The 72,089-nt window shown below is 46.6% G+C and overlaps 1 pseudogene; it reads right to left on the bottom strand.

The window, feature by feature from the left end:
* Positions 1-15,421: 15,421 nt before the first annotated feature.
* LOC144129576 (uncharacterized) lies at positions 15,422-47,088 on the bottom strand (annotated as a pseudogene).
* Between the last annotated feature and the right edge of the window lie 25,001 nt (positions 47,089-72,089).

The following is a 72,089-nucleotide window of genomic DNA, read 5'->3' as shown; positions in this document are numbered from 1 at the left end:
TTATTGTAACAAAGCCTGTTCTGTATCTCCTCATACCGTCGCATTTGTGGTCGGTCATTGCACTCTCTTGAACAGCGGCAAAATATATATTGCAACGCGTAAAACGAATGCGTGTACAGCCTCCTGTACGTGGAAGCTGCAGTACTGTCAAACGAAATTTTTGCCATAGAAATTATTGAGCTGTAGGATGAAGCACTGTCTTGGTGACAGATGACTTCTCTGGTGAGAATAATAATAATAATAATAATTGGTTTTGGGGGGAAAGGAAAATGGCGCAGTATCTGTCTCATATATCGTTGGACACCTGAACCGCGCCGTAAGGGAAGGATAAAGGAGGGAGTGAAAGAAGAAAGGAAGAAAGAGGTGCCGTAGTGGAGGACTCCGGAATAATTTCGACCACCTGGGGATCTTTAACGTGCACTGACATCGCACAGCACACGGGCGCCTTAGCGTTTTTCCTCCATAAAAACGCAGCCGCCGCGGTCGGGTTCGAACCCGGGAACTCCGGATCAGTAGTCGAGCGCCCTAACCACTGAGCCACCGCGGCGGGGCCTGGTGAGAATCCCAGGTATCGTTTCTAGGATTTTTCTAGGAGAGGGTCGTGACATCATCAGTACCGCTAACGAGGCAACCCTTTGGGGGCTGCCCTTAGAGGGCAAAGGACAGCCTTTGAAGGGCTGTCCGCTTTAGGGCGTTGGTAATTATCCGGCGCTGGTCAGCAGCAGCGGAGCTGGCCAGGAGAATCTCCCAGTATGATTCTGCCGTGATTGGCGATGTGGGAACGAAGGACATGTGAGAAGGGCGTAAAGAAAGTTTCCCGGTTTCCCTCAGAGCTTACAGGAAGAGTGAAATTGAAAGGTGCCCGAGTGCTGTGCGATGTCAGTGCACGTTAAAGATCCCTAGGTGGCCGAAAATATTGCGGACCCCTCCACTCTGGCACCTCTTTCTTCCTTTCTTCTTTCACTCCCACCTCTTTACCTTTCCTTACGACGTGGTTCGGATGTCCACCGAGATACGTGAGACAGCTACTGCGCCAATTATTTCCTCAAAAACTAATTTTTTTTCTGGCAGAGCACCCGCCGTGGTGGCTCAGTGGTTAGGGCGCTCGGCTACTGATCCGGAGTTCCCAGGTTAGAACCCGACCGCGGTGGTGGTGGTAGTGGTTTTATTAAAAATAATAGTAAAAAGGAAGGAAAAGATTTTTGCTAGCCCCGGCATCTGCCATCGATACTGAAGCACCTGAGCTGGGGCGGCGGAAATAAAGGATAGCAGGCAGAATGGAGAAATGAAATGAAAGAGGTGAGGGGACGGGAAGAGAGGATAGGGGGAGAAGTAATATGTACAAACTATTTACACAATAAGAAATGTGTCCAGGTTGTGCGCGTGATTAGTTCATTTTAGAGGAATTAAATCACACACGCGCCCAGCACTCTGTTGGTTACAACTGGAGTGCGGCGTCCAGTTATTAATCATTCAAGGTAGAACTCGCGGAGCGTTCGGTCACTGCGTGTAACTACCTGACGGAGAACAGACGGGATGTCAAGCCCGTGTGTTCGAGGAATGCACAGAGGCTCACCAATGTTTGCTCACGAGTGCGCGCACTGCCTTGCGGCCACAACAGCGTCTTGATGGAGTCTGGTAGTAATTTTCGGTTATCGAGCACGACGTTGTATGTACGCCTAAAAAAAGTGTCAAGAAAATGATAATCTATCACAGTGCCGCACACACTCGCGTGCCTGCTGCCTTGCCTTTGCATTGGGAAGAAACATAGTCGGTAGAGTCCTTGGTCTACGCATGGCCTTCCTACTCAGTCCAAACTGCCGCATCAACGCTGGGTCATAAAAATAAGCGTCAGGCGCGAAGTGTCGACCACAAACATAGAGATTTCGGCGGGTGTCCGTAGGTGGCAGTCCAGCGCGTTCCATCCAGGCAGCTCGCACACGCACGTCCTTCGGAATACTGTGCCTGTGTTCTTGCCAGTCACTGGCTTCGCAGCCGACGACACAGCACGGTCGAGGATCCATGCATCTAGGGCTACGCGGACATTCGAAAGCGACGGCGCCAAACGACGACACTCGACGAAAACCGGCCTGAGGAAACGTCACGTTCCAAATGTATAGTTCTCAATCCACTCGCCAAATGGCGTCACCCGCGTGCGGCCGCACATAAGAGTGAAAGCAGTGAAACGGCAAAATTATCGAGGGGTATTTTTTTAAAATAACCAAAGCGAGGCCATCTGCACATGTGAGCATTCGGCGCTCTAGCTAGCTCTTTTTTATTTTTCAGTTCACGCAAACTCTGTGTGTCTGCGTGTTTTTGCGTCGCTGCTCTTCGATCGATGGCACTCCTGCGCGGCTTCTGACATGGGCAAGTTGAGAAATTATATTTGTGCTTGTCAAAGTAGGCTGCATTTCAAGCAATTTAGGCTGCGTTCCAATACTCTAGACGTCTAACAAGACGTCTAGTGTGACCTCTGGGAAGCCGTCTACATGTCCATGTATTGGAACTTTTCTACTGCTCACGCCGCCTCGCGGCATAATAAGTGGGTGCAGTCAGGCTGATGATGATGAAGCTTACCGCCCGTTTATGACAAGGTGCTTACTAAGGTAATTGTAATAGTAATTGATTGGTTATTGTAACAAAGCCTGTTCTGTATCTCCTCATACCGTCGCATTTGTGGTCGGTCATTGCACTCTCTTGAACAGCGGCAAAATATATATTGCAACGCGTAAAACGAATGCGTGTACAGCCTCCTGTACGTGGAAGCTGCAGTACTGTCAAACGAAATTTTTGCCATAGAAATTATTGAGCTGTAGGATGAAGCACTGTCTTGGTGACAGATGACTTCTCTGGTGAGAATAATAATAATAATAATAATTGGTTTTGGGGGGAAAGGAAAATGGCGCAGTATCTGTCTCATATATCGTTGGACACCTGAACCGCGCCGTAAGGGAAGGATAAAGGAGGGAGTGAAAGAAGAAAGGAAGAAAGAGGTGCCGTAGTGGAGGACTCCGGAATAATTTCGACCACCTGGGGATCTTTAACGTGCACTGGCATCGCACAGCACACGGGCGCCTTAGCGTTTTTCCTCCATAAAAACGCAGCCGCCGCGGTCGGGTTCGAACCCGGGAACTCCGGATCAGTAGTCGAGCGCCCTAACCACTGAGCCACCGCGGCGGGGCCTGGTGAGAATCCCAGGTATCGTTTCTAGGATTTTTCTAGGAGAGGGTCGTCACATCATCAGTACCGCTAACGAGGCAACCCTTTGGGGGCTGCCCTTAGGGGGCAAAGGACAGCCTTTGAAGGGCTATCCGCTTTAGGGCGTTGGTAATTATCCGGCGCTGGTCAGCAGCAGCGGAGCTGGCCAGGAGAATCTCCCAGTATGATTCTGCCGTGATTGGCGATGTGGGAACGAAGGACATGTGAGAAGGGCGTAAAGAAAGTTTCCCGGTTTCCCTCAGAGCTTACAGGAAGAGTGAAATTGAAAGGTGCCCGAGTGCTGTGCGATGTCAGTGCACGTTAAAGATCCCTAGGTGGCCGAAAATATTGCGGAGCCCTCCACTCTGGCACCTCTTTCTTCCTTTCTTCTTTCACTCCCACCTCTTTACCTTTCCTTACGACGTGGTTCGGATGTCCACCGAGATACGTGAGACAGCTACTGCGCCAATTATTTCCTCAAAAACTAATTTTTTTTCTGGCAGAGCACCCGCCGCGGTGGCTCAGTGGTTAGGGCGCTCGGCTACTGATCCGGAGTTCCCAGGTTAGAACCCGACCGCGGTGGTGGTGGTAGTGGTTTTATTAAAAATAATAGTAAAAAGGAAGGAAAAGATTTTTGCTAGCCCCGGCATCTGCCATCGATACTGAAGCACCTGAGCTGGGGCGGCGGAAATAAAGGATAGCAGGCAGAATGGAGAAATGAAATGAAAGAGGTGAGGGGACAGGAAGAGAGGATAGGGGGAGAAGTAATATGTACAAACTATTTACACAATAAGAAATGTGTCCAGGTTGTGCGCGTGATTAGTTCATTTTAGAGGAATTAAATCACACACGCGCACAGCACTCTGTTGGTTACAACTGGAGTGCGGCGTCCAGTTATTAATCATTCAAGGTAGAACTCGCGGAGCGTTCGGTCACTGCGTGTAACTACCTGACGGAGAACAGACGGGATGTCAAGCCCGTGTGTTCGAGGAATGCACAGAGGCTCACCAATGTTTGCTCACGAGTGCGCGCACTGCCTTGCGGCCACAACAGCGTCTTGATGGAGTCTGGTAGTAATTTTCGGTTATCGAGCACGACGTTGTATGTACGCCTAAAAAAAGTGTCAAGAAAATGATAATCTATCACAGTGCCGCACGCACTCGCGTGCCTGCTGCCTTGCCTTTGCATTGGGAAGAAACATAGTCGGTAGAGTCCTTGGTCTACGCATGGCCTTCCTACTCAGTCCAAACTGCCGCATCAACGCTGGGTCATAAAAATAAGCGTCAGGCGCGAAGTGTCGACCACAAACATAGAGATTTCGGCGGGTGTCCGTAGGTGGCAGTCCAGCGCGTTCCATCCAGGCAGCTCGCACACGCACGTCCTTCGGAATACTGTGCCTGTTTTCTTGCCAGTCACTGGCTTCGCAGCCGACGACACAGCACGGTCGAGGATCCATGCATCTAAGGCTACGCGGACATTCGAAAGCGACGGCGCCAAACGACGACACTCGACGAAAACCGGCCTGAGGAAACGTCACGTTCCAAATGTATAGTTCTCAATCCACTCGCCAAATGGCGCCACCCGCGTGCGGCCGCACATAAGAGTGAAAGCAGTGAAACGGCAAAATTATCGAGGGGTATTTTTTAAAATAACCAAAGCGAGGCCATCTGCACATGTGAGCATTCGGCGCTCTAGCTAGCTCTTTTTTATTTTTCAGTTCACGCAAACTCTGTGTGTCTGCGTGTTTTTGCGTCGCTGCTCTTCGATCGACGGCACTCCTGCGCGGCTTCTGACATGGGCAAGTTGAGAAATTATATTTGTGCTTGTCAAAGTAGGCTGCATTTCAAGCAATTTAGGCTGCGTTCCAATACTCTAGACGTCTAACAAGACGTCTAGTGTGACGTCTGGGAAGCCGTCTACATGTCCATGTATTGGAACTTTTCTACTGCTCACGCCGCCTCGCGGCATAATAAGTGGGTGCAGTCAGGCTGATGATGATGAAGCTTACCGCCCGTTTATGACAAGGTGTTTACTAAGGTAATTGTAATAGTAATTGATTGGTTATTGTAACAAAGCCTGTTCTGTATCTCCTCATACCGTCGCATTTGTGGTCGGTCATTGCACTCTCTTGAACAGCGGCAAAATATATATTGCAACGCGTAAAACGAATGCGTGTACAGCCTCCTGTACGTGGAAGCTGCAGTACTGTCAAACGAAATTTTTGCCATAGAAATTATTGAGCTGTAGGATGAAGCACTGTCTTGGTGACAGATGACTTCTCTGGTGAGAATAATAATAATAATAATAATTGGTTTTGGGGGGAAAGGAAAATGGCGCAGTATCTGTCTCATATATCGTTGGACACCTGAACCGCGCCGTAAGGGAAGGATAAAGGAGGGAGTGAAAGAAGAAAGGAAGAAAGAGGTGCCGTAGTGGAGGACTCCGGAATAATTTCGACCACCTGGGGATCTTTAACGTGCACTGGCATCGCACAGCACACGGGCGCCTTAGCGTTTTTCCTCCATAAAAACGCAGCCGCCGCGGTCGGGTTCGAACCCGGGAACTCCGGATCAGTGGTCGAGCGCCCTAACCACTGAGCCACCGCGGCGGGGCCTGGTGAGAATCCCAGGTATCGTTTCTAGGATTTTTCTAGGAGAGGGTCGTGACATCATCAGTACCGCTAACGAGGCAACCCTTTGGGGGCTGCCCTTAGAGGGCAAAGGACAGCCTTTGAAGGGCTGTCCGCTTTAGGGCGTTGGTAATTATCCGGCGCTGGTCAGCAGCAGCGGAGCTGGCCAGGAGAATCTCCCAGTATGATTCTGCCGTGATTGGCGATGTGGGAACGAAGGACATGTGAGAAGGGCGTAAAGAAAGTTTCCCGGTTTCCCTCAGAGCTTACAGGAAGAGTGAAATTGAAAGGTGCCCGAGTGCTGTGCGATGTCAGTGCACGTTAAAGATCCCTAGGTGGCCGAAAATATTGCGGACCCCTCCACTCTGGCACCTCTTTCTTCCTTTCTTCTTTCACTCCCACCTCTTTACCTTTCCTTACGACGTGGTTCGGATGTCCACCGAGATACGTGAGACAGCTACTGCGCCAATTATTTCCTCAAAAACTAATTTTTTTTCTGGCAGAGCACCCGCCGTGGTGGCTCAGTGGTTAGGGCGCTCGGCTACTGATCCGGAGTTCCCAGGTTAGAACCCGACCGCGGTGGTGGTGGTAGTGGTTTTATTAAAAATAATAGTAAAAAGGAAGGAAAAGATTTTTGCTAGCCCCGGCATCTGCCATCGATACTGAAGCACCTGAGCTGGGGCGGCGGAAATAAAGGATAGCAGGCAGAATGGAGAAATGAAATGAAAGAGGTGAGGGGACGGGAAGAGAGGATAGGGGGAGAAGTAATATGTACAAACTATTTACACAATAAGAAATGTGTCCAGGTTGTGCGCGTGATTAGTTCATTTTAGAGGAATTAAATCACACACGCGCCCAGCACTCTGTTGGTTACAACTGGAGTGCGGCGTCCAGTTATTAATCATTCAAGGTAGAACTCGCGGAGCGTTCGGTCACTGCGTGTAACTACCTGACGGAGAACAGACGGGATGTCAAGCCCGTGTGTTCGAGGAATGCACAGAGGCTCACCAATGTTTGCTCACGAGTGCGCGCACTGCCTTGCGGCCACAACAGCGTCTTGATGGAGTCTGGTAGTAATTTTCGGTTATCGAGCACGACGTTGTATGTACGCCTAAAAAAAGTGTCAAGAAAATGATAATCTATCACAGTGCCGCACACACTCGCGTGCCTGCTGCCTTGCCTTTGCATTGGGAAGAAACATAGTCGGTAGAGTCCTTGGTCTACGCATGGCCTTCCTACTCAGTCCAAACTGCCGCATCAACGCTGGGTCATAAAAATAAGCGTCAGGCGCGAAGTGTCGACCACAAACATAGAGATTTCGGCGGGTGTCCGTAGGTGGCAGTCCAGCGCGTTCCATCCAGGCAGCTCGCACACGCACGTCCTTCGGAATACTGTGCCTGTGTTCTTGCCAGTCACTGGCTTCGCAGCCGACGACACAGCACGGTCGAGGATCCATGCATCTAGGGCTACGCGGACATTCGAAAGCGACGGCGCCAAACGACGACACTCGACGAAAACCGGCCTGAGGAAACGTCACGTTCCAAATGTATAGTTCTCAATCCACTCGCCAAATGGCGTCACCCGCGTGCGGCCGCACATAAGAGTGAAAGCAGTGAAACGGCAAAATTATCGAGGGGTATTTTTTTAAAATAACCAAAGCGAGGCCATCTGCACATGTGAGCATTCGGCGCTCTAGCTAGCTCTTTTTTATTTTTCAGTTCACGCAAACTCTGTGTGTCTGCGTGTTTTTGCGTCGCTGCTCTTCGATCGATGGCACTCCTGCGCGGCTTCTGACATGGGCAAGTTGAGAAATTATATTTGTGCTTGTCAAAGTAGGCTGCATTTCAAGCAATTTAGGCTGCGTTCCAATACTCTAGACGTCTAACAAGACGTCTAGTGTGACCTCTGGGAAGCCGTCTACATGTCCATGTATTGGAACTTTTCTACTGCTCACGCCGCCTCGCGGCATAATAAGTGGGTGCAGTCAGGCTGATGATGATGAAGCTTACCGCCCGTTTATGACAAGGTGTTTACTAAGGTAATTGTAATAGTAATTGATTGGTTATTGTAACAAAGCCTGTTCTGTATCTCCTCATACCGTCGCATTTGTGGTCGGTCATTGCACTCTCTTGAACAGCGGCAAAATATATATTGCAACGCGTAAAACGAATGCGTGTACAGCCTCCTGTACGTGGAAGCTGCAGTACTGTCAAACGAAATTTTTGCCATAGAAATTATTGAGCTGTAGGATGAAGCACTGTCTTGGTGACAGATGACTTCTCTGGTGAGAATAATAATAATAATAATAATTGGTTTTGGGGGGAAAGGAAAATGGCGCAGTATCTGTCTCATATATCGTTGGACACCTGAACCGCGCCGTAAGGGAAGGATAAAGGAGGGAGTGAAAGAAGAAAGGAAGAAAGAGGTGCCGTAGTGGAGGACTCCGGAATAATTTCGACCACCTGGGGATCTTTAACGTGCACTGGCATCGCACAGCACACGGGCGCCTTAGCGTTTTTCCTCCATAAAAACGCAGCCGCCGCGGTCGGGTTCGAACCCGGGAACTCCGGATCAGTAGTCGAGCGCCCTAACCACTGAGCCACCGCGGCGGGGCCTGGTGAGAATCCCAGGTATCGTTTCTAGGATTTTTCTAGGAGAGGGTCGTCACATCATCAGTACCGCTAACGAGGCAACCCTTTGGGGGCTGCCCTTAGGGGGCAAAGGACAGCCTTTGAAGGGCTATCCGCTTTAGGGCGTTGGTAATTATCCGGCGCTGGTCAGCAGCAGCGGAGCTGGCCAGGAGAATCTCCCAGTATGATTCTGCCGTGATTGGCGATGTGGGAACGAAGGACATGTGAGAAGGGCGTAAAGAAAGTTTCCCGGTTTCCCTCAGAGCTTACAGGAAGAGTGAAATTGAAAGGTGCCCGAGTGCTGTGCGATGTCAGTGCACGTTAAAGATCCCTAGGTGGCCGAAAATATTGCGGAGCCCTCCACTCTGGCACCTCTTTCTTCCTTTCTTCTTTCACTCCCACCTCTTTACCTTTCCTTACGACGTGGTTCGGATGTCCACCGAGATACGTGAGACAGCTACTGCGCCAATTATTTCCTCAAAAACTAATTTTTTTTCTGGCAGAGCACCCGCCGCGGTGGCTCAGTGGTTAGGGCGCTCGGCTACTGATCCGGAGTTCCCAGGTTAGAACCCGACCGCGGTGGTGGTGGTAGTGGTTTTATTAAAAATAATAGTAAAAAGGAAGGAAAAGATTTTTGCTAGCCCCGGCATCTGCCATCGATACTGAAGCACCTGAGCTGGGGCGGCGGAAATAAAGGATAGCAGGCAGAATGGAGAAATGAAATGAAAGAGGTGAGGGGACAGGAAGAGAGGATAGGGGAGAAGTAATATGTACAAACTATTTACACAATAAGAAATGTGTCCAGGTTGTGCGCGTGATTAGTTCATTTTAGAGGAATTAAATCACACACGCGCACAGCACTCTGTTGGTTACAACTGGAGTGCGGCGTCCAGTTATTAATCATTCAAGGTAGAACTCGCGGAGCGTTCGGTCACTGCGTGTAACTACCTGACGGAGAACAGACGGGATGTCAAGCCCGTGTGTTCGAGGAATGCACAGAGGCTCACCAATGTTTGCTCACGAGTGCGCGCACTGCCTTGCGGCCACAACAGCGTCTTGATGGAGTCTGGTAGTATGCCCTGCGCCCTATAGGCCGCGAGCATATCGCGACGAGCATCGGCGAACGCGGCACAGCGAAGAAGCAGGTGTTATAGTGTTTCCACTGCACCGCATCCGTCACACACATCACTCGTCGCGATTCCCTGACCCTCCCGTCGTTCCCCGGGCCACACGCCAATGCGCGCCGGCTTCCCGCGCCGGCACAGCGTCAACGTCGACGCTGCCTCGCAGCTCCTCGGAATGACGCTCACACTACGCGCGTTTTCTCGCTGCGGTTGTCATGGAATGTGGAGAGAGGAGGCGCTGAGGGAGGACCCGAACGAGCAGAAAGAATAGGGGACAGTCACGTGACACTAGAGAAGACTGGAAAGCGCACCCTGCTAGCTCCCCTCCCGTCGCCCTGGCAAAGCAGCCGCCGAGTGCCCGGCCGGCCGGGGCCGGCCGGCCGGACGCGCGCAGCTTCCGCCGACGGGGTCACTGAACTGGGACCGACGTCACGGTTCACGGACGGCGCCCATTGGCTGTTCTGTCACCGGCACGGGAAAAATAGGTACCGAACCCATCGCTCCGCGGGACGGCAGAGCAGGCTGTCCGCGGGAGAAAAACCGGCTTGGGCGGGAAGCGGCACGCGGGAAACGCCCGGCGTTGCGCGTTTTCCCGCTAATGTGAGCGCCCCTTAAGCGCGCCAGCCGGTGACACTGTCGATGCGCTCACCTCCCGCGATGCGTGGGTCGGGGTGCTGCTTTCGGAGATGGTCGTGGATGGCCGCACGCACGTCCTCCAGCGCAAGGGGCAGATCGCTGGCAGGTAGTTGGTGTGCAGCGGTCGCGAGGCCGCGGCGGCTGCGTTTTTATGGAGGCAAAACGCTAAGGCGCCCGTGTGCGGTGCGATGTCAGTACACGTTAAAGATCCCCATGTGGTCGAAATTATTCCGGAGCCCTCCACTATGACACCTCTGTCTTCCTCTCTTCTTTCACTCCCTCCTTTATCCCTTCTCCTACGGCTCAGTTCAGGTGTCCAACGATATATGAGACAGATACTGCGCCATTTCCTTTCACCAATAACCAATTATTATCATTTCGGACAGAGCAACCTGGGTCTCACAAGCCACACCAATGGCTGGGGTTATTTCGACCACCTGGGGATCTTTAACGTGCACTGGCATCGCATAGCACACGGACGCCTTAGCGTTTTACCTCCATAAAAACGCAGCCGCCGCGGTTGGGTTCGAACCTGGGAACTCCGGTTCAGTAGTCGAGTGCCCTAACCACTGAGCCACAGTGGCGGGTACATTATATTTAAGAGTGCGTAATATTTAATATAATGATAACCCACCTGGCGATTTATGCCACACTAACGAGCAGTACTGTTTGCGCTCAGCCATGTAAACAACCTCAGCGCGGGGCTACAGTTGTCATAATCTTCGCTCTCCTGGGGCACAATGCGCACACACAGCAAAATGCTGTACTATTATTTTGAAGCACTCATTTAGACGGCGGCGACTATTCATCGGTGTGGACAGTGAAAGCATTCGAGTCACGTAGGGTTTTGCAAGCGGCTTGGTTTCTGCAAAAAAGTTGTATGAGTCGAAGGAAACGTATGTTCGACTTACAAACGCGTTCATGCAGTGCGGAAGTAGTTGCACTCGGCACTTTTCTACTTTCGTGCCTCAAGGTTACTGTAGTGCACCTTTAGATAATTTGAGTTTAATTATTTAGCGATGAATAGCAGACAAGAACTACAAAACGCCGCGGCTTTCACGGCGCACATCGGCGAAGGCATGCACGGCACGGGCCGCGTCTCACATACGGGAGCACTTGACTGCTCAAAAGAGACCACACTCATAACATATGAACAGCATGCTTCTAAGCATAAATAATAAAGCAGGGGTCCATTGATTTCTGTTTCCTCAACAATTGGAAAGTGGGCGCCACGAGCAAGTCCGCTTTACCAAGGATCACTCAGCTCGCGTACTAAGTTTAAGGCTTCCGAAAAGAGAACACGGAAAATGCATTTTATTTCGCTAGGCTAAAAGAACAAACTTTTCGAGCGACTGCTGTCTACGGTGTGCATGCAAGCACCTCAACAGCTCGCAGCAGACGACGCGTGGCGTGTATGCGCTCGTGACGTCAGCGCTCAGAGGATGCGAGACCAGCAAGCAGTGTGCAACAACAAAAACGAAAAAAATTCATTTTAAACATTTACCGCAGAGAATCAACTGAAAATTGGGGGATTTGTAATTTAACCTGTTGGGAATTAAAGGCGATAAGCAGGGTATACGTGAAAATAGGCTGTCATGACCTCTTTAATATTTCCTCTTTTACAAGCCATGATTATAGTGCCAAATGTTACCAACCTCACTGACACATCAAGAGGTGAGAATGACCTCAATTTTTCTGCAAGTCTATAGGCTATAGGAGCAAAACAAAGATCACTTAAGCATAAATACCAACAGTACACTTTTCATTACACCTGGAAAATTTCTGAATGAATAGCCTCAACAGCCAAAAGAGCAAGGACTTCAGCTACGCCCAAGCTGGTGTTTGTACATCAAATCCAGGTCTAATTCGTACTTGTAATACATGGAACATGAAGAAAGAAAAACAACACAAAATGGAGAGGATGGAGTGCACAGGAAGATTACACTCCATCATATGCATATTTTGTTCATGCCATTTATGCTTAATGTCTTGAAAACATGAATTTGGATTGGATATGAAGGCCTCTGCTGCACAAATGCATCCCTGCCAGTCTTGATATTTTCAGACAACTTAAAGTGCAGCTTTGCCCCATAATGACAAAACTGTTCACAGGAAGCAAAACATTTTGAGGAAATATAGGCTTGAACACTCTAGGCTCCTAGAATCTAAGAAACAATAACCACCATGCAGCAGCAGCGGTGACAACGAAATAAGCAATGCTACCATACCGCCTTTTTCTAACACAGAACAACTGACAAGTGGAATGCGCGTTCTGTTGAGTAAGCTAAGCTTCAGTACGCCAAGTTTACTTTTGATTGCGTGTTAAAGCAGATGGGTTAAAGGCCTGCATACATTATTAAAATGCAGTCGTCTTACTGAGTAATGCTTCATTTCCCAGCGAATCTTGCAGCAAATCGGCAGGTACCTCTTCTGCGGCAGGTGCCACTTCTGATAACAGAACAGAATGGTTGCAGGGTTACCACCACATATAATGAAGCAGCAAAAGGTGTAAATTAAGTTGCTTAGGCCATTGATGAAGTGGTTCAAGTTTTTGTTCTTACTGCCACATCATTTGGGGGTATCTGCTACATGCAGATGTTGGCGAGTTGCGACACCACGGGTTCCTGAGCATCTGCAAGGACATCCCCACAGGGGGATGAAGGTAAGCAGTGCGTCACCACGGACCCAAGCACTGGTACTTAGCCATGCGTGGCTCTGCCATGTCTGGGTAAAAGGGGGTCGTGGTGGTTGAACCGATGCCAACCGTTGGGACCTTTAAGCTAGGCCCCTCAGCGCAGGCCACACACCACTTTGGCCCCAGCTTCCTGTAGACGACACCTCTACCCTGACCCGACCGGGGGAAATCAGCAGTCGCATTTTCATGTCCTCCCCTTCATCTTTCGCTTTCCCATCCTCATTTTCACAACTCCTGTCTCCCCCTCTCTCCTTGATTTCTTCGTTTTGTCTGGCAGCTAGGGTTAACCTTGTGTGGAGTGGATACCCTGAGTTGCCCCATATTTGTTTATAGTAGTGGTGTACAGCTGGTGTGGGCAGGACTTGCAAGTTGCTGTTCCGTCCCCTCATTGGGTACCATAGTGGATGGCTGGCACTAGAGTCACTAAATAAAGACTTAGAGTACCGTCACTGCAGCACGGCGGTAAGCAGGGGCGGCCATTTTGTTGTTTATCATTGTTGCCAGATTGCCGCTTCGGCGACCTCGCCGCTAACTTTGGCCCGGCCATTTTGTAAACAACGCTGTTAGCCACCCTGCGCTGCGGCGGGGATCGTAGCCGTACTGCATGGAGCCGCTCAGATGCAAACGGTACAGCTGTTGCCTTCAGTTCATGCTTTCGTCGTGCGGAGACACCCCTTGTATTATGAACTTAAATATTTCAGGTTATTGTTGATTATTCTGGGCAATTTTTTCTTGACTCTGCGCAATCAGCGTTGTGCTGTTCGTGTGTTTTATTATATATTGCGATAGGCGATCGCCTCCTCAGTAGGTGCTGTTGCTATAACACTTCAGGTGTTGTCTTTTAAACTTGCTTTTATTTTGTAGGAGCTAATGTGCCAACACCGCGGGAGTATTGCTAATGGCTCATAGTAGGCAGTGGTCGAATACAATGCTACTACGGGTATCGTCGCGGTTACTCCACACTTTTACTGCGGAAATATACGAGCGCTCCGGCTGAGCAATTCATGGTGATTAAGGCAAGGGTAACCCCGCTGGAGGTAAAATAACGCTCGGCGCACTAGCGACTGCTTCAAACAGCGGCTTAATCTGGAAGCGAGCAGCAGCGAGCCGTTTGCACGCGTATTCGCAACTTACCTGATGCAACTCGATCGTCAGCACGCTTCCGGAGTACAGTAATCACTATAATTCCGTGATACTTTGGGGACTGGTTACAGGGAATGGCATAATCTTGCGATACACTAACACAGACATTCGATATGCAGCGTCAGTTTTCGTGCGCGCAGCTGCTCGCCGGCTGATTTTTCGGGAAACATACATTTAGCCGCTTCAGCAAGCAATAACAAAAAAAACCTTGCCACCCAGATGCAAATGCTTTCTAATTTATGGAAAATTGCTTATTTGCTTATTGAAAACACAGAAAGGAGCACAGCTCAGCACGCGCCGGAGCAGCCACATGCTTTGGATTTTATTTTTCGGGAGGGACAGAGTGAATTGTAACGTTCATTATTCGCTGGCAGTGGTTCTTGGCAGTATCCATACATGTAATTCATTCCACACTGATTAAAATAACCGCAGAGAAATTATGGGAAACCCTAACATCTGGTGGCTGGAGTACCTCTATTTTGCTGAGGAGTACTGGAAATAAATTGTGGTATACTATTTCACAATAACAATGTAAGCTATGATGTACATTTAGTTAAACTCAAGACACTGTTCTCTGCAGTTTCATTAAGCAGTTTCCATTTACTGAGACTCTAATATAAAAAATTACCACTATCAGGAGCCAAAAGCACTTAACGCGTGAAACCAGTGCTACCCAGTCAACATCCCAACAAAATAATTTTATTCACGAGATAGCACCTTATATGAAATACAAATTTAATCAGTGTTAAAAACAATGTGGACAAATGACATGAACAAAGTGCAAGCCTTTTGAGAACACTGCAGCTGCTGCACAACAAATGCTTCATATGCCTCGAGAGAAAACAGGAACTAAAAGGGCAGCACATGAAACCAAACTTCTGCATGGAAAGTAAAAGAAAATTTTAAACTTTTGCATGACAAAAAAAAAAATGATTGCCATATGAACAGGCAACTGCTGCTTTTTTATTCCACTGCTGAACTGCACCTGAGAATATGCCTTATCTTGTCGGTTTCAGATATCTGTGCATTCACCCTCTTGTACAGACCAACGACATCCTCAATGTAACTCGTGAAGTTCTTCTCTACCTGCTGCGACCACGCATGCAAGTGCTGTACGGCCGAATACCTCTGAGAAGTTTGTTTTGAAAACGGACCATGATGTAATGTCTGCCTCGTGGTTCTGATACCACAGATTCCCCACGCCCGTCAGGTAGAAAATCACATTGGTGAGTTTGGTTTCTGCGTGCCACTTGTATGCGCTCATACGGTGTGAGCCAATCCTCAACATCATGGTTTTCCGTGCCGCTGAAAATAGCAGTGTCTCGCTGGCGCCAAGAACCAGTAGAGACGATGGCGGCCGGGCTCACTTGTACTGCTTGGTGGTTAGGCATCGCGGTAGGGGGCAGCGTTTGGTTGCAGAGTTCCAGGGCGAGAGGATATTACCCGGAACCTGCGCCAAATGTAAGGTGGGGTTTATTCGGAGAAGCTTCTTAACGGGAGCAGGGTCAACAGCAGTCTGAGGTCAGCTAGTCAAGCCAGGAGCGTGCACCAGGCAATGACCATGCGGCTAGCGCGTATGCTCGTCTTCCTTACATCAACTAACATTTTAACGAATTTGAGACAAAGCCGCCCTCATCCCGACACTTTTGGATCCACATTTCGCCTTTGCAGTTTTTGCCGTGCTGCTGAGCTTTCGTAGTGCAATTCGTAGCCGCAGCATGAGGAAAGCTTGGGTTAGGCGCCTTTTGCAGATCATGGCAATGTGGAAAGCTGTATGCGAGTTTGCACGTGTCCAAGGTAGCATTCGTAAGCGAAGAGAGGGAAACAGTTAAGGCCTCATGCTCGTGGTCACGGAAGACCTTATCGGCATGCTGCAGCAGGCTCACAACGTGACGTGAAGGACGAGTGAGGGGGCTTGGTTGCGACTGCGACCGATACGACTTCAGCTTTAATAGCTGGTCTTTTTGTTCTACAGGCTCTGCTTCAAGACTCTCCTTGCATGTGCTGCACAACTTGTACTTCTTGGTCACGCTATGGGTGATGTACCCAGACACATAGACCAGCGACTCCATTTGCACCTCATCAAGGGGGGGAGCAACATCGTCAAGAAGGCTGTCGTTCAAGAGCTCATCTCCTGCTGCCTTCACACCGTTCTTCAAAGCTGCTTTTTTAATTTCAACGAACTCAATGAGGTCTACTGTGTCATCGATGCCATAGTTCCCCTTGGTGCTTGGTTTAAAGAACTGGCTCAACATTATGAGCCTGAGCATCAGTTTAAACTCTAGTGGCCTCGGCACTGGGTGTCTTGAGCGAATGCAGAAGAGGTTCTCCAGGGCATCCTGTGACAGTCTGCACAACAACACAAACTTGAACTTGTGCACACTTAGAAGCTGGTGTTGAATGTGGAGTGCACTAGACATTGTGATGAGCACACCAGCTTGGACAGGCTTGAACATTTCCTTCGCGTTGCCGGATTTTATGGAAACATGTGCGAAAATCTCCATGAATTCCTTGAGAAAAGCCACTGCCTCATCATGCGCATCCTGCTTGAAAAGGGACATTGCAGTGCCGATATACCGTGATGTCATCACTGTAAACCACCGGAACATGCGTTCTACAAACCATGCTGTGGTTAGAGCCTCAGATTCCAGGAGCCGAAGACTCACTAGGGTGCGCATAGCAGCACCAACACTGTGGTTCAGAACTGCAACCGCAGATGCCACATTCATTTTGGCAAAATGATCAGGGTCCAGGTGTGCAGGCTTCAGGTGAGGGGCCAACTTAAGGTCCCGTTCTGCGTCAATGACAGCAAGCTCCCTGATGTGCTTCACAGACACCTGTGAGAAGCACAAAACAGACTTGAAAATGGTTTAAATCTTACCATATTTTAGAAGACCTCAGCTCAAGCAATGTCACAATATTCCTGTTACACTGCACAGTTAAATGTGATTTTGAACAAAACTTAAGTTTGTAGTAAAATGCAAGTTAATGTGGCGTTCAATCATACCCACTAAGTCCATCATTACAGAATTAGGTTCCTCAATACAGAATGCTTGCCTGATTACCCCGACAGCCTGGGCATAGAATGTATGGAATCTGTGCTTGCACCCACCTCGTCAGTTGGAAGCTCGTACTTGGTCACGATGGCAGCGGGCAGAAAGAATGACTGGCCCCTCACTAGGTGACCTCATGTTTTTTAAAACGTGTGGAGCATCAGCCAAGAAGTAGAGCTGTCTGTCAGTGTTGGCCGCACACGGATGCCTCCACGACACCACGGGCTTGACTGAGCGAGTTGCAGCGATCCCACATCTCTTCCACAGTGCCTTGTTGCTGGGCCCCATGTCAGAAATCCCAGCGTCCACGTGACATGCAGCCGCTTCACACTTTTCAATCACAGAAAACAGGAAGTCTCTCAAAAAACTTCCATCGATGGAGTCCCCTGCAAAAGAATGAAAACAAAAAATGTCAAATGGGTTGATGTTGATTTACTAAAGAAAAAATGTACCAAGATGAGGTGTATGCTGGTTTAGATTGTGAACAAGGCTATAGTCACGTTTTCAGTCGGTAATGGAAAGAGCAGTGGGCAGAGAAACTGATGACTGAGAGGTAATACAGAAAAGTTAAAAACAAAGCAGCATTAAAAAAGAACAGCAGCACTGCAGCTACAAATATCTGGCAAGGCACAGTTCTCCACAGAAGCAACCACGGGCCCTCACATGCTGTTTCTCCAGAGCATAAGGATATTGAGTGGTGAAAGTCATCCTGGAATGCTCCGGCAGCTAATATGGGACACAAGTCCTAGTTTAATAATAAGAGAAATTTTTTTATGCATGGTGAGGAGTGCGAAAATTTCTTTACTTTTCGAAAAAGCATCCCTCACAGCCTGAGTAGATTTGGGACATTAAACCCCATAAATCAACCAATTGTACTTCTCAGGCAGTTTCAGGGTTTCCCTTTCAGTAAACCTCTTAGTTCAAAAAAGCCCAATGGCATCACAACAGACAAATGCCAACATCACGCTGCAATACTTTGGCTTCCACTGCCCACATGCAGGAATATTAAAAGGCTGGTTGACAATTACACCTTTTGTAGTGAAAATTTCAAACCCAGCTGTTGAAATATTCTTCTTTGCTGTTATATCATCTCTTACTGCGACAATTATGCCTTGAAATCAACCTGATGGCAAAACGAACGAAACCCCAATGCAAATTCTAACAGGCTGTCGAGTAACGTGTTCTGAAATGCCCTACGAAGGGATAAATTCCTGCACCTCGACACCTTCCCTTGAGGGTGACTGAATCTAGGGCGCTCACCTCTAAGCATACCACTGACGATTCCTTTCTGGTGTGCTGAGCTGCTTTCACATTCTGCGTTATCATACCAGCAAACCCCTCCCAGCCTCCCACTGCAGTGCGCACTCTCCTCGTTACAGCCTTCTTTAAGCCACCAGCTCTGACATAGGATGAGCTGGAAGGAGGGTATGAGCGACCTCTCTTAGCCACTCCCGACAGACCATCCCTCATGCAGCGTTGTTTCCTCGTTCGGTACCCTCATCCTCCGCTGCTCTACGCGTTCGCTCGCTTTAATCTTCCCATGTAACAGCAGATTGCTTGCTCCGTTGCAGCGAGACCAAATGCATGAATGCCTAGGCTTAAAAGGGCCGAAAGTATGATTGGACGTACCTGTCAGGTGGTAGGCAACAACTTGCTTCCAGCGAGACGACAGTCCAGTAAGCATGAGGACTAGACCATGTGTCGCATAGGTCAGCTCGCCCTCAGGCACTGGATTGGACAGTGGCGCCGTTGCAAGGCCAATTGGGTTCTTGACAGTTGGGTCAAAGTCGAGCCCCGCAGTGAGCTTGCGCAATGGTTCTCTTCTGGCCTCACTGTGTCGAGCTTGGCCTTGAGTGGAGGCAGCAGTTCCTCAAGAATTCCTTAAAAATAAAAAAAAACATGTAGTGCTTACACTGCTGCCTAATAAGTCTGTAGTTGCCAGTGGCAACATGAGCCAGTGAAGTTTGCATACACACCTGGTCCAAACTTGACTTCCTCGATACGCCTCTGCAGGGTGCGTTCTGACGGCAGAGGAGTAACGTCCTCCTTCAGGAGGCTGTAACCTCTGTTGCCACATGCCAAGCGGATTTGCAGGGCTTTCTGGACAGTTTTGTTAGTCCACCTGTTGCCACGTGGATCACAATTAGCAACATTGTGGACTTGGTCTGGGGCAAGGTGCGCAAGCTTGTTGCCTGAAAAACAAAAAGAAGTGAAAAAATTCACACCATGCACTTAGTTTTATTCTTATCACTGAGAATTAACTGGTGAACTTTATATGTGCGTTAGTGATGCAAGACCATCTTAAGCTAAGGAGGACCAAGGCATGTAGTGAAGTACTCAAAAATGTGAGTAGAGCATTATTTTTAATTCTCCCTGATAATGATTATCAAACATCTTAAACTGCATGTCAGTGAGTCAGTTCTGCCTAAATTGACAAAGAATTAGTACAAGAAATGAAACCTGAATGAGAAAAATATACACATAAAACCTGTACACAAACACTGATATATTGGCTTCATGCCATAAGTACGTAAGTACAGAGATGGAATTTTGCTTCTAGCATACCATTTTTCCTCTTGTTTAGACCATAGTAAGCTTTAATGCCTTCATGCTCATACCCTCAGTGATGTGATCGCTATGCCAATCGCACCAAAAGGCAAATCCTGCTACATCCAGCTATTTTAAATAATCTGTGCCGAACTAGGCATGTAACTTTGCTTTTACGGTTTATAGAAGCAAAGCTAACCGGCCAAGCTCTGAATGATTTAGTGTTGCCCTTGCATCATATGCATGCATTCATTAAAAGAAAACATGTCTGAAAAGCTTACGCAAGAAACAGAACAGAAAAATTAAAATATTAAGAACAGACTAGAGTCACAAAATACAAATAAAATCTTTATTTATTGACTCTAGGACAGATTACACGAGCACACCTGCCGTCTCCCCACTCGGTTGTCTCGGAAAAATGCAGCCAAGCATCGCGTGTTATGAAGATAGTCCTCCTAAAGCGGAGGCACTAGCTCTGAGAGCTTGTTCCCGCACGCCAATTATATGACCTCCTTTGATGTGGTTGTGCTCGAACTTTGTACATTGAAAAGGAGCGCTAACAAATTGTTATTTAAGCATAACATGCACTCTTTTGTCAATGGATTTTCCTCTGCTTCAGTAATCGCGTTTTGAATTCACATCGGTTATGCTAGTCACTAAATAAAGACATTTTATTTCGTGACTCTATATTATGCTGCTTCGCTGACGGCCAGTTTACCCCTTCAAAGCATGTGTCCCGACGGTGCAAATGCCTGTTTTTCTGCTCCAAATTACACTTTCTGGCTGCTACGAAATCTCATTTTCTTGCTGCAAAAGGACTTGAGGAAATCGCATCACTGTGCACTGTATTTACAGCTCTGCTAGCTGCTCTACAAGCCCACTAATACAGTCAGTGCCTCATGCGAACCAAGATCCAAATGAAATTTAAAATGAGATGCTCACCAACAACACCATCCAGCTGTGTTTCCAGTTTCCTGATATGCTTCTGTAGCAAATCCACTTTGCGCTTCAAGTCTTCAACCATCTCCTCATGGATGCACTGATGAAGACTGCACGCTGCTTCCTGGAATTTGAGCAGGGTTTCAAGGCACATTAATGGACGCAGACGTCAAATACTGCATAGCTTTTTTTACATATCTAGGATGTCAATAACTATGCACATAGCTTGGAACGAGTCAGCAAGCATATATATATATCTTTTATAGCCCAGTTTAACCAGTGGGTTACAAATCTTCGTTACAATACCGAACTTTATAATGCATCATCACAAGGGAATGGCACTGTGCACCCACTGGATTCATGGCACAATGCCAAAGGAAAAAGCAACATGCTGCAACTATTGAACCAACAGTTAAAATGAGTTTAATGCTTATCTTAGTGACTGCAGGGTGCACTTTACGATACACATATTCTCTAGGTATTGACAGCACATGCTCTGAAACTGTCTTATAAAGTCTGCTGTTTTCAGGAACCGCAAATCATAGGTCAGCCGCTGATATATTTTCCAAGCTTTTCTACTATCTTTTTGATTGCTAATATTGGCAGCGCTAAATTTTAGTTGAAAAAGTTTAGTTAAATCTGTGGCACTGGCACGCAAGAACCAACTGTGTGCATCATGAAGAGGCTCACTCAACAGCAGCCGAGATAAGGAACCAAAAAATTGGCAGACACACTTAAACACTTAACGCTGCTTACGTGTATGAATGCGAAAGCATGAGCATACAGTCATGGCACTGTGGCGTATATGTAGACACCGGGTACGGAGTGCCGCTAAACTAAATTGCTAGCCCAGTGGTTAAGTGATCCACCACTGCCTTGGCAGGCGGCTTTTTCCGAGGGACTGTTAGAGCCCAGGTTGTTTGCAACTAGCTTTTGTACCATTTTTAAGTATACACACACAGACACATGCACATAGAGACACACACACACATTATTTCACTTAATGGGGCTAGTAATGCGTTCGCATTAATAAGAAGTTCACAGTTGCCGGGGCAACCAAAGAACAAACACATTATTCTGTTATAAACTCTATGTTTCCAAACACGCTTGTTTTTATTACCATTTGGGTGCCTTGGTGCATCTTCAAGTCTGCCTGCTGCTTCTTAGTTGTGGCACAGCTGCACTACCCTCCGCTCGCTGAAAGTATACAGTGCATGTACAATAGCTCCGGGCAGGATACAGAGGCAATGGCACCAAATTTCAGGCCTTCAACATTTAGAGGAATTCAGGATATCGCTGCAGAACAGATATTCAGCTTTGACTGAGGAAGATGATCTTCATGCTGATACAATGAACGATAATCTGACAGCTATCATTGCGGAGTGCGCAATAGAAGTAGGCAGCAGAATGGTTCGACAGGATACCGGCAAGCTATCATAGAAGACGAAAGATCTGATTAAAAAACATCTAAGCATGAGGGCATCTAACCCTGCAGACAGAATAGCTGGCAAAGGATAGGGTTAATTGGAGAGACATGAGAGAGGCCTTTGCCGTGCAGTGGGTGTAGTCAGGCTGACCATGATGATGAAACATTTATTGCCACATTTCGCACACCACTACTCTGGTATTACGGCTACTGGTTTTTCATACTATGGTAGGTACTTTACCTGGCTCATCAGGCATGGTCCAAGCATCCGTGTGTTGTTTTTCCGGGACCAGTGCACCTGCCAAAATCGTGGTGTTAGAGTTCCTATTTCTAAGATGTAGAAAATCAGTAAACTCTATAGCGTAATACTTACTTGTTTCGACCTCTACTTCCATTGCCAGTGCAGATGACAGCCTTGGGTAACCAACCACTTCAATGGTGCATGGCAGTGCTAAAAAGCAGAAATACATGTTTACCGCAACTTTTTACATCAGTATCACTCAGCAAAGCAGCTTTGGTCCGATTGATTCGATTAACATTATTTGACAGTTGCACCTAAACACACTGTAGCAGAGCTGAGTCACTCTGACGTCCCGCTGACGGCGACCTAGTACGTCACCCTCCTGTCTCTTCATAAACCCGTTTCCTGTCGGCAATAAACGCTGTTCTTCACTGACTGCCAGCCTGCTCACATGGTGGCAGCGGTCCCTAGTCGGCATGTCGACGCCAGCGTCTCTTCTTCCGCCACCGAAGCCCTTGGACACATCAGGCAACGCTTGGCTAGGATGGCAAACGTGGAAGAGTGAGTTCACGTTGTTTTCTACAGCTACCCAGCTGATCAAGCAGAGCAAAGAGGTGCAGGCAGCCACACTGCTAATGACGGTTGGTGAAGAAGCTAGAAATGCATACAGCACGTTCAAGTTTGAAGCAAAAGAAGACAAAAAAGACGTTGGCGTCCTGCTAAAAAAGTTTTAGGATTTCTATGAGTTTGAGCCACGCAATGCGAAGATGCCACTTTTGAGCCATGAAGTACCTAGCTTACCATGGGAAGCATATCTGGAAAGCTCGAACGCTTTCAAATTTTCAATATTAACTATCTTTAACACAACTCCCGGCCAAATTCTGTCGACAACTATTTACTTCACGTTCACTACACAAAAAAAATGGATTAGAGTAAAGTGCACGGCACAATGCGTCACGTACCCTATTCTGTTACTCCTTGTCTTTTTTCTTTCATGCCATGAGCTTTAACTATAGATTACCAACTCACCTACACACACCTATGTCTCATTGAACTAAATCCACTTTCACACACAGATATGCTTACCTGTCTCATTAGGCTGAGCTTCGATCTCTGGTGCAGGAAGCCGCACTTCACAACCATGCACATTGCTGGGAAATGTGGTAGAGGCAGCAAGCTCCTCGGTGGTAGCCAATGTGCCTGAAATGCCAAGAAAGTCAGATACACATCTTCGAAGTCATGCATGATACGATATATAGCAGTGTATCAGCTAAATGCCATACCATGTGCTTGATCACTGCCTGGCCTCCTAGAAACCTTTCGCTTCGCATGTTTTTGCCGGTTGTCACATGCAGCGATTGTTGGAACAGCATTCCACTTGAGGAGCTTTCGGCCGTCAGACCTGCCAGTTTCAAACTGGCTTTCTTCAAAGTGGGCCTAACAAACAATAGTAAACAATCAGCAAACAAGGAAAATTTTAGTGAATGCAAAACATTGTTTGAATGCTTTAAATTTGCTTCAACGTCTCCCTCTCAAGTTTCCTACAAGATTATTGGAATTTGTACAGAGGTACAGCTAGCAGCTGTATTCAGCAGCATCACATTAGAACTTCTGAGTTTATCCCGCAGGGAAAGAAATCGCAAATGGGATAATCTAAGTTCGTGATAATTAGGGTACATGAGCTATCGCAGTGCATTGTTTTCGAACTATTCGGTAAGGCAGTCACATCGTATAGGCTGTGAAAATGCTTTGAAACTCTTTTAGTGGATTCGTTACTCAGTGTGCAAAGAATGCATTCAGTTTACTTCCTAATGGTGTCAAGTTTCACGTCATATTCAAGGATGCAAAACCTTGTAACAACATGGAATCGCCAAACGGAACGCGGAAATTTACGTAACGTGAACAGGCCAATCACTGTAACCGAACAGGCACCAAAAGAACAGGAGGAAGGAGTTTGTGACCGGTCAAAAGCACGCACTTGGACAAAGAGGTGCACGCCGAAAATAATAAAAAAAAAACCTAAGAAGTGGCGACAATTCTTTGGCACAACGGCGAACGCTAAATTTCCGTCATTAAATCCGTCAAGCAATTTCAAATTCCCATAAACAAGGGGGCAGAGGTCCACACTGAATGCACCAACGTTAATCAGAGTACCTTGCGAGTTTAGACGTCCACACAACGCCATGCAAACGCGAAGACAAACTTAAACAGCGTGCAGTAATTAAATTTTAAACAAAGCGATTATTTATATCACAAATGCACTACAAAGAGCCTCACCTCACAAATCCTGGAGTGCGGAGTTGGCTCGAAATCATCACGGCTCACGAGTTGCAGCCATGCGCGGAGTCGAGCACCGTCATTTTTCCCCAACGGAAAGCGCATGAAGCGTTTTCCATCATTCTGCGAGTTGAAACAGCCAACAACGCAGAAAAACGGCATCTTCGTATGCTCTTGTGCAGCTGAAATGCTGCGAGGCGCGGAATCCCTGGTCACTGAGTCGGTCACCGGCAGCGTCGCAGCACTAGGACTACCACAGTTGCCCGACTGAAAACGCATAAGCCACAAAATAGCAGCCCCCATGAACCGTCGCAGTGTAAACAAATATCACGTGATGCAAACTGACCAATGATCGTGGCGGCGGCACAGAACAATAGGAGAAAACAGTGCCGGTACTCTGTCTTTATTTAGTGATTCTAGCTGGCACCACTCTCAAACAATACATTTTTTTATGGCTACCCCTTTCCCACCAAACGATCACCCTCACAAAAGAGGGCGGACCAATGTACTGCATGAGAAAAACGTTCCCCAAATACAGTGTGATCAACGGTGAAATAACCGAGCGCCCAGCGAGGAAAATATCCCCGTTCATAGTTGCTAAGAGCCTGACAAGATGCCTTGGGCACCAGCTACAGGATAACAAAACTAGCAAGTGGCGATTTACCGCTCAAAATCAAAGATAGCACGCTACATGTAAAACTCCCAAACATGGTGTCTCTCGGAGAGATTGTAGTCTTTATCACCGTGCATCGATTTTAAATACAGTCAGACAAAATGATTTTATCCTGCTCAGCGAAAAAGAGATGTTGGAAGGAATGACTAACTAGAATGTAAACGTCCACCGAATAATAAAAATCAGAAAAGGTGTCAAAGATAGCAACCAAACACTTAGTTTAAAAAGGTGATGGTTCAGGCTAGTAGGTATGCGTTATGTTCCATAGCGCGGCAAGAACTCAAAGAGGACAAACACAAGCATTAGCGCTTGTGTTTGTCATCACATGAAGAAGGTAGCAATGTCAGTCACTTTCCTGTCAGGAAAGATTCTAGAGTACGCTGAGTTCTTTTCCCTAGGCTCTTGAGTCGCTTTTCTGCCTGGGAGCGGTTGTCACAAAGATGTCCACTGCTTTCTTTCCAAGGAAGACTGATTTCTCAGCGGCCGTTCATCATTCTAAAGTTTCTTTTAAACTGACCAACAATCGCTTCCTCTTCCTCATTCCGGCGTGATCTATAACGCCAATGGTTTCCATGTCCCAGAAAAACTGTGCTTACCCTCAGGAGACAGAAGTTGGCTGAATTATCTACTGAGGGATGCATTGATATCGAACCCTGAAACATCCAACCGAAGACCGACCCCAGGGCAACCAAGTCAGCGTTTTGCTAGGAGCGTTGCATTTCGCCCGTCATGAATTTCCACAGGTGTTCAGCGCCAATATGAACACCAATGCCGGGTACCGCTGTCATTCCCGGCAACAGACGCGTGTCCTCTATGGGCCGGCCTGTCTCTGCTATTGATCTGACAAAGTCTTTTTCGACAGGCACCTGGACTATGTCGTCACAGATGAAAGGAACCTCTATGGCCTTTATAATATATTTACTGTCACCATACTGGCTGCGAACACTCTACAAGACGACGTTTTTCTGTTGCTGATGTGGCTGTCCCGAATGTACTCAGTTCGAGAGAGGTCTCTCCACTTAAATCGAGGCCTAGAAATTGAGAGATGTCCTTACGGATAAAAGTGCAGTTACTGCCCCCATGCACAGTGCCTCGAATGTAACCACGCCTACCTTCTCCACCAGCCGAAAGCCGGCAGGTTTGCAAAAGAATTTCTTGCAATGAATAATTTAATGATTGCATGCAAGTTGTTAATATCCAATCTTGGAGTCACCTCTAGTTTCTTCGGCTTTCAGTTTGGGTCGCATACTGATTGCAGATGCCTACCGCTGCACTTTCCGCATTCCAGCCGGTGGCGGCACTCTTTCAAACGATGTCCTCTCTGTACATCTGAAGCAGTGGTTGTCACTTTTAACTTCTTTCCAATATTTCTTATCTGTTTATTTCACTGTCGCAATCCGCAGTGTGTTGAGTAAGTGAGCCGCAGAAAAAGCACTGTTCCTTTACTTGTGAAGTTGTGTGCAGGACAGCAGATGTCAGTGGGAGAGATGATTTCTTTTCGCTTTCCTCTCTGACTCACTTGTTGTCTCTATTGCTGCCAATACCGCTCTTTTCTCGGCTTTCAACTTCGACTGCCAAAAATTGAGAAGTTCCAGTTTGCCGTCTGTAGGGCCCATGACAGATGTAGCCTCACCATTCTAAACGTCACCTGCTGAACGCGACCACTCCAGAGTGTTGGCCAGCTGTATATAACAGCCAACAATGATGTCGGCAGGTAAGGCTTTCAAAAGAATGTCGGTCATCATGGCAGAATAAGTGGTCGAGCTCGCCTTCAATCCTTTCAGTCCGCGCACATGGCATTGAACGTGATTCACGAGCTTCCACAGGTCTCGCATTTCGTCCGATGATGTCACAGATGGTAGCGATCTCAAATGGGCAATGTGCTCCTGGATAATATGTCGGGTGTTGTCAAAGCGCTTGGACGGAGTCCTTACTGCCTCCTCGTAGCACTCTCCTGTCACCTGTAATCTGGCTATCGATGACGCTGCCCCTCCGCTCAGAAGGCTTCTCAAGTAATGAAACTTTTCTCCCTTGGTGAGGTTTCCATTCTCATCAACGGGTTCTTTAAACTGCTGCCAAAAATTGCGCCACTGTCGAAGCTCACCGTTGAAGGTCTGCAGCTGAAGGGTGGGCAGCTTTACTGCACTGCAGTGAACAGCTTCACCGCTGCCATGTTGGCTTTCTCGTTGTGGCTCTGCTTGCTCTTAGCTAATAGGCAAGGAGCTCTCAGCAGTTTGGCTTCTTTCTCCTTGAGCTGCCCAAGCATGCCCCTGGCTGCGTCCTTGTACCGTACCGCATGTCCACCTCAAACTCAGAAGCGAAATCTTCATCAGCAACGGAATCTTCTAATTCGGCATTCAGCTTAAGCAATTCGTCGTTGTTGGCTGAAAGTCTTTCAATTAGGGGAGCACAGTGTTCGTATGTCTGTCGTGCCCAAAGCTATCTTGGCCTCGTTGCTCAGCTTAGTATTTTGCTGTCGACGCGCTGTCCTCTTTTCTTTCACTCTGTGCACGATTGTGTAGAACTCGGACCGTGGCGACACTCACTTCGTCCTTTTTGTGGGTTCAGAGGAGCGGACCGGATCACGGATGGTCCGGGCCCGTCAGCGTTGTCCGCGTACCCAGTGACGTGAACGTTACTGCTCTGAGCGACCTTGAGCGGGCGGCGCAGTCTTTTTCAGGCCCGGACCGTGGACCGGATGGAAAAGGCGAGCGTCTTATTCAGTCCGCAGGCTTGGCAGCGGACCGAGACTGTTTTTTGCTCTTTTGTAGCGAGAGCTCATGGAGGAAAAAAAAAACTAGGAGGGTGCGTAATGTCATAATCTTGAAGCCTAGTCATAAAAATGTAGTGGAAAGCATCATGGGAAATAGGCCCTCATGTCACAAAGCAGCGGTAGCTCATAGCCGGATTTCGGTTTGGGATTCGCTGTGTTGCGTCGGACGACCAATACGGCTGCGCTCGAAATTTGAGAAGCGTACACAGGCCATGGAGCTTGGAGATTTGTATGTTCCGAGAGGCCATGGACCTGTTTAACACGTTCACTGCGTAGCCCCTTATCATAGTTTTGATCTCTGTGCGTCGTGGCCCACCGGTGGGTCACCCGATGCTTTCCGCGGGTGCGTCGTGGCCCACCGGTGGGGCACATTTCTGAGGCTGTTTTTTCCGCCTGCTGAAAGATGGCTCTACTGGCATTTTCGGTTGCAGCTTGCGCGGGCTACTTCAATCATGTATGCTAGCGCAGAAAATCATCACGTAATTCCCTTGGCCCGTGCATTTCCAGGAAGTTGCTTCCCCTGGGGCCGCATTTTATAAGAATCCATTGTCCATTTTCCGCTCCATTTCGCGTGACGTAAGCCTGACTGAATCATCAGACGAAAGCAGCAGTCGATCAATCAAAGAACTGAAAAGCAGCAGATACCCGCGTTGACGATAGCCTTCGCCATTCGTTGCGCGCTATGGTTCAATATGGGCTGCAATGTGCATCCAATAGTGAGGTCCGGTCGCCAATGAGCCAATAGTCAGGTGGCTTCCCACGGACGTTTGAACGGCACGGCTACGTCATCGAACAATAATGACCTGACGTAAAGGACCAAATGGATCATAGAAACAAAATGGATAATGGCTTCTTGTAGCATACGGCATCTGGAGAATTTATCTAGTCATTTATTACCGCGACTCTGCTCGCTTCATCCCCAGTGAACGCGACTGAAGCGCGTTCTCAAGGATGTCCTTGAAAAGCGGCGCCCTTTCTGTCTACCAAATTTCTGCTTTATGCAACTAGAGCGCGGCCAAGAGTTTCGGTCGTTCTGGTCCGCACAAATGCCAGAGGCGCTTGTTGCTCTCGCACCCTCGATTCTTCTTTCTTTTCCTGGGCATGCACAAGTTTTCACAATATAGAGTTTGCGTTTTGAAGCCGTTGCCTGCTACGTTACCTACCCACCGACCAGCTCCCCTTTGAGGGGCAACGTCACGTGACCCTGCGTTTCAGCATTCACTAAGCACCAATACTCAAGAACAAGACCTCAAACTCGACATTTTATTCAAGTACTTCCAGAATAATTTTCGTAAGAAAAAAAAACAGTTCAAATCACAGCATTTGCAACTAAACGTCTTAAGTGCCACCAGCTAACGATGTCAAAAACGTAGTCTATGTTCAGGAGTTCTACTCGTGCAGAAGATTGAAACATGGCAAACACATAAATGGCCTTCCCGCGCAATTTGCGCAGAATGTAACAACTTTCTTCGCCATTACCCTTGCCTGCTCTGGACTTCTGCGAGCTCTCAGCGATGCGTAGCATCCAGTACATCTCCTTCGGACAGACCGTGCAGGTCCATCGGCCTTTTCCAGCGTATGGGCGCGCTTTGTTCCGCGTGTCCTTTCGGTCTCAATCTGAGCTGTGTCGAAGAGTGCGCGTGCCAACTCCTCGCGGAATTCGATGATTGGCGACGTTTTACCGTCCACCATTGAACCGACAACCCATGCGTTCACAACTGCAGTTCCAACGATGAGCTCCACCGCAGCTTTCCTATACCACTTGAGCCCTTTCCGTAGGCAGGAGTAGTAGGACGTCATTTGGTCACTGTAGTCTACGCCCTTTTTCGCCACGTTGTAGTCGAGGACTGTGCGCGTTTTCGTGATCGGCTCACCCTTTCTCGTTTTTTTTTCCGGTATCAACAAGGCTGGCGTCATGCTCAGCAACCGTTGTGATCATGAGAACGGGCCGTTTATCCAACCACTTCAGCACCTTTACGCCGTTGTGGGATTCAAGACCAACGACTTCGCCTTTTTTAACTCTAGCTTGTGTAACTTCTTTCGGAAGCCCCTTTCGGTTCGATCGGAGAGTGCCACATAAAAATGTATCATCTTTCAACAGGCGTGACGCAAGCGGCATGCTCGCGTAGAAGTTGTCGACGAAAAGTGTGCGACCGCAGCCGGTGAAGCCAGCCATCAAATTTACTACTACTTCTTCGGCATGCCCCATGCCCGCTATGGTGCCAGATTTTCCGGCATATATCGGCACTTTCAATGTATAGCCCTCCTTCGTGCAGGCCTTGTATAGCTTGACTCCATATTTGTGGGCTTTACCAGGGATGTATTGCCTAAAGGCGAGGCGCCCACGCCACGGAATCATCGTTTCGTCAATGACAATCTCTTTGCCTGGCTCCAACACTGAGCAGAAATTGCGATTCATTTTTTCCATCAAGGGTCGAATACGATAGAGACGATCCTGCTGTGCGCTCGGTTCCTCGTTATCTGCGAAATGCCAGAACCTTAGTAGCAGCAGAAACCGGTCGCGGGCCATGTTCTGGCGAATGCAGCTTACGCCGTACAGATCGCTTCTTGCCCAGTAGTGCTGCAGACTAGGAAGCCTTACTAGACCCATGCAGATCAGTACACCAACGAACACTTTCATTTCTTGCACGTTTGTCTCAGTCCATTTCTTCACACGCGATTTCTCTTGTAGGACGTTCGAGTCTATGTACTGTTTCCCATACCTGTTTGTCTCATGAACCATCATGTCCCAAATGTCATCAGTCAAAAAAAGAGAAAACAAGCTGAGAGCGTCGTTGCCAGTCGGGAGGCTGATTAGCACAGGAGGGCTCGAATACGATATCGCTCTAACTCTAGTCGTTATCGCATTCCAACTTTCGGTAGGTAATGCAGCCTGAACATCACCATTTTCTGAATCCTCAGATACCGCTTCGCCGCAATCGCTTGACTCACCATCCCACAGTTCAGAAGAACTTTCCAATAACTCTTCGAGGCTGTCATCGTCGCTGCTTGGACACTCAACGTTCGCTGGAGCAGAAGTTGTGCCGCACGAAGTGGATGGCAACGTATTTGGGCTGCCGTGTGTCCCGGCGGATCTGCTTCCACCGCAGGGTCTTTTCTTCTGGTTTTCTGTACCTCCGTCGAATTTTTGACAGTCCATCACGATTTTTGAATGCTCGTAAAAAATGGAAATCTCAAGGATGAGGACCACGAGGCTTGGCACTGAGAGTGAGCCAAGTTATTGCGAATAGGACAGATTAATTCTTCAGCTGAGCTCTTGCACACATTGTGAGCGCTTTTCAAAAGTACGTTGCGCATGTGCAAAGCGCCCGAACAAAATTCTGGCGCGGGTAGCTGGAACATTTTCTGCGCTGTTTCCTGATAGCCGTCAGCTTTATCATCAGACCCATTGCAAGCGCCAATGTCAATAAATACAGGCGCGCTTTATATCTCTACCGCCATCGGTGATATGATAGTGGAAACGCATTTTCACGCATTTGTGGAAGCATATCGTCGCCGCACTGCAAGAAACGCCTCGTTGTTTGCGCCACCACGGCTGGACTGCGTTGCGTGACCCACCGGTGGGCCACGACGCAGTGAACGTGTTAAAAATCTTGAATATATGTGTTGTATGTGTCTCATATATACGCAATTATTGAATGTGTCGACATTTATGCCATACCTGCTCCTATGGCATGTATCCCACGTATACCAAACACATATATACGAGTTTCATATATGCGCATTTATTGGATATGTGTCTCGTATCACGAGTGTCCATCGTATATACAAAGGGTATACACGTGTAACATGCGAGGGCCTCGGTGTGGGGTTACAATGGCTTTGGAACTCGTTCGCTGGAAAGCAATTAAAGAGAAATGTCCAGCTCACAGCTCTGAACATGCAGGCTACCTCAATTAACTTGCAACCCTTGGCAGAGCAAATGCTGCATGCCAGCAATAAATGCATGCTTGTATAGGCCTAGTTGCAGTCAACATGCCCCCCTCACAGGGGGTTGTCCCCAGCTTGCAGGCGTTGGTGAGTGGCGACACCACGGGTTCCCGAGCATCAATCCGTAGCGACATCCCCGCAAGGGGATGATGGTGAACATTGCATCACCACGGACCTAAGCACCCACTCTTAGCCGTGCGTGGCATCGCCGTGTCCGGAGAAAAGGGCCTCTTGGTGGTTGAGCCAATGCCGAGCGTTTGGACCTCTAAGGCCCTTCGACGGAGGCAACACACCACTTTCAATCAATCAATCAATCAATCAATACTTTATTCAACATCATCAGGATGTTGGGTGCGCCGGCAAAAAGCCAGTGAATGAGGCTTGACGAGGCCGACGCACCCTACAGAGGCAGTTTGGTAGTGACACACATAAACAACAAAAGAAAGAAAGAAACCAAGTTGATACAGAGAAGATCATGGATTAACATTCGAACATTTAGGGCATGAGGTAGTACAGTTATCAATCAGTTGTTCGTCAACTCTGATTCATCATTTAATAAATGTGGGAGAGTGAAGCGCAACATTTGACAGCCATAATTTGTGCGCGTCCTAGGTAACAACCATTTCAAACTTGTTCTAGTTGAATACATAGAATTTTTACACTGTAATCTTGACAGCTGTAACATAAAACAGTTGTTTTTAATGACGCTTGCCCTGTATCGTTTGCGAAGTAATGTTTTGTATAACTGAGGAAGTGGGATGATGCCTAGTTCTTCACAAATTGGTGCAGAATGTTCGAGTCGAGGAGCGTTCACAATATTTCTAACAGCTTTCTTTTGTAAACGATGCAAGCGGTTGATGTTAGTGAAAGATGTGGTACCCCAGACCAGGAAACAGTAATCAACAACAGAAGAAAAAAGTGCGTTATACAGCATTTGCTTTATATGCTTTGGCATAAAATATCGCAGTCGACATAAAATGCCAACGGCCTTAGACAGTTTGTTAGCCACAAGGTCAACGTGATCGTTCCAAGTCAAATTTTCATTAAAAAGAACACCAAGACTTTTGACAGTTGGAACTAACTGAATGGATGATGATCCCATCCTAAGAAAAAGTGGTGGCAATAAAGTCAGTTTATTGCGAGGTCTAAAAAGCACTGCTTTTGTTTTTTCAGTGTTTATGTTTAAGGAGTTAATTTTGGACCATTCATGTAGAGAGTGTAGGCAATCTGCTGCTTGTTGCTCAAGATCTACCAAGTTTGCGGCTCTGAAAAATAAGGAAGTGTCGTCTGCGTAAATGACATAACTTGGATGATTGCTTATGCAGACGATGTCATTGATGTAAAGGAGGAAAAGCAGGGGCCCCAGTATACTACCTTGTGGAACGCCTGAAAAGATATGCAAGGCGTCTGATAAACAGTTGTTTATTATCACCTGTTGCACACGAAAGCCTAGATAAGATTGAATTATTTGAAGAAACTTGCCGCGGAAACCATAGTGCTCGAGCTTAGCTAACATTATTTTATGATTGATGCGATCGAAAGCTTTAGAAAAATCGACGAAAATTCCTAGCGTAAGTAGTTTCAGCTCAAATGATTCTAAAATAAGTTCTTTTTGGGTTAAGAGCGCGGTTTCAGTAGAAAAATGTTTTCGAAAGCCATGCTGGCTGGGATTAATAATGTTATGTTTGCTGCAAAATCCGTTTATTCGTTTAAACAGTATCTTTTCTAAACACTTTGAGAAAACAGGTAGAATAGAAATAGGTCGATAGTTTGACAGATGATGTTTGTCTCCACCTTTATGAATAACCGCAACTTTCGCAATCTGCATTCTTTTGGGGAACACTGCTTGCTCTATGCAGCAGTTAAAAATATATTCCAGGACTGGACTAACGATATCGGCTACATGTTTGACTGGTAACATTTTCAGGCCGTCAATATCCTGTGCCTTACTGTTGGGCAAGGCCAGGAGATCATTTCTGATTTCATTCGCGTCAGTAGGTGACAGGAATGCACTAGAAACAACCCTATCGTCCAGGCATTGCACACTCATTAAATTCCCATTTTGAGCTGCTTGAGACACAAAGTAATTGTTGAAAGTGTCTGCTAACTCCTTTCCGTTCACAGGTTTGTTGTCGACCAAAATTTCGGACACGCCAGTAGGAGTTGTACCTCGATTTAAAATTTGATTAATGTTGCGCCACACAAGATCAGCCTTTTTAAGCAAGTCACCGTTGAACAGTTTTTCGATGTACTCTTTTTTCGCACGACGAAGGAAGGACGTAACTTGGTTCCGATATGTTTTAAATTGTTGAAGGTCATCCAGTGACCTAGTTTGGACAAAGCGGTTGTACATGTCTGTTTTCCTTTTTATCATCTTTAGGCATTCTGTGGTTATCCACGGTTTTCGTGCTTTCCGGGGTTTTTGGAAGGTTTCGTAAGGAAAGTTTTCTTCATATTTAGACTTAAATATTGTAATGAACGCATTATAGGCATCATTAGAATCGGTTTCATTGACAACGACACTCCAGTCAATATTCCTTAGTGCAACACGAAAGTGATTTAATGTGGTAGGATTAATGCGCCGGTATTTTATTACAGCTGAACTACATTGTTTTTTAGACGTTAAAGAATCGACTATCAGGTATATGGGCAGGTGGTCGCTGATATGAGCAGTAATAACCCCTGATTTCAAACAATCAGCTGGAAGATTGGTGAAAAAGACGTCGATTGCCGTCGCTGCCTGCAACCGAGTGGGCTCTTTTATAACAGAAATAAAACTATTGCACTGCAATATGGACTCAATTTCTAGTTTGTTGGTAGAATATGAGAGCAAATCTACATTGATATCCCCGCCTAGAACAAGATTAAGATTATTTTCTGTTACCCATTTGAGGAATTCGTCAAGAAAGCTGCTAAAATTGGAGAAGTTGCCTTTAGGCGGCCGGTAGATAACTGTGAAGATATTTCTGCCGTTGCGCACGGAGAGGATTTCATAGTCATCATGAACGTAAGTAAAGTCGGTGACAAGGCTGTAGCTCAGATCCTTTTCTATCGCTGTCATAACACCGCCGCCGCGCTTGTCAGAGCGATTCACTGCGTACGTGTTGTAGTTCGGCAAGTCCAGTGCTTCACATGTGTTTTGATACCAAGTTTCAGTGATCATTAGTATATTGGAACGAAAGTTAAGTGTGGAAAGAAACGCTTCAAGCTCATCAGCTTTGTTGCGCAACGATTGAGCGTTGATGTGAATGAACGACATTTTCTTGCTCACAGTAGGCGCTATGGATGTGCTAGATGGTCGTAAGGACGGATACGTTGTCTGGCCCGAGAGAGAACAAAGTGGCTCCATTGTGGGTGCGGAAAAGCAGTATGCCTAAGAGTAGGAGCCAAACCCCTATGAAAGCCGATCGAGGTCACATGCTTTGGACACCACTATCGCCGATGTGCCGTCAGATTTCCGGACCAGTATCTTGCCGTTACTGTGCCAGGCGTATTTGTAGTGTTGTTTTGTCCATTCTTGTGTTTTTTGCAACAGCCCCCGATTTCGTTTGGTTAGGTTCTCAAGAATATGCACGTTGTCATTTCCATTCCCGATCTTTTTCCTGCTTTCCCACCATAGGTCACGAGTTTTTTGTTTAGAGAAGCGGCAGATAATAGCAGGGACCTTACCCCGCCTTGACGGCAGCCGGTGTATTGCATCCAGGTCGTCATCAGAAAGTTGCGGAAGCTCAATCCTTGCAGCGATAATGTTGATTTTTGCCAAGAGGTCTTCTTTATCTGTTTGAGGTATGCCGTGGAACTGTAAGTTGGCTCGCCTATTTCGCCATTCTAATTCGTCTAGCTGGGCTATTAGCGGTTCAGTGTGTTCGTTTTCTTCTAGTTTTTTTACTCGGCTCCTGATGTCCTTTATCGCGTGCTCGTTTTTATCAACACGGTCCAGTAAGTTAGTCAGTTGATCGGACATGAATTGAACAGACTGCTCTAACCCTTCAACTGTCTGTTTCAATGGCATCAGTGTTTCCAGTTTGCGATTGATGGCTAGCAACATTTGCCACATGTTCTGCATGCTTGGCTCCATGTCTGCTTTTTCAAGCTGTTGGTTTTCACTGTCTGGTTTCCTACATTTGGGGCATCTCCATGTTTGTCGGTAGTTCTTTTTTTCAGTGTAGTTTTTGACACGCCAGCGCACTCGCCTACATGGTACACAGCTTTGCATTCACTGCAAGAGAGGCTATCTTCGTCCTCCACCACTAATTGACACGTGGGACATTCGTTATCGTTACACATTGTACACCTGGCAGCAGCAGCAGCAGTGAGACAATTGACTAGGCTTATTTCTACTGTGAAACAGATGAAACACTAACCTGTAATAGCACAGGACAGCTATTAACGAGGTGTCGTTGTGGCCACTGCTGCTGCCAAAGTGATGTCCAAGAGGTGCTGGGCTGGTTTTATAGCTGTTCTGCCGACGGTAGTGCCGACTGCCGGATCGTTGATAGCAGGCCGTATTCTTCCGTGGTCATCCGGGTGTCGTAAGGGCACGTGCACTCGGTGTTATCACCGGAACGTTGTAGCTGGCATTCCAAAGGGAATCTGTAATAGCACAGGACAGCTATTGACGAGGTGTCGTTGTGGCCACTGCTGCTGCCAAAGTGATGTCCAAGAGGTGCTGGGCTGGTTTTATAGCTGTTCTGCCGACGGTAGTGCCGACTGCCGGATCGTTGATAGCAGGCCGTATTCTTCCGTGGTCATCCGGGTGTCGTGAGGGCACGTGCACTCGGTGTTATCTCCGGAACGTTGTAGCTGGCATTCCAAAGGGAATCTGTAATAGCACAGGACAGCTATTAACGAGGCGTCGTTGTGGCCACTGCTGCTGCCCCAGCTTCCTGTAGACGGCACCTCCAGCCTATCCTGCCCTTAATCTTTCACTTTCCTATATTCTTTCTGAAAACTCTTTTCTTCTCTCTTAATTACTTTTTCCTTCTTCTTGGTGGCAAGCGTTAACCATATGTGACCAACTAAGCTGAGTTGTGTCATTCTTTGTTATAGTTGATGTGTACAGCTGGCGTGGGCAGAACTTGCTTGCAGGTTCCTGTCCCGTCCCCTCGTTGGGCTTCATGGTGGGCGGCTGGCATCATGACCGAACATTAAATGCACTTTATGACTCTACCTTCCTCACAAAATGATCGCGCTCTAAAAAGAGCGCGGACCGAAGACATGACTGCCCAGTGTTTCCAAAAAAAAAGAACATTTCCCTAGGTATCATCTTGTACATAGTGAAGATGCAGAGCAACCAGGCAGAAAAATGTCTCCATTCATTGTTTCCAAATCTCTTACTGACGTCCTGGGCCTTGGCTACAAGGTGACGAAGTTAGCCAGTGGCGACCTCCTCCTGCAAATCCGAGACAAACCACAATACTCAAAACTCCCAATATTAGTGTCCTTCGGAGACATCCATGTAACCGTAACTACCCACCGATCACTGAACACAGACAAAGGAGTAATATCTGAGCATTATTTCATGAACCTTTCTAAAGAAGAGATGTTGGAGGGTCTGGAAGACCAGAACGTCACCGAAGTCTATCGTATCAAAATCGGAAAATCCCAGGAAATAGCAACAAAACCCATAGTCCTCACCTTTGCCTCCAGCCAACTTCCCGAAACCATACAAGTAGGATATCTTAAAATAAATATAAGGCCATACATCCCAAATCCCAGACGCTGCTTCAAATGTCAAAGATTTGGCCATGGCTCACAGCGCTGTCGTGGCCGCCAAACATGTGCCAAATGTTCGTCAAACATTCATGAATCCGTGGACTGCAATGCTTCACCACTGTGCGCGAACTGCGAAGGGGATCACCCCGCATACTCGAGATCATGTCCTACCTGGAAGGGAGAAAAGGAAATAACAATAGAGACAAAGGAAAACAACTTATAAAGAAGCACGAAAAAGACCCCTCAGCCTCCCAGCTCACGGCAAAAACAAATTTCGCCCATGTGGTGCGCAGGGGCAGCACACCACACCAGACTTCGGCCACTGCCCAGGCAAAGCCAGAGGCAGGGCCACCCCTGCCTCCGGCAGACGCAGCGAAGGCTGCCCTGCCACATCTGAACAAGGGCACGCCGGTCCCTCAGTCGGGAGAAGCCCACAAGCCGTACACCTGCAGGTTCACCACGGAAGTCCAGAGCCTCTAGTGAGGCGATGGGCATAACACAGAACTCGCCTTTGCTGCAGCAGAGGCACAGCTCCCTGGAGCAAAAAAGACCCCAGTATTGGCACCCCCAAAATCCTAAGTTTTAACTACACTCGTCAAACATGGCGTTCCTTATACAGTGGAACTGCCGAGGACTAATTCATAACTATGGTTACATAAAAGAGCTTTTATGGCAGTGATCACCTCCCTGTATTAATATGCCCAACATCCCCACCGCAAGTCACCCCAACGAAACCACGACGGTGGAAGTTACATTTAGCCGACTGGGAACTGTTTAGTGAAAGGGCCAGCTTAGATAAAATAGTTTCAGATCATCTCAGCATAGACGAACTGAATGAAGCTATCACAAACTATTTTAACCACTGCACACCTAGCAATCCCTCAGTCAACTGGAAAAGTAAAGCAGAATCACAAAATTTGGTATGCACAAGAATGCCGAGGCGCAAAAAAGAAACAAAACAAAGCTTGGGGTTTTGTCCGTAGGTATCCAACGCAGGAGAATTTCATAAAGTTCAAAAAGTTCAGAGAAAAAGCTCGATATGTTCTCATAATGCAGAAAAAACTTCATGGCAAGGTTACGTATCCTCAATAAATAGCTCAATCACGTCAAAACAAATGTGAGAGATGGTAAAACAGATTAATGGCAGCTACTCCCCATTCACAGTTCCGTTTCTATCAACCCCTGGTATGCAGACAAATTTAGAACAGGCAGATATTTTGGGTGAATATTCTTCTACAGTTTCCAGTTCATCTCACTACACAGAATCATTTATCAAATACAAAAACACAGCTGAAAGACAAAGACTGCCGACAAGTGGCGGCACAAATGAACCATATAATAGCTTACTTACAATTCAGGAAATTAATAAAGTACTGTCCGCTGGTAAGCATACTGCACCTGGTCCAGATGAAATACATTATCAAATGTTAGCTCATCTCCCTGAACCGGCTGTGGAGGCACTTTTAAATTTTTTTAACGAAGTTTGGGTATCAGGGAAACTTTGCAAAGCCTGGAAGATGGCTAATATTGTTCCGTTATTAAAAACACCCGGAAAACCCTCTACCCTTTCTAGCAGCTATAAGCCCATAGCTCTGACTAGCTGTCTAGCGAAATCTTTTGAAAGTGTATTGAATATCAGACTATCATTCGTGTCAGAAGACCGGCAGCTTCTGGATGTCCATCAATGCGGTTTTAAGAAGGCTTGCTCCACCACCGACAGGCCTCCTGGTTTGTTTTGAAAACACTGTTCTCGAGGCTTTTATACACAGAGAGCACTGTCTCGCTGTCTTCGATTTAGAGAAGGCATATGACACAGTGTGGAGGTTTGGGATTATTCAGGACCTGGCTGAACTGGGTATCCGCGGCAGGATGTTGAACTGCCTTAAAGACTTTTTCTCTAACCGTACATTTCATGTCCACCTAGGCTCAACCCTTTCAAGGAATTTTATCCAAGAAAACGGAGTACCTCAAGAATTTATTTTGAGCACAACACTCTTTATTGTAAAAATGAATTCTATCAGGAAAAAAATTCCAAGGTCCGTTATGTTTTCTGTCGATGTAAAGGATCTCCAGATAGCTTGTACATCCTCGAATATATCAACATACGAACGACAGATACAGCTAAGAATTAATTTTCTGGCAACATGGGCAGACCGAAATGGCTTCCGTTTTTCTCCTCAGAAATCAGAGGTCATTCATGTCTCAATCAAACGAGGCAGGCAGATGGATGCCATCCTACAACTAAACGAAATAGACTTACCCGTGAAAAAAAAACAAATTTCTAGGTATAACATTCGACAGAACGCTCACCTTCCTGCCTCACATAAATGCGTTGAAAAAGAAAGCTTCTCGATCCCCGAACATACTCAAATTGCTGTCGAGAAAACACTGGTGAGTCTATAAAGGACATGTCTCTTACAAATATACCGCTCTGTAGTATGCTCTACCCTGGATTACGGATGTATAGTGTATGGGTCAGCGAGACCATCGTACCTTAAAAGGCTAGATCCAGTACATAATTTAGGTTTGCGCCTCTCCACTGGTGCATATAGGACATCACCCATAAACAGCCTCCATGTAGAAACCAATGAACCATCGCTTACAGATAAAAGAGCCATGCTCATATATTCTAAAAATCCGTTCACTGCATAAGCATCTATGTTACCTTATCGCTACAAAGTGCCTTTCTAGAACACCCTTCAACAACAAACCGCAAGATATTCGGCCACTCCTCCTGCGATTTGAAGAGATGTGCCGGAACCTCGGCATACTAGACATATTGCTAAACATTGCCCGAAGGCGAGGACCATTGCTGCCACGGCACAATTTCTCTGAAATCTGTGATTTTACTCTTACACAGTGCCGTAAGAAACAAAATCCACAAAATATAATACAAAAATTCCTCGCACTTGAGAAAAAGTGCAGTACTTTCGCAGATTTTTATACTGACGGCTCAAAAACAGATGCATACGTTGGAAGTGCAGTTGTACAGGGAAATTGGAATAAAATAGTAAGACTCCCACAGTGCGCTTCCACCTTCACTGCGGAATGTTACGCCATTTGTGTAGCCATAGAAAAAATAGTAAATGAGAAGTTCCCCAACAGTATTATTTACACAGACTCTCTATGTGAGGTCACAGCCTTTCATTCTAGAAATGCAATAACCCCGCTGCTCGGCGACCTCATACACAACATTACAACAGCCATAGCTCAGGTACAAAACATAAGACTGCTGGGTACCAAGTCATGTCGGCATAAAAGGCAATGAAAGAGCAGATTTGTGCGCTGCTCAAGCTTGTGACAAGCAAATAAAAAACATAAATATGCCCTATAGAGATTGCATGAACTTACTACATAGTAATGCAAAGAAAAAATGGCAGTCCACTTGAAACAACGAACTAAATAACAAACTACAGTTAATAAAACCAGTCGCAGGTGAACGGATGTCATGTGTGCACAAGAAACAATTCCAGGAAGTCGTTATCTGCCGTCTCCGGTTAGGTCACACACACCTTACACACAACTTTCTGCTGAAGAAAGGAGACAAACCAGTTTGTACTTGCAGAGATGAACTTACAGTCAATCACATTTTAATTTCTTGTTCATCCCCGCAGGAAGGCGTCTGCAGCTTGTAGGCGTTGGTGAGTGGCAACACCACGGGTTCCTGAGCATCCGCAGGGACATCCCCGCAGGGGGATGATGGTGAACAGTGCATCACGACGGACCCGAACACTCGCGCTTCGCCGTGTGTGGCATCGCCGTGTCCGGGGAAAAGAGGCTCCTGGTGGTTGAGCTGATGCCGAGCGTTTGGATCTTTAAGGCCCCTCGGCAAAGGCAACACACCACTTTGGGCCCAGCTTCCTGTAGACGGCACATCCGGCCTGACCCGACCGGGGGAAATCAGTCGGCAGTCACCTTTTCCTGTCCTCTCCATCTTTTACTTTCCTATCTTTCTCATAACTCTCCTGTCTCCTCTCTTTTTGTTTTTCTTACATATTTCATAGGCGTCTAGAGTTAATCTTGTGTGGCGAACTACCCTGGGTTTGGTCAGGTCTGGCGATAGTTGAGAAGAACATGCATTTTATATCCAAAAAACACGTGACATATCAGTAACATAGCAATTGCACTGGCACTTTCAATGGTTACATCGCTACACACTTATCAGCTGCAAGGTGCACTCTCATCAACAACGAGCCCCCCACCTTACTTTCAGTTCATGAGTTATCTAAAAACAAAACCTCCTTATCAACCAGAAACAAGGAAGGCTGGTAAACGCACTCTGCTTGTCTTCTTCAAATGAAATATGCCTCCATTATTTCCCTGGTTTAATATCAGTGGCGAAACAAAATCTTTGTTTTGGTGACCAAGGGGCAGAATTTTTTCTTTTTCTTTTCCCATTTTCCGCACTCGCGGCAGTGATCTTTCAGATGGGAATAACTTGAATCCGAGAGTGAATTCAAGTGTTTCCGGAAACGAATATTAATGCAATGGCTGGTTTCTGTGTCTTTCTGTGTTTTTTTGCCAATTTAAGCACTCGCTATATTTCTCAGTACAGGCAATGGGTTTCAACAAACTCTTTGGATGTCTTTAAAAGTTCCTCATGGGACATTCCTTGCTCTAAGTGCACAATGTGCCGCAAAGTACTCAAACACCATGGCGGCGCTCGTGCTGTGATCCAAACGCAGCACCCGAGTTCTGAGAGTGTCGCAAGAGCTCTTAATCCGAGCTCGACGCTTTCTTTCTACATCGTTTTGGCACGCTCGTCTGTCTCCTAGTACTTTTGCGCTATACGCACGGCTTACTTGCGGTGACGTGTCTTGCTGATCACTCGTGGACACGTTAGTATCGCCACCAGCTTCGACGCCGTCCAGGTTAGGTAGACCACATCCGCTTCGTAAACGACGTCAAATGTTGGGGCCATCATCGCTATACCAGGACCTTCGGCACCAGTCTCGCCCAGGGGCTCTACTACGTATGGTGCATCAACTTGACCAATGCACGCCAGTTGCTGATGGCTCTCTATTGTGAAATTTCTTCACGCACTTGTCTGTGTCTTTCTCTTCTCGTCTCTTGTCTGTTTGCACTGTTCTACCCACCATGGGCGAGGGAGCCCAAAGGAATGAGCAAAAATTAGTCTTCGCTTGTCAGATGAAATGAATGAGCCCAGATGACTCGTGAGTCGAAATAAGTGAGTGAATCCAAACAAGTCGTGAGTCGAAATAAGAGAGCGAATCCAAATGAGTCGCGAGTCGAAATGAGGAGTTCAGATGAGTCGTACGTGAGTCAAAATGAGGGAGGCCAGATGAGTCGTGAGTCAAAATGAGCGAACCCAGGTGAGTCGTGAGTGAAAATTCTTTCTTTATTCTTTATTCAAGAGTTACCCCGCATTTGCCCGAAGGCGTTATAGCAGGGGGGTTACAGATTGGCAAAAAATACATCTTCACTTGCAGAGCACACTTGCTCCTCGGAAAGCCGGTTCCACTGTTGCACTATTTTAACAAAAAATGAACTTGCAAACAAGTTCGTCCTGGTACGGTACTCTCTAATTTTACGGGAATGGTCATGTCGTTGAGAAACGTAAAAGGGCTGTTTTAAGTAATTTTCAAAATCAATCCCCGTTTTTCCGTGAACTATTAAGTACAGCAATTTTAGCCTCAATTTTCTTCTACGGGAAGCGAGTGGTTCCCATTGCAATTCTTTTTTCATTGCTGTACAACTATCCCTTCGCCCGTACCTGCCCAAGACGAACCTTGCTGCTCTGTTATGAATTTTTTCAAGTTTTTCAATTAACACCCGATGTGCAGGGTCCCATACAATACAGGCATATTCAATGATAGGTCGAACACAAGAGAGAAAAGCAGTTTTCTTGAGGTTTGGCTGCGAAGACCTTAAACTCCGCTGTATGAAATTTAGTGCCCTACCGGCTTTGGTAACCACATGATCCACGTGAGCATTCCAGGAACAGTCATCTGTTAGTATAACACCTAAGTATCTGTAAGTACATTTCTGTGTGATCAATTCATTACTTATGCGATACTGAGCTTGGACTTTGATTTTTTTTCGTGAAAAACAAAGATGAGCGCATTTCTCCGTATTCAAAGACATTTTCCATTTCAGACACCAATCGTGGATAAGTGTTAAGTCAGTTTGGAGTTGAACGACGTCATTGGCATTGTTAATTTTCCTGTACAAAACGCAGTCATCTGCAAACAGACGTATACTTGAGGAGATACCGAGTGAAATATCATTTATATAGATTAAGAACAGGAGTGGCCCCAGGACCGACCACTGTGGGACCCCTGATGTCACATCGACGTAATCTGAACATACACCATTAAGGACTACTCGTTGGCGGCGGCCGAGCAAATAATTCTGAATCCATACTATAACAGCTGTGTCCAGATTCAACATTTTTAGTTTATAGAGAAGGAGTGGGTGTGACACAGTGTCAAACGCTTTCCGGAAATCCAGAAATATGCAGTCTGTTTGGCCCCCGCGGTCAACTTCAGATACAAGTTGAGTAGTACATGATAAACCTTTCCGGAACCCATGTTGTTCCTTCATCAGCAAATCATTCTTTACCAGGTGGTTCATTATTTCTGTGTATAAGATGTGCTCAAAAATTTTGCATGAAACTGATCTTAGAGAAATAGGCCTGTAATTTGATACATCTTTTCTTGATCCGCCTTTGTGAATCGGGACCTCATGAGCTATCTTCCAGTCGTGTGGTAAAAGACCTGTATCCAAAGATTTTTTATAAATAAGGCATAGATACTGTGAGATAGGATAAGCACAGTTCTTTAGCAACCGGGGTGATATGCCGTCGGGACCACAGGCCTTTGATTCATCTATATCCTCTAGGAGCGCTAGAATCCCTCTTACACTTATTTCGACTGGCGGCATTGCTGGCGCATAACTTGTGTAATGTTGGTGACTGTTGATATGGTTAGGGGAGAAAACAGACTTGAAGTGATTATTAAAACACGTTGCCTTCTCTAAGTCACCTGAGATGACCTGCTGATTATAAACGATTTCACCTACACCAGATGAATCTGTTCCACACTCCCTTAAGTAGTGCCAAAAAAGTTTAGGGTTTTTCTTCATTTTAACGTCCAGCGTTTTAAAGTACTCCTCTTTCGCAGTTTTTAGTTTTTCTTTGTGCTCACGCGTTAGTACAAGTAATCTGCTGAAGTCATCTTCACGTTTTGTTCTCTTAAACTTGAGGTACGCACGCCTTCTTTTCCTTATCATTTTTATCAAACTGGCAGTCACCCACGGCTTTCTGCGTTTCTTCACTCTAGCTGAATCTATACTTGGCACGTGTGCATCCCTCAGTTCAAAAAGTTTTTGCTCAAATAAACGCCATAATTCATGAATATCGCACTCATCATAAAAGCACTCAAAGACGGGCAAGTGATTTTGTAATTTTTCGGACATTCTAGCATAGTCACCTTTATCGTAAAAAAAGACTCGCCTTGACTCACATTTCTTTTGTCTACTATGCGATGCTTTTATGCATGCAATGACCGCCTGATGATCACTAATGCCTGGAATAACATGAACAGCATTAACTTGATCCGGAGAGTTGGAAAAGAAAAGATCTAAAACATTTTTATCCCTAGTTGGTTCCTGAACGTACTGTACTAAACCAAAAGTATCTATGATGCTCTTCATTTCTATATCGATTCCACAACCTGTTGTGGTTACACACATGCCATCACCCCAGTGCAGATCCGGCAGATTGAAATCACCCCCGAGCAATATCGGTTTTTGGGAAACCTCGGAAATGATTTCATAAAGTGATTGCAAAGTGCTCAGATCAGAACCGGGAGGGCGATAAAATGATCCAACAGCGTATGACGAGTTGTCGTGCAGCGTAAGTGTACACCATATTGATTCAACATCATTGTAATCGACATCTAGTAATGATGATCTTAAAGAGGAATGCACCAACAGAAAGACGCCCCCGCCAAACCGGGATCTGTCTTTGCGGTAAGCAATGAATTCTTTAGGAAACACCTCGCTATCCCTGATTGATGCATCTAACCATGATTCAGTACCAAATACTATGTCTGCCTTTACAGACTCTAGAAGACTAGCAAACTCATCGACTTTATTTACAATGCTTCTGCAGTTAACGATTACGGCAACTAAATCTCTTTGGAGGCTTTTCCTTGGATGAATGGGGCGTCATCGTTTCATGGCGGGAACAACCACCTGCTTTTCTTTGTCCCATATAAAAACCTTTCCGTTCAGAATAAGTTTGTCGTACTTTAGTTTTATCTTGCTTTTGTCGGCCTCCTGAATTTTTGCGTATTCCCACAGTCGCTTCCGAACATTACGTGTCTCTGTTGAATAATCTTGATCCACGCTATACTCAGAACCCTTAAACTTTTTCGCGCAACTCATGACTTGTTTCTTTTTATAGGAGGCAAAATTCACTATTATAGTTCCTGCAGTCTTATCACTGAAACGCCCGACACGGTGCACCCTTTGTACAGTTTTCAATTCGATCCCTAGCTTTGACTGACAGATGCTTTTGATTAGGTTCTCAGATTCTTCCCATGTTTCTGATTGGTTGCTGTCCTTAACGCCATAGAAGACAAGGTTTTGCCTCCGACTTTGATTTTCAAGATCGGTATTCTTGCTATGCAGATCCTTTACTTCTCGCGTTAAGTGTTCAATAACATTAGCCTGTTCAATAACCACTTTGTCGAGAGCGTCAATCTGTCCTCCAGCTTTGTCACGTTTACTGCTTATATCCCCTATGATGGCTTCATGCTTAGCGATCCTCGCGTCGATGTTATCTAACTTAGCCATAATAGCTGCCTGACCGCTTTGTAAACTCTTAAGCAGTTCCACTTGACATTCACTAAGAGGGCCAGGATTGAGCTCAATATCTCCGGAAAGTAGCAGTAGAAGCACCAGGTACAACACCCGATTCACAATCAGGCGAAACTGCCTGCAACATACAAGTTTGCGTACTCGTCTGCTACGACCAACAGAAGCACTTGGCGTGGGTGGAGCCGGCAATGCATACAGATGCTCTCGTATCACAATAGAATAGCGGTAACTAACCTGCATGTGCAACAGCAGCGTGAGGCGCATGTCGGCAAGCGTGCCGGCTCCAAATCCCACGTAGCCAAAGCGCAGCGGGTTTAAGTAGGCTTGGTTGTAGTCACGTGGCTCCTGATGCTCGAAGAAGATTGGTGGGTCGCAGTCAATGGAATCAGTGTCCGAGTGAAGCTTGGAAACGTTGATAACCGGCGATCCCCTCTTGTCGACGGTGGTCGACACGGCGGTCAGCTTCCAACCGCTCGCGGCCGATGAAAAAGGCTCGATGAGGCAAGGGGACATCGCCTGTCCTGTCGGGCCGAGCACAGCCGAGGTTCCGAGCGTAAAAAAGACCTGCATGTGCAACAGCAGCGTGAGGCGCATGTCGGCAAGCGTGCCGGCTCCAAATCCCACGTAGGCAAAGCGCAGCGGGTTTAAGTAGGCTTGGTTGTAGTCACGTGGCTCCTGATGCTCGAAGAAGATTGGTGGGTCGCAGTCAATGGAATCAGTGTCCAATGAGTTAGCCCAGAGGAGTCATTAGTCCAGATAAGTCGTGAGTCGAAATGAGCAAGTGAGTCCAGTTGAGTTGTAATGAGTGGTTAATCCCGGATGATTAGTGAGTTTGAATTCATGAGTTTGAGTGAGCACAGGCCTCTGTGAGAGTGAGTTTGAGTGAGCCTGTAAGTTGACCAAAATTTTTGGGTGAGCCGGGGTGAGCCCTCGTGATTTTGCCGAGGTATGACTCGAGCAGAGAGAAGACGCTTTGCGAAAAATGGAAACAATGCTTTCATTGCTGTATAGCTACCAAACAAAACAGTTTTTAAGAGAACAACTTCGATTCGTTACGGGCAAAAATTCATGAGTTAAAGGCAATGCAACCAGTCTCATCACTTCAGTGCCACGTAATGTGTATCATGAAGCAGTGTTTATGCAATGGCCAACAAAAGTTCCAACAAGTGCCCACAAGTCTTCCGAACAACAGAAACCAAGGACAGCTTGGCTTCCTGGCTGCCTAGAGGTCCGGCACGGTACAGAAGTGCATTGCGTAGGTTACAAAGGATATCACTTGATGTTTTCATGCTTGGACTGCCAAGCAGTTAAGGTTTTTATGGCTTCTGCACACTTGCAAGTTTTTTTCACTCTTATGACAATACAAATGTGCGGAGCACTTCCAGAGAACACTATAAAAAAGATTAAAGTGTGCCTGCCTGTACGTGTAATATCAAGTCGGAAATAAGCAAGAAAAGGAGCTAAAAACTGAACAGGGTCTTTCTGCTACACTCATTCACATTGAGTACCATGTCTGATGTTGCTACCTCAAGGTTCCAGTGAAGCGTATGTCCATTAACAGGCCACACGCTATGTCACACTCCACACTTGAGAAATAACAAATAAGCCTGTCTATAATAGAATCCTGCCCTGCTATAAAGGGGTACTGACTGCTTTTCAGCCTGCAAGTTAGGCAAACTTTTTCCTGGAGCGTGTCATTAATCATTTTTCAATTCAGCAAACACCTATATTTGCAGAGCCCTGCTCGTGCAACCAGAACATTACGTGATCGCCATCACGCCATGCCCCCAGCATAACGCAAAGATGACGAAAGGCACATTCTATAACTGCGCTTAACGCATGCAGGGGCATAAGGAGCAAAACATTTAAGAAAATTAATTTGTGTGTGGAGTCCCAAAGTCAAAGACCCACTTGGTCTTGGCCGCCAGCAGTGTTGTACTGACCGGTAGTTGCTGGTTTTTGGGTTACGAGCTGGGCATCTCTCCCTGCCACTGCTGAAGCCTTGGGTTTTCTATTTTGAAGATTTGTTCGTTCTTGGCATGCCCAGACCATATTGTATAGATTGAGGTATATGTCACATGAATTGGTAGATATTCTAGTATGTGGCTGGGTGGGTTTTGTGGTTTATTTATTTGGGCAAAAGCGTCGACTTAACTGTTTAAACACAACGTTTTCATTACTCAGTGTCTTGTGCCCTTGTGGGCAGAGTTTTCTACTTACTCTATAATGTTGTAGTATTCCACAAAAATATCTCCTGAGCGTAGCCGTCAATGAAAAGCCGCCGAAGCGGGCGCACACACTTAATAAACACTCGCTCTAAGGACACAACACACGACTATGTAGTTCATTTACGACACCAGGGAATTTCTCGCTTTCCTCTGCTGTCTGGTCCGCAGGCTCTTTATAGTACTGCATGGCTGCAGCCACCCTGCCATCCTGTGTTGAAGTGCGGGCTGTGGAACGTGCCAGAGCTCTGCACGAGGCCCTTTTCGGAACCCTCATTGTTCCAGGTCCTAGAGTGCAGCCGAACTCTTTACGGATGTTGGCAACTTGCTGAAGCATCAGGTCCGTATCTTCTTCTTGGGAGCTGGACCTAGTTTGAAACGAGCAGTCACTTTTTTTGCAGCTGGAGGGAATGAAAGCGAAAAAAATGTCATGAATTTTAAAACACTTAATCATTCACATCCTGCCGTTCTTTGTGAAGAATCTTTCTCAGCAAGGGCAGCAGGCACTCCTTTACGCTGCTAGCAGAGAAATCTCGGCCTGTCGTGATGGATATGTTATCTGCAATCTTCCCTTATTGTGACGGGTCTGCAAACGGATTCAAGTTGACAACCTCTCAGAGAAGAGGGCGTTTATGTGAAGGGGCTGGGTTGGGGTGTCGAGTTGAAAACCAGTTACTGGATTCATCTAAACGCTGCAGAGTCAGGTTAGTGGGATCGGAGGTGGTAAATGTAAACCTGTTTTTTGCTTGCGCTGCTATGCCTCAGAGACAGTAGAGCCGGACCGCATTTTTCACGTCTCTGCAGGGGGGCGTCTGCAGCTTGCAGGCGTTGGTGAGTTGCGACACCACAGGTTCCCGACCATCCGCAGGAACATCCCCGCAGGGGGATGATGGTGAACAGTGCATCACCACGGACCCGAGCACCCACACTTTGCCGTGCATGGCATCGCCGTGTCCGGGGAAAAGGGGATCCTGGTGGTTGAACCAATGCCAAGTGTTTGGACCTTTAAGGCCCCTCGGCGGAGGCAACACGCCACTTTGGCCCCAGCTTCCTGTAGACGGCACCTCCGGCCTGACCCGACCGGGGGAAATCGGTAGTCGCCTTTTCCTATCCTCCTCTCCATCTTTCACTTTCCTATCTTGTTTCTCACAACTTTCCTATCCCATACTCACTTCTTGGTTTCTCCTTTTTTTCTGGTGGCGAGGGTTAACCTTGTGTGACGAACTACCCTGAGTTGCATCATATTCGGTTCTAGTTGTGGTGTACAGCTGACGCGAGCAGGCCTTGCTTGCAACCTCCTGTCCCGTCCTCATGTTGGGCTCCGTGGTGGGTGGCTGCCACCGCAGCCGAAAATCAACTTTTTTTTATGGATCTCTTTCCTTCAACAAATGCTTGCCTTCATAAACGAGGGCGGACCGATGCCACTACGCAGTTCCTGCAAAAAACAAAAGAAATTTTCACTAGGTACCATGTCGTACATAGTGAAAGTCCACATCAACCAGCTAGGAAAATGTCCCCATTCATAGTTTCTAAAGCTCTGACTGATGCCTTGGTTGGGCCTGGGCTACAAGGTGACGAAGCTAGCCAGTGGCGACCTACTCCTCCAAATCCGAGACAAAGTGCAATTTTCCAAACTCCCAACCATAGTGTCCTTCGGAGACATTCTGTATCCATTACTGCACATCGATCACTAAACACAGTGAAAGGAGCAATATCTGAGCACGATTTCCTGAACCTTTCTGAAGAATTGATGTTGGAGGGTCTGAAAGACCAGAATGTCACCGAAGTCCGTCGTATCAAAATCCGAAAAGACAAGGAAATAGCAACAAAACACATAGTCCTGACCTTTGCCTCCAGCCAACTTCCCGAAACCATAGAAGTAGGATATCTTAAAATAAATATAGGACCATACATCCCAAATCCCAGACGCTGCTTCAAATGTCAAATATTTGGCCATGGCTCTGAGAGCTGTCGTGGCCGCCAAACATGGGCCAAATGTTCGTCAAACAATCATGAATCCATGGACTGCAATGCTTCACCACTGTGCGCGAACTGCGAAGGGGATCACCCCACGTACTCGAGGTCATGTCCTACCTGGAAGAGAGAGAAGGAAATAATAACAATAAAGACAAAGGAAAACATAACTTATCAAGAAGCACGAAAAAGACGCCCATCAACCTTCCAGTTCACGGCAAAAACAAATTTCGCCGATGTGGTGCGCAAGAGCGGCACACCACACCAGGCTTCGGCCACTGCCCAGGCAAAGCCTGAGGCAGGGCCACCCCCGCCCTGGCAGATGCAGCGAAGGCTGCCCTGCCACCTCTGAACAAGGGCCCGCCGGCCCCTGAGTCGGCCGCCCGCAAGACTTCTCTCAGTCGGGAGGAGCCCACAAACCGTACACCCGCGGGTTCACCGCGGAAGTCTAGAGCCTCTAGTGACGCGATTTACATAACACACAACTCACCTTTGCTGCAGCAGAGGCACAGCTCCCTGGAGCGAAAAAGAAAAAAGACCCCAGTATTGGCACTCTCAAAACTGGTAGCCTAAGTTTTAACTACACTTGTAAAACGTACCATTCCTTATACAGTGGAACTGCCAAGGACTAACGAATAACTACTCTGACATAAAAGAGCTTTTAAACACAATGTCCCCGGTGGCTTTATGCTTACAAGAGACCAACTTAGGTCCAAAACAAAAAAATATTTTAAACAAGTATAATGTCTTTTGGTGTGACCAAGAGCAAGCAAGCAAACTGTATAAAGCTGTTGCTATCGTCATCGAGAATGGTGTAGCAACCCGCGAGATCAAACTTAGAACTAAATACGAAGCCGCCACAGTCACCATCCTTCATTTTAAAACACTCACAATATGTACCGTATATCTTGAACCACACCTAACAGTAACTCTTCATGATTTAGAATCCCTTTTAAAACAGCTACTGGAGCCATATCTACTAGTTGGTGATTTTAATGCCCACTCCGGTTTTTGGGGAAGTGCACACACTGATGCAAGAGGTCGTAATTTGGAAGATTTTATTCTAAGTAATAATGTTTGTCTTCTAAACACTGGCAAAGATACATCCTGCTCTCCGAGCACGGGAAAAATGAGTTCCATAGATTTGTCTTTTACCCCCGTATTCTTAAACAGACCTCCACTTGAAATTTCACTCGAGTTTCTCCTCGAAGCCTGTTTCGTGCTTCTTAAACCCTCCTCCACTCCTAGCCGCCCTCGAACGGAGGAAATCCTCCACGTTTTCCTCCAAAATCTCGAGGTGGCGCTGCTGCTACCTTGAACGCCTCCTCGACCGAAGCGTCCCCATTCAACCGTGTTAAGATGGCTGCCGGCTCGCTCGCCGAGTTCGCCGAACATGTATTACGTGTGGACGAACTGTTCCATGACGGCGCCGACGATAGCGAACCTGCAGTTGTGCCACGACGGGGGTTGCGGGACAGAACAAACCTGCTGGAGCATTTCAGCGATGGGGAGTTCCAATCCCGGTACCGGTCTTCGAAGTACACCGTGCGAGAGCTCCTGAAGTGCGTGCCCATGAAAGAAAGCGTCAACAATCGCGGTCACCCGCTACCACCGATGCTTCAGCTGGCTATTGCGCTTCGATTTTATGGAAGTGGAACGTTCCAAGTCGTCACTGGTGACTTGGCAAATGTTTCGCAACCGACGGTGTGCCGTGCAGTGGAACGAGTATCCACGCTGATCGCGGCACATCTGTTCCCCCAAACTGTTAAGTTCCCCGCTACTGCTGTCCAGTTTCAAGCGGACACAACAGACTTCTACGGCCTTAGCTGCTTCCCTGGGGTGACTGGGTGCATAGACTGCACCCTCATCAGAATCAAGTCTCCTGGCGGGCAGCTTGGAGAGGTATACCGCAACCGGAAAGGCTACTTTTTGATCAATGTGCAGGTGAGCCCATTTTTCTTTTTGCAAAACTTTATCGCGATCTAGGTGGCATTATATTGTACTAACGCGCGTTGATATTTAGAACAAACTTGAGGGTCACTTTCCTTCACTTTGCCCATCATAGCTGTCGTCTTATTCAAATAATGTTCATGTAAATATTGAGCAAAAAAATCACCAATCTCTTGCAGTGCTGAACCTGCACTGCATCACTTTCCAAGATTGGAGGGTCCGGTTTAATTATTGCGTGTACGTATACGCAAACTCCTTTTATGTCCAAAGCGACTGCTGTCAATTCATCAGTGATGCAGGCATTTTTGTACAATATTTTTGTTATGCCTCAATATTTTTGCTTGCGTTGTATAAACACCAGCACATCTATATCGACTTATAAATTTTTTCTGCGGCCGGTGGGAGTTTGGGCACATCTGTCTGATCACATCTCGCAACTTAACGCGTCTCCTCGTGATTTACATACTGTCCGCTGTGGTCGAGTTGGAATGGGGCCTTTGCATATCTTCCGCTCCTGTCTGGCTACAGGTTAGCAATTTAATGCTGGCTTCTCACAGGTCGCAGAATATAGACTACCGCAACCTGCAGGGACTTTCAGCGTTTTTTTTTGTTTGTTACTCGTTCTCATCAAGAGCAAGTCAGTACTTTCATCTGACAGTGCTGGAAGCAACATAAATTTTGTCATCTACTTTAACCGTGCTCACCATCACCATCGAAACCTCGGTAGGCCGTGAGATCTGTTTTTTTAGGCCATAACCCATAACTGTCGCCATCTGTATATGACGGAGTTAAGCCCCTACATAAAAAAATCGTGTTATTCTTTCTCTTCCATTCACTCTAAAGGGTTCAAAGCGGAACTATTTCTGCCGTGAGAAATTATCCAATCATGTCTCACTCCAATTAAATACTCTTAAGCTAGTTTTAGAATAAAGGTCGGTAGTACTCATCTATAGGACCTCTCAGACTCTTCGAAAGGAAACACTTTTTTACGGTCTGTCCCATTGGCCCATAAAGTCTGCAACGAGTGCTGGTATTAACGATGTCTTCTCTCAGCGGAACTACCTCACATGTATTTGTAGGAAGGTTTACTACCGGCTGCCTCCATCATGTTGCCGAGCCCTTTTACGCTGCCAACCTGGCGTCTTCGATGGGGCGAACTTCTGTTTTCAGGCTCTACCGCATCAGAAGACAAGCGACGGTGAACAAGGACACACACGCACCGCTAACTTCCAAGAACATTATTGGAAGAAGGCACAAATTTATGCATGCTACATTGTTTCGACACCAAACGACGTGCGTGTAATAAATTAGAACGAGGAACGCGACATCGGAAGCGAAGGGAAGAAGCGGGCAATGCCGATCGCATTATACAGATCAGGTGCGTTTGAAAATGTGCTGTGGTCGCACCCTAGGATCTGGTTAGGTTACTCTCACTGGTCTGTTAAAAGCACTGCAACCGGATTTCAACCTCAGGCCTTCAGAGTTTTAGAGCTACTATATGATGCAGTAGCATGGCCGAAAGAACCTGTCGGCGGTGAGGTCGTAGCTCTAAGCAAACTGGCGAGAGGCTGCAGCACGACCCCATTTTCATACGACTCTTGCACACCGCACTGGAGACATGACGTGCTATTTCGCGACTTCGCTTATGAACGAAGGTGGAGCAACACTTTGTGCCAAAAAGAGTATATTCTCCGACGCTGAGCCTCTGTCCTTGAATTAACATACACTCAAATCTCTCACCGTATTCTGCGCGCGTTCTTCGTTGGAGCCTATATACCCTTTAGTAGCTTCTTCTGAATCTAGCGAGAATACTACAACTTTGAACTTTAAACTTTAGGGTTCGAATAATAGTGGATAAATCACACGGGGACAAAAGGTGAATAACGATAACAAAAACGTTGGGTATATTCAGGAATGATAACACACGTCTTCTTTCGACGATTCTGCTTTTTGCACTGGCCCCGTCCACCCTCTTTTTCACCCTCAATGTCCTCAAGACACTCTTTCTGTCTCCCCCGCACGTGCGTATGGCTTGGCGTTCACGTCCCCACCCCCACACTTGCATCGTGGCCGAAATCTGGAGTTTGGGAGAAGGACCGCTCGTGGGTTGAAATTGTAGAACAGATGCGCTGTTTGTAGTAGGACCGCGCGGCTCTCATTCGTGTCGCTGCCAATTAAAAGCGCCGTGGGTATCGCCAAGGGTGCCCTGGTTTCTGCCGCCGTTTCTGCCTGGTTTGTAGCACTTTCCCACGTGTTGGCGTTTCTTCCCGGGGAACTGCTGTCCCTGCTTCTTTATGTTTTTTTACATGCGCTTACAGTCCTGCACGTTATGAAATAGTTTTTTTAATGGAAACCATGAGAAAGCTATATCCCAAGCTTCGTGACAGCAAAACTCTCTGCAAGAGTACGTCGTTCTGTAAAGATAAATGTGCAAAAGTTTGGTTGTGTTAGATAGTGTGTGATGAGGTCTAGCTGTGGGAAAATATTGCTCGATATGGTATGAGTAATTGATTAAATGTGAAAAATACACTTCGACATCACAACAGCCAAGGACGTCGACCTTGCTTCCCCGCACGATTGGGTCATTCTGTAAAGATGTATGTGCAAAAGTTTGATTTTGTGAGATAGTTCGTGATGAGATCTTACTGTGGGGAAAACTTATTTGATTACTTGCAATTAGTTAATTCATTAAACGCAAAGTTAAACTTTCACGTCACAAAGCCTGTGTTTATGTCCCGTGTTTCAAGCCAGCAAAACATTCTCCGCCCGATTACGTCGTTCTGTGAAGATAAATGTGCAAAAGTTTGGTTATGTTGGATAGTGTGTGATGAAGTCTTGCTGTGGGACACATTTGGTGTATGAATTGTGAGAAGACGACACAATTGCCATGGACAAAAAACCTGCATTCTAGAAAGTCATTCTTTCGGATTCCTCCACGTAAGCAGACTTAAGTGCGTGGTAATTATTTTCTCTCGCCTTCTACTCTTTATGCAGCCGGACTTCTCTCGAAATTCACAGATTAAACGTGCAGAATTTTTTTACACTTACTCTAAATTGCGATATGGAAAACATCTCGTCAAGGCGCCGGCCTTCTGCTCGGCGCCCAAGTAGTCTCTTCGATATCGCTTGCTTCCAGAAAACACACACAAACGGTGTTTTTTTTTTCCATAAGCGCACGGGGGGATTGAACTGCGCACACTACAGACATGAATATCGCTTCGCGCAACAGTGCTCCTATACCAGCCCGTGCTATGGCCACTCCGTCATACGACTCACTGGCACCTTATCGGCCTGTCGTAAAAGTGGCAACTTCACGCGTATATTATGACAGCCTACGTTTGCAAAGTGCTCTGCTGTGCGCCATCTACCAAATCAACCCTGCCCACGTCCTTGGCCACAGTGGTATCGCAGGTAATCGGCGCATTCATGTGTAGCCTGGGCACATTACACCCGGGCTCCTGATGATACCCAGTCAAGGCCGACCATTCCCTTGGAAACTGATGAACAGTTGAAACGATGAGGATTGTGGACAGCTGCAAGACCCAGCGACTTTAATCTCTCCACACCTCGGAGTCAACCCCACGTTTAGCATTTTTCATGAATTCCCAACCAGCGACTTTCTAACTTCTCGTTACCGCCATTTTCATTTGCTTCAGGAAACCTACTTCATACCACCCCGCTTTCTAAGTGCCTCTGTCTGCCCCAGTACTACCGTCATGCTTCATCGTAAGGCATCCTCGAAAATATTGTTAATCGACACCAGCGCAGAAGGAGTGCATCTGGCGGTTTGCACACTAGGGTGGTCGTTTCTGTTTAGTGGTGCCATGGTTTGGAGGCTACTTCGCATCCTCTGCATACGTCAACCACGAAAGTAATGAGGAACATGTATTCGGTCAGTTCGTTTTTTACCAAAGCAGGCATGGCTGACACGGATTATTCCCCTGCCTCATGTCTCTGGTGGCCAAGCAAAGCTGTATATACTAAATCTTGTGAAGAACCCTGATGGCTAATTCGTGAACTAATATCCCTCTCACACGGGCATGGCTAAACTCTCTTCAACTCCCTTGAACCAAGGTATTCTTTATATCGAGGGTGATGTGCGCTGCGTGAGACGGTAGTTGTAAGGGATGGAAGTTTAAAGAAGTTCCTTGCGAAAGGAGTGCTTCATTTCATTTGAAGGCTGAAGGGAGTACTCTCGTTTCCAATGTACTTTACTTCCGAGTAAACTAACGAACACTGAACACTGATCCTTTAGTGAAAGAAAAAAAGAAAATGTTCCATGAGGTCTGCAATGTTCTCAGTGCATTCTCATTAGAAAGTTATGGTGGACATAGCTGTAAAGACATGGCTAAAGTCACGTCCGAAGTATGCCCTCCTTGCTACTTGCTACGTGCCCTTCACTGAATAGGCTGCGTAGTTAAGTTTCACGCTCTATTTGTTGATTTTGAGATGCTGCAAAGATGCACACCTACTGACATGGCACAAATCGACGTCTTCATGCCTGGTTGCATGCGGCAAGCACCGCTAACTCGCACCATGTTGCATGTAAGTGTTGGCGACAGGGGACGCGACGGACTACGTCAGCGGAGTTGCGCATTTGCTTGAAGCCTAAGCTTAGCACTTAATAAGCAGTCTAGTAACATGTGTCTTTATCTGCTAGTAATTTAAGCATGCTGTCAAGCATCTACACCGTTTGCAATTCTGCGGCAGCCTCTGAAGAGAACAGACACGCACAGGTGACCGACGGCTTTTCCAACAGTGCATGCATCTCACCGTCCAGAACTGTCCGTAATGCGTGATATAATCCAAATGGTAGATCTCATTAGCTGGGAAACAGGATATTCAACATTAAAAATTTTAGATTATATTTCTCAGCCAGAGCAAAAGCCGTGTCGAATGTATTTGACCCTCTGTACCCATGCCTTAACATTTCGCCACAGTAATCCACCACAGTAATCCACCTCCATCGCATGCAACATCTACAATACAGTTTGGAGACCACCTCAGGTGACACAAAGCAAATCATACTATCTGTATCAAGCGGCAGATTGTTTCTTCACTCACCGGTCCGAATAAAGTGAAACAATCGACGCTGCAAGAAATCCACCGGATTTCTTGCGGCAGCCATCTTGCGAAGTGCAGCTCCACATCAAAAGCAGCACCACACAGCACTAGTTGTGTGGAAAATTTAGCGCTACGCTTTAGTTTACTACAGTCTGGTCTTTAAAAAGATGGAAGCTTTTGAGGTTTTCAGGTGCATCATTTGTAGCTTATTTCTTACTTGCAGCGCATGTGACTAGACCATGGTGGTCAAAAACAGAAAATATCTGTTTTTATGGCTTTATCACTTTTCTGTTATTTCCAGTAACAGAGTTATTCCACGCGGCAACAATAAATTTTCGCAAAAACGTCTAATTTTACACCCTTTTTTTTACAGTGGTTGCACTTCGTGCCAAAAAATAATAATTAATAATGGGTTTTCGGGGAAAGGAAATGGCGCAGTATCTGTCTCATATATCGTTGGACACCTGAACCGCGCCGTAAGGGAAGGGATAAAGGAGGGAGTGAAAGAAGAAAGGAAGAAGAGGTGCCGTAGTGGAGGGCTCCGGAATAATTTCGACCACCTGGGGATCTTTAACGTGCACTGACATCGCACAGCACACGGGCGCCTTAGCGTTTTTCCTCCATAAAAACGCAGCCGCCGCGGTCGGGTTCGAACCCGGGAACTCCGGATCAGTAGTCGAGCGCCCTAACCACTGAGCCACCGCGGCGGGTCCCAAAAAGAGAGTGATCTCCGATTTTAAAACTTATTGGACCTCATGCTAGCCACGGCGACATACGTGATGTGCGTGCACCAGCGAAGATGTGCTTTCATTCGGTGCCTGCGCATAGAACCGATCGCCGAGGCAAGCGACACGGGCAGAAAACATCACACGACGGTGTCTCTCGCCGCCTCCGCCTGGGCTTGTTTGGCCGAGCGAAAGCTTCACGCCCGCTGAGGCGACGGCCGGATAAACTGTGGTTGTGTACCTTATCTGTATCGAAATGCCAAACAAGTGGCTACATATCATATCTTCACACTTTGTTACTAATCAGTGAGGAGCTTTTGCTATATTCTTGAATTTCGGTTGACGGTGGACCGCCGGCCCCTTTTGTGACGAGGCCTAGCAAGTACGCAGGATTCGTGTGTGCGATTTCGGCGATTGCGGAGAGCAAATTCGCAGGTTTTAACGCCTGCAAATAGCTGTCGAGCGTAGTTTTGGCGACAGTGCCCTCAAAGCGACGACTGCCTACATCACAGGACGCGAGTACAAATAAGTTATTTCGAAAAGTAATTACGAAGCACTGGGGACATACCTGCCAATATACACCTGATCTTTTAAAAACATCATGTGGAAATACGGCCACCTCACGTGTAGTGCATCAGCGGCTCCACAATTTTTGGGGCGAGCAGTTCAGCCGATTTCATAGGCACCGCCACCTACCAATTCGGCCGATCCGCTCGCCTAGACGAAGTGTTGCCGCAGCCAACTGCAGTTTTCTTCCGGTGATTCCGGAAAATGCAGCCAAATTGTGAGGCTAAATTACTTGTTACATAAACATAAACTGTCAAAATCTACCTTCAGGTCACTTTTGGAGCCGGTATAGTCACGTAGTTCGCGCAGAAAAATTGCTTACAACCCGGAGAGATAAATACTGAGCACGCTGTACAACCTCGGTGCCTATGTGCGTATCAAGATACATTTCAAAGAAAGCAGTCTTTCAAACAGGCAAGCGTTACACTGCGGCTAGATAGCGTGACGCTGTAGACTGAAATGTGAAACGTCGTAGAGACCACTTTTCGTTCTTTAGGTTTTTTTTCTCTGCGGGGAATACGCAGGCAACGATTGGGAGACTGGGTCCGTCATGTCTGCTGTGGCGGCATGCAGCAGCGGGGAAGTGAGTGAGTGCCGTCATCCCGACATTCGCTTCTAAAAAGTGCGCATGCAGAGCGCTCGAATGCTCAGAAAGCGATTGCACTGTGTTTTGCTAGAAATACTAGTAGCAATACAACCATACCTTCCGGGTCACATCCAACTTCGGTGACCACTTCGGCCCACAACGCCGTCCTCTTTCTCTGCTCCTTGAAGTCTTTCCTTTTGCTGTCCCACAATATGGGATGCTTTTGTTTCGCGCTTATAAGCTTATTGTTAAATTCAACCCAGCGTTCTGCTCTGCCTAACTCATTGATCATGATTTACAGTTCACCTCCTGAGTGACTGAGCAAGGCAATGTTGTCAGCGAATCGCAGATTATTTAGGTATTCTTCATTTACTCTTATTCCCAACTGTTCCCAATTGAGTGCCTCGGAATACCTCCTGTAAACAGGCGGTGAATAGCATTGGCGAGATTGTGTCTCCTTACCTGACGCCTTTTCTTATTGAGATTTTATTGCTAACATTATAAAGGAATATAGTAGCCGTGCAGCTGCTATATATATATATCTTCCAGTATTTTAACATAAGGCTCTTCTACCCTCTGATTATGCAATGCTTGTATGACTGCTGAGGTTTCCACTGAGTCGAATGCTTTCTCGTAATCAATGAAGGCTATATATACAGGTTGGTTATTTTCTGCGTGTTTCTTTGTCACCTGATTGATAGTGTAAATATTCTCTATTGTGGAATATTCTTTACGAAAGCCCGCCTTATCATTTGGTTGATTAAAGTCTAAGGTTGCCCTGACTCTATTAGCGATTACTTTAGTTAATACTTTGTAGACAGTGGATAGTAAGCTGATTGGTCTGTAATTTTTCAAGTCCTTGGCGTCTCCCTTCTTATGAATTAAGATAATGTTTGCATTCTTCCAAGCTTCTGGTACAGTCGAGGTCATAAGGCATTGCTTTTACATTGTGGCTAGTTTTTCTAACACGATGTCCCCTCCATCCTTCAACAGATCTGCTGTTACCTGATCCTTCCCAGCTGCTTTTCCCCTTCGCTTGCTGCTAAGTCTTTGCTTCCTGTTTCGTTACTGGCGGGATGACACATTGCTGTGCACTACTGTCTTTCTCATTAACGCTCTGATTACATCGGCTACTGTACAGATTTGTGTAGAACTCTTCGGCTACGTTAACTACCTTATCCATATTGCTAATGGCATTGCCCTGGTTGTCTCTTAATGCATAAATCTGGTTTTTACCTATGCCTAGTTTCCTCTTCACCGCTTTTAGACTACCTCCGTTCTTTAGAGCATGCTCGATTCTCTACATATTAAACTTCCTTATGTCGACAACCTTGCGCTTATTTATTAACTTCGATAGCTCTGTCAGTTCTATTCTGTTGGTAGGGTTAGACGCCCTCATGCTTTGGCGCTTCTTAATCATATCTTCCGTCACCTGAGATAACTTTCCAGTATTGTGTCGTACTGTCCTTCCGCCTACTTCTACTGCGCACTAGTTCCCAGGCGCCCGCGAGAGCCGCTCCACGAAGCGCTGGCCAGGCAGAGCGGTGTTCAAGGTAGATGTGGGCAACCGTGAACCTCAAGATCGTCGTCCTCAGTTAAAGCCGGACATATATTTTGCAGCGATATCCTGAATTCCTGTACTTTCCCGCCTACCGCTAACTCGTTAATGGACTTCCTCTTCACTAGCTTCTTCAGTTCCCTCTTCAAGTCTAAGCTAATTCGAGACCTTACCATTCTGTGGTCGCTACAGCGCACCTTTCTGAGGACGGCCACATCCTGAACGATGCCAGGTTGAGCACATATTATGAAGTCGATTTCATTTTTAGTCTCACCATTGGGGCTCTTCCAGGTCCACTTACTGTTTTCTCGTTGGCGGAAGAAGGTATTCATGATTCGTAAATAATTTCTATCTGTGAACTCTCCCTTGCTATTTCTAGAACCTATCCCATAGTCACCTACCGCGTGGTCGTCAGCCTGCTTCTTGCTCACCTTCACATTGAAGTCGGCCATCAGTACAGTGTACTGTGATTACTTTATTCATTGCCGATTCTACGTCCTCATAGAAACTATCAGCGGTCTGGCCATCATGGCTGGATGTAGGCTCGTAGGCCTGCACCACTTTCAGCTTGTACTTCTTATTCAGCCTAATTACAATAGCTGCTACCCTCTCGTTAATAATATAGATCTCCTCTACGTTGCCAACTATATCCTGATTATTGAGGAATCCCACTCCTAGTTCCCCCGCAGGGGGGCGCCTGCAGCTTGCAGGCGTCGCGACGGTGAGTGGCGACACCGCGGGTTCCCGAGCATCCGCAGGGACATCTCCGCAAGGGGATGATGGTGAACTGTGCATCACCACGGACCCGAGCACCCGCGCCTCGCCGTGCGTGGCATCGCCGTGTCCGGGGAAAAGGGGATCCTGGTGGTTGAGCCGATGCCGAGCGTTTGGACCTTTAAGGCCCCTCGGCGGAAGCAACACACCACTTTGGCCCCAGCTTCACGTAGACGGCACCTCCGGCCTGACCCGACCGGGGGAAATCGGCAGTCGCCTTTTCCTATCCTCCTCTCCATCTCTCACTTTCCTATCTCTGTCTCACAACTCTTCTATGTCCTACTCACTTCTTGGTTTTTCCTGTTTTCCTGGCGGCGAGGGTTAACCTTGTGTGACCAACTACCCTGAGTTGAGTCATATTTGGTTATAGTTAAGGTGTACAGCTGGCGTGGGCAGGACTTGCTTTCAAGTTCCTGTCCCGTCCCCTTGTTGGACTCCGTGGTGGGTGGCTGGCACCATGACCGAAAAACTAAATTTTTTCATGGCTCCACCCTTATCCAAACCTGATCGCTCTCTAAAAAGAGGGCGGAACGAAGCAGCTGATTTTTTCTCAAAAAAGAGACAAACATTTTCAAAGTTCCACGTAATCCACAGTGAAAGTGACAGAATACAGGCAAGAATAATATCCCCATTCCTTGTGTCAAAATGCTTAACCGATACCTTGGGCCCTGGCTACAAGGTCTCAAAAATGTCCAGCGGCGACTTACTTCTTGAGCTGCGCGACAGCATCCAGTGTTCAAAACTCTCCAACATTGCGTCTATAGGGGACATCTCTGTCTCTGTAACCCCCCACCGATCTCTAAACACAGTCCGAGGTGTAATCTCGGAATCAGACTTTATCCATATCACAGAAGCTGAAATGCTTGAAGGGCTTACCGACCAGAATGTAATCGATGTTCACCGAATCAAGATCCGCAGGGATAACAAAGAATAGATACCAAACACATGGTCCTCACATTTAATACCAGTACCTTGCCCGAAACGATCGCAGTTGGATACTTGAAAGTCAACGTCAGACATTATATACCCAATCCCGGCCGATGTTTCAACTGTCAAAAGTTTGGCCACGGCTCACAAAGTTGCCGCGGCCGCAAAACCTGCGCGAAATGCGCTTCGAAAGACCAGCATTCTGAGGAATGTGACGCAGCACTGCGCTGCGCAAACTGCGAAGGAGACCATGCAGCGTACTCCAGGGCATGTCCGTCCTGGAAAAAAGAAAAGGAAATAATTACCATAAAGACAAAAGAAAACATTTCATTCAAAGAAGCAAGGAGGCGTTTTGCGCTTACGAACACATTCTCTTTCACAGCAAAACCCAACTTCGCTGATGTGGTGCGCGGGGGCGTAGCACCACACAGCTCTACGGCACCTGCCGAGGCTGCTTTCACAGAGCCAGTGGCAGGGCCATCCACGCCCCAGGCAGGGACAGCGAAGGCTGCTCTGCCACCCTCAAAGCAGGGAGCGCCGGTCAATGGGTCGGCATCCCGCAGGACCTCCCCCCGTCGGGAGAGGCCTGAAACTAACACAACCGCGGGCCCTCCGCGGTTCTCCAGCACCTCGGTTGAGGTGATGGATACAGCACCCACTCCGCCTCCACTACAGAGGCGGAACAGCTCTCTTGAGCGGAAAAAAGACAGGCCCCTCATAACGGGCCCACCACATAAGTAAATCTCCTTTCATTTTCTCTCAAAAACACAAGCATGGCTTTTTTAATTCAATGGAATTGCAGAGGACATATGCGGAATTATAGTGACATAACACATATTTTAGGGTCAATGTTACCCATAGTTTTATGTCTTCAGGAGACCAATCTTGGTCCACAACATGTACATATCCTGAAACATTATCAAACTTTTAGACGCGATCGCGAGCAGGCAAATCGACTCTCAGGAGGCGTCGCAATGGTCGTCCAAAGCGGCGTCCCTGCTCGAGAAATCAAGCTCAATACAAAACTTGAGGCGGTCGCAGTCAGCATCGTCAGCTATAAAACACTAACAATCTGTTCCGTATACATTCCTCCACATTTTACATTAACAGTCCATGATCTAGAAGAATTGATAGATGAACTTCCAGAGCCATATCTGGTAGTTGGGGATTTTAACGCTCACTCCCCTTTTTGGGGAAGCGAGCGCTGCGACTCTAGGGGGCAAACAATCGAAGATTTTATCCTCTCAAATAACATCTGTCTTTTAAATACAGGAAAAGCAACTTATTGTTGCCCAAGCTCGGCAAAAATGAGCTTTCTCGATTTAGCTTTCGCATCACCATCGCTTTTTACCGATTTTAAATGGGATGTTTTAAATGACCCCCTGGGAAGTGATCACCTACCTATTATCATCAGCCTCTCATCGTCTACTGCAGTCATCCCCACAAGACCACGGCGCTGGAAACTTCACCTCGCCGACTGGTCACTTTTTACAGCAAGTGCCACACTAGAAAGAGAATTTTGTGAAGATCTCAGCATAGACGAAATTAATGGAAAATTTACTACATGCATAATATCGGCCGCTACACTAGCCATACCACAAACAACAGGACTCGTACACAAAAAACATAAAGTATGGTGGACACAAGAATGCACATTGGCAAAAAAAACAACAAAATAAAGCTTGGGGCTCTCTGCGTCGGTATCCCACAGCGGAGAACTTGATTGCCTTTAAGAGGGCCAAGGCCAGAGCGCGATTCGTTCGGAGAAATGCCGAGAAATCCTCGTGGCAGAAATATGTGTCCTCTATAAACAGCTCAATAACCTCAAAAAAAATGTGGGAAAAGGTTCGAAGATTCAGTAGTGACCATACCCCTTTCACACTTCCTCTATTGACTACACCCGGGACACAAACATCACTAGAAGAACAGGCCAACATACTAGGTGAGCATTTTGCTGAAGTTTCCAGTTCGTCCAATTACACAAACACGTTCCAGAAGCACAAAGCAATAGCAGAAAAACAAAAACTTCCATTTGCAGCAGGTATGAACGAGGACTACAATCAACCCATCACACTCCAGGAATTGATTAAGGCATTATCTTCTGGTAAAAAGACAGCAACAGGCCCAGATAATGTGCATTACGCTATGCTTGCCCATCTCTCTGAGGCTGCCGTGCAGGCATTGTTGAACTTCTTTAACAAAATATGGATGACTGGCAGAATACCTGAGGAGTGGAAGAAAGCAATAATAGTACCTTTTCTGAAACCCGGAAAACAACCAACAAGTCCTAACAATTACAGACCGATAGCCCTCACCAGCTGCATCGCTAAATCTTTCGAAAGCATAGTAAACATTAGACTGACCTTCACACTTGAATCTCGTCGACTCTTAGATTTACATCAATGTGGATTTAAGAAAGCATGCTCGACCACTGATCACCTTGTCCGCCTAGAAAACACCATCCGAGAGGCGTTCATCCACAAACAGCACTGTATCGGTGTCTTCTTCGATTTGGAGAAGGCATATGATACCGCGTGGAAGTTCGGCATCCTCCATGACCTAGCAGATCTAGGGATCCGCGGCAGGATGCTGAACTGCTTGAACGACTTCCCGACTAACCGCACATTCAGAGTCCGTCTGGGAGCAACTCTATCAACGACATTCGCCCAAGAGAATGGCGTACCCCAGGGATGCATTTTAAGTACGACACTCTTTATAGTAAAAATGAATTCCTTGGCCAAAGTAATACCTAAGTCCGTAATGTATTCAGTTTATGTAGATGACATACAGATAGCATACACTTCTTCCAACATACTGTCCTGCGAGAGACAAATACAAATTACACTAAATAAACTGGCTGCTTGGGCAGAGAAAAATGGATTCAAGTTCTCCCCTCAAAAAACAGTAGCTGTTTTATTCTCATTACGACGAGGCCTACAGGTCGATCCCAATCTGTGCTTGAATCAAACCACACTGCCAGTCAAACAGGAACATAAATTTTTAGGCGTCACTTTTGACAAGAAACTTACATTTCTGTCACACATTAACAACCTGAAAAAGAAAGCATCCCAAGCCCTCAATGTATTAAAGGTACTCTCGCGAAAACGGTGGGGGTCCGATAGAGCATGCCTATTGCAAATATATCGCTCTTTGGTGCGCTCCAAGCTGGACTACGGGTGTGTGGTATATGGTTCGGCAAGAGCATCCTACTTGAAACGACTGGACCCTGTTCATAATCTTGGTTTGCGCCTATCAACTGGAGCTTATAGAACTTCCCCGGTAAAGAGTCTTTACGTTGAAACTAATGAGCCCACACTAGAGGATAGAAGAGTCACACTAACATGCACGTACATCCTAAAAACCCGTTCTCTCCCTAAACATCTCTGCTATCCCATTGTTACCAAGTGCCCATCTAGGAGATTATTCAATAATAAACCACATTTTATCAGGCCACTAATAATGCGCTTTGAAGATAAATGTGAAGAATTAGCAGTGCTGGACGCCCTACCTAATATTGCACAAAGACATGAATATCTACCACCATGGTACAGCCTTCCTTCAGTGTGTGACTTCACATTGACGCACGTAAACAAAGAGAAAATACCACACGAGCACATACTGCAAGAGTTCTTTGCATTACAAGAAAAATATGACACTTACACCGAATTTTACACTGATGGCTCAAAAACAGAAAGTCATGTCGGAAGTGCAGTAATTCAAGGAACAAAAGAAAAAATGATACGATTGCCACAGTATGCATTGGTATTTACTGCGGAGTGTTATGCCATCTTTGTAGCTGTAGAACAAATAGTAAAACAAAACATAAAAAATAGCATCATTTACACCGATTCACTGAGTATGCTAAAAGCGCTGCATTCTACAAACGCTGCTGAACCCATAATAGGAAAAATCATACATAACATAGTTAAAATTACAAAGCAAAAACATAACATCATATTCTGCTGGGTCCCTAGCCATGTTGGAATTTTAGGTAATGAGAGAGCAGATGCTTGCGCAGCACAAGCTAGAATTGGCCATATAAAACAAGTTAACATACCACAGAGGGATTTTTCTAAATTACTGCACAGTAAACTCAGGAATAAGTGGCAGATTGCATGGGACGAACAAACAAACAACAAACTACATTCTATAAAACCTGTTTTGGGAGAATGGAGATCATGTACACATCAGGAGCGTTTCATAGAAGTTATTTTGTGTCGACTACGCATTGGACACACACCTTACTCACAACTTCTTACTGACAAAAAAAGGCAAACCTCTCTGCGAAATGTGTGGCGATGAACTCACGGTAAACCACATTTTAATTGTATGCAAAGAACTGGAACAACTGAGGAAAAAATATTTCACAACATTGTACAATGAATACATCCCACTACACCCCATGTTACTTTTAGGAGATCAAGCACTGGTTGATTTTTCCAGCATTTTTAAATTTCTCAGAGAAGCCAATGTTTTATACAAACTTTAGATATAAAAAGCGTAACCTTTAACAAAAGCTCTAACCGTGTGCTTGGCGCATCATAGCCTCAGTTGCTTTTGCGCCATTAAAATCAATATAACTAACTAACTAACTAACTAACCTAGTTCTCGTCTATCCTCTAATTCGCGATAGCACTGTGTGTGTCCGTCCTTTAGTAGTGTATACGCCTCACCTGTCTTCCTAACTTCGCTAAGCCCTATCACATCCCATTTAATGTGCGCTAGTTCCTTAAACAGCACTGCTAGGCTAGCCTCACTCAATAAAGTTCTAGCGTTAAACGTTGCCAGGTTTAGATTCCAATGGCGGCCTGTCCGTCACAGGTGTGACCGCCGCCGCGATCAGTTGCTCCGCAGCCGCTGGGGACTGAGGGCCGAGGGTTAATTGGTTTGTTCATAGAAGGTTGTGGCCAAGTACTACACCAGGGTGGCCAAGTCCTGTTCTGGTGAGGGAGTGCGTTGTCGGTTCTGGTCACCGAGATCAGGCCGCACCCCTGGCCTCGTTATGCAATTCCATCGACACGCGGTTATCTTTTTTTAACCCGGTGGAGAATTGCGCGGCACCATGACTTGAACCCGGGTCCTATTGCACGCGAGGCGAATGCTGTACTCTACGCCATTGCTGCCTCTACTACGCCATCGCTGCTTCTACATAGCATATCAGCTCACAATTAAACAGAGACAACAGGAAGTCGGATCCATGCACAGCACTACACATAAGCGAAAGGTGTATGTCGGAGCTGCGATATCGGCCACGAAGATTTGCATGACACTGACATATCACGATTGGAATTTACGGCTGCTGTACACAGTTGGTTATATGTACTATTGGGAGAAAAGTTTCCGGCACGCGAGTTCCAGGAAAAATGTTTATTGCAGCTCCACTCCGGTATACCCAGTCATCTGATATTGTAAAGAGAGGAAGGGGCATATAGTCGTTTAATTCCTTCATACGCTCGGCGACTGGGTAGCGAGGAGAAGCTACAATAAACGTTTTTCGTTGAACTCACGTCCCGGAAAATTTTGTCGCGAGTAGTATGCATACGTACAAGCAGAAAAAGTGTTCATGTCCTGATTATGAAAAGCGTTATGAACCAAGGACTAAGCAACAACAGCAACAAAGAACTAAACCACCACAAATATATGTGTGCATTCTCAACGATTCCAATAAGAAACCCGCCTGGTTTTCTCATTGTAACACCTCACCACTTTTGCGATAAAATCTTCAAAAACACGTTGGTCATTTTCAGTGGCGTCTCGGACGTCTGGCAGCTCCGGGTCTTCAATGGTGATGCTTAGCAGCTCATTTACATGGTTAGGGAGAAGACGGCTTCCTTCTGACGAGAAAACTCTGTTGAGGGCTATAAGGAGCGCTTGACGGTGACTGTGCTGATTTCTAGTAACAAAGTGACCGGCAACATCTTGCAACTTGGGAAACATGGCAGTGAAGTGGGGAACAACGAGAAGCGTAGATAGAAATGCTTTGGATGTCTAATCCTTCTTCAGACATCGAAATATGTTCCACTCAGCATCTAAATTCTTCCCCTGTTCTTTGTCCTATGGCAAGCCGATGGCTGGAAGGACTTCCCTCCAATTTACTTTCTCTTTCTTTTGCGACAGGCACACGTAGAAAGATCGCAGGGTTCTGGTGGGGTCGACAAGTCGCTGCCGAAGGTTGTCAAGAATTAAGTCTGTACTTGTTCAACTGACGTGTGAGGTCGTTCTTGTCCTCTGTTAATACCGGATTAAAAGTGCCATATTGAAGAAGCTTCTCTTTTTACGTTCGCACTTCTTTGAGAACTGCTTCCACAGAAATCTCCGCAATTGCCTCCGTGGTTGCTTCAATCAAAGGACAAAGATCCACCGCTGTCGTTGTAGTTGCCTGTATAGCGTTGTTTAGAGACGCCAATGGCCTCAGGAAACGATCCACAAGCGTAATAATAGCAGTCGTTTTTTTTTCGGAACGAAGCTGTAGCTGTAGTCCACCAACTTCACTGCTCATGCCAGCACCGTCTTGATAAATGCTTTCCAAAGCGAGTATCAGCGGCTCCAGTACTTTGAAGATCACAGCCAACGATCGGTCATGAGAGAGCCACCGAGTTTTGCCTGGCTGCACGAGTTTCTACTTCAACTCCACAGCATCTTCGATTTCTTCAAGAACACTCAAGCGTTTAGCGCTCTTACAGAAGATAGAGTACAGTGACGACACAAGATTAATGGTCCTTTTGATTTCCTTTCATGACTCTGTGGCACGCACTAGGGCAAGCTGGAGTAGGTGACCTCTGCAGTGAGTGTAACACAGATGAGGATTGCATTTCTGCTTAAGTAAAGCTTGTACCCCTCCGTGCCGACCACAGAAGTTTGCAGCTCCTTCAAATGAACAAGCCTTGTTCATTTGAACTCGACGTCGACTTCAGACGTGCTCAACACGTTCTGGATATGCGTGGTCACAGAAGCCGCTGAGGCGTCAGATATAACTTCGATGTCGAGGAACGCGTCTGTCGGTTGGCCATTAGCACCAAGATAGCGGATGAAGTAAATTAGGATTTGGCATCCATTGATGTCGGTGCATTCGTCGGCCGTGTAAGAAAACTTATTGAACGTGGAAATGAAGGTTCGCACCTTTTCAAGAGTAAATTTCTTCACCGTCGCCCCACATGTTTCTAACCAGTCGGTTGAATTCCTTGCAGAAAGATAATGTGCATTTGCGGGTCTTCCCCTGAACCACTGCTCGATTTCGGGATTGACAATGGAAAACGTACTCAGCAATGGTCTCCAGTTTGTAGTGTGGGCTACTTCCTCGTTTGAAAAGAAAGTAGGCTGCCACAGCCATGTTCTTCCTCATGAACTTAGTTTGATCGTGGACACTTTTTGCAGACTCATTTATCGCTCTGAAATTGTCTGCGGCTGGCTCAAAATGTTTACAGCATGTTTGTGGCATCCTGGAGCGTCGTGCTTCGTGGCCTTTTCACCAAGCATTTTCCAAGCATCAGACTTGCTGACTGGCTTGACGATCCACGCACTGCCCGTTTTTTCGTCAACAGCAAGCTTCCTTTCATTATACGCCCTCTTGCAAATTTTGCACCAGTATCCGTCTTTGGTAACCTTAATGAAGGAGAATCTTGTGACCGATGAACACCGGGAATGTCCCTATGACTGTGTGCACTCTTCCGTGGTCCGTTCCGGGTCTTTCGGGGGCAAACTGGGACACTCAGATGCAGTAGCGGAAGCGTCCCACAATTTTGCATTTTGATCTTGCTTCGAAGTTTTCAAAGGAAGGAAGGAGCTCTTGATAGGTTGTTACCGCTTCATTTCTGCCGTAACCTATTCAACAAAGAAATTTAATAAGCCTGATTATTGAATTCTCGTGCATTCTTTACTATTTACTGTATAATCGACCGTAACAAGTCTGCTTCGTCATTTCAGACGGTCTTGTTTCCTAAGGCAGACCACCTTACTGCGTTTAAATATTTTTCACCTTGCGCCGAAATACTCCTCCAATTATAATCAAGAAGTATGAGTTTACGGTTTACGGGAATGCCGCCGCATGTACGACGATACTTTTTCTCATGTGAACACATTTCGACACCCTGCGGTGCTAACCCTCTCGGCAGCAATTTCACGTCTCTTGCGCAATGTCGATTCATCTCAAGGTTAGACAGAAATTGACAATTGCCCACTTTTCTATACCTTGTTCTTTACCAACCCTAGTTTCTAAGGTTGGACAGGCATCCGTCGAGCGTTGAGTGAAGTTGTCAACCGGTCTTTGTTGTTGTTGAATTATTATATATGGAATATCATTTAATAAAAAAAATAATTTTTTTAGCGCTAGAGTTGGCAGTTACACTATAGACCAGGAGTGTTCCGACTACTACTAATATTGCTATGCATCAACAGTGACGAAGTGATTGCACGCGCAAAAGACGAGGGCAGAACGAAGGACACAGGAAATGCACCGATTTCAACTATAAGGTTCATTGAAAAAAAAAACGCCAGAAATATATACATGGGACGTAATCAAAACGAATAATTTGCATGATATCACACCTTTTCTTTTTTTTGAGTCTGCTTTCCCTTTTCGCTTGCTCAGTAATTTGCGTTTTGCAATTATGTCGACAATGTATCACTAAATCTCCCAAGTTTCCACGATATCGACGTTGTGCCTTAGGCGGTGCGGGCTGGGAAGCATTATTTTTTTCTTTTTCTTTGCTCACAGTAATATATGTACAACTCAAGAACGAAGTGGCACATACCCTCAAAAGAGACCCTCAACACAGTAACGTCGACCGTACAGGTTTCTGTGGCTATGCAACCAAGGCTAAACAAGAGAGGGAAGGAAAGGGTCCTTTGTTCCCGTGCCGTGCATCCTTATCCCGAACAAAGGTCACCCGACCTCTGATGCTGTTTTGACAAAGACAGTACCCTCATTGTCCGGCTAACTTTTTCCCTTCACCCTTCCTCAACCATAGCCTGAATAAAGGAAGCCTTACTTGCTACGACAAGGACAAAAGGGCCTTTCTCCCTCTATAGGAACCGTGCAGGAGTAACTCCGGCGCGATGCGCGCGCCCCTCGCGGCGGGATGGGCAGACCGGGTCGGAGACGTGCGCCAGCCCGCCCCGCTCAGATGGGGCAAAAATGCCCGGGAGCGCGTCGTATTCTTCCTTCGCTCGTTGTTTTGGTGATATTCTGTGGTCACAGATGAATTCCTGCGCAGGAGTCTGCAATAGCACATACTTGAACTCGCCAG

The sequence above is a fragment of the Amblyomma americanum genome, chromosome 4 (genome assembly GCF_052857255.1).
Source record: "Amblyomma americanum isolate KBUSLIRL-KWMA chromosome 4, ASM5285725v1, whole genome shotgun sequence".
NCBI classification, from domain to species: domain Eukaryota; kingdom Metazoa; phylum Arthropoda; class Arachnida; order Ixodida; family Ixodidae; genus Amblyomma; species Amblyomma americanum.
This window is presented reverse-complemented; position numbering and strand designations above follow the sequence as displayed.